This window comes from Telopea speciosissima, chromosome 11 (assembly GCF_018873765.1).
Source record: "Telopea speciosissima isolate NSW1024214 ecotype Mountain lineage chromosome 11, Tspe_v1, whole genome shotgun sequence".
Taxonomy (NCBI): Eukaryota; Viridiplantae; Streptophyta; class Magnoliopsida; order Proteales; family Proteaceae; genus Telopea; species Telopea speciosissima.
In genome coordinates, this window is record NC_057926.1 from 13,756,085 (window position 1) to 13,828,173 (window position 72,089).

Below are 72,089 nucleotides of genomic sequence, written 5' to 3' on the forward strand. Positions count from 1 at the left end.
GACTTCTATTCCACGTACTTAGACCATGCACCCCAGGAATTTCCCTGACGTTACCCCGAACGCACACTTCACAGGATTTAGTTTCATCTGGTTTCTTCTCAGTACAGTGAATGCTTCTTCCAGGTAGGCCAGGTGCTGGTGGGCTCGGACGCTCTTTACAAGCATGTCATCCACATACACTTCTATATTACGTCCGATCTGTTCCTCGAACATCCTGTTGACCATTCTTTGGTAGGTGGTCCCTACGTTCTTTAGCCCGAATGGTATGACGCGGTAGTAGTAGTTCTCCTTGTCCGTTTAGAAGGCGGTGTAAGACTCATCATCCTCATGCATGAGGATCTGGTTGTAACCTGAGTAGGCATCCATGAAACTCAGCATCTCATGCCCAGCGATGGCGTCGATCAATAAGTCGATCCTGGGTAGTGGGTACTCGTCCTTTAGGCACGCCTTGTTCAAGTCAGTGTAGTCGACGCACATCCTCCACTTCCCATTAGGCTTGGGTACCATGACCACGTTTGGGTGCCAGGTAGGGAATTTCTTTTCCCAGATGAACCCTGCTTGGCTCAACTTCTCAACCTCTTCCTTGATAGCTGCCTGTCGTTCGAGGTAAAAATTCCATCTCTTCTGCTGGACGGGCTTCCTGGTAGGGTCTATGTGTAGTCTGTGCTCTGCTATGGACCTAGGTATGCCTGGCATGTCGGCAGTCGACCATGCGAAGACGTCCATATTGCTCTGGAGGAGGTGTCCCAGCTCTTCTTTTTGCTCCTTGCTCAACAACGAGCCAATCTGTACCATTTTGGAGGGGTCATCCCTGCTGAGTGGCCATGGGACAAGGTCCTCCACCGGTCTTCCTCTCTTCTCTATTAGTTCATCTCTCTGGTCGCTGACCCGATTCTCCATGCACAGCGCCATCCCTCTTGTGTTGCCGTTGTTCTTCTTCACAAAGGTGGCATATCAGTCTCTAGCTTTCTTCTGGTCGCCTCAGACTTCACCTACTCCATTGTCAGTGGGGAACTTCATCTTTAGGTGGAGCGGAGATACGACACCTCCAAGGGCTATCAGTGATGGTCGCCCTAGGAGGCCGTTGAATGACACTACGGACTTGACGACCATAAAGTTCACCATGATGGTCACCTGTCGAGGGTGTTCTCCAAAGGTGACAGGTAGCTCTATGGTGCCTCTGATGGAGACGGTGGTGCCCAAAAACCCATGGAGGTAGGTAGGCTCTGGCTTGAGTTGGTCATCTCTAAACCTGAACTAGCGGTAGGCCTCTAGTGAGAGCACATCCACGGATGTCCCTGTATCTATCAACACCCTGTGCATTGGTCGGTTAGCTATCTCCACCTGTACTACCAGGGCATCCTCATGTGGAAAGTTGACACCTTCCAAGTCTGCCTCCGAGAAGGAGATCACCGTCTCGATCTTTGCCATCTTGCTTGGTTTCTCTATTACTCCCACGAACTTGGCGTGGGCTTTGGCTTTCCTGGTTGATTCTTCCCCCGGTCCCCTGAGTACGGTGAGGATGGGGGCACCCTTGGTGCCGCTTGGTTCTGGTACATCTCTCCTCTCTTCTGTGCAGTCTCTCTCCCTATCTCGATAAGCTCTCCTTTCTTCCCTCCTTGGCTCTTCTCTTTCTCGATCACGACCACGGTCACCCTGGCCCGTACGGTCGTCACACCTCCCTTTTATGTACTTGTTCAAGCTTCCTGCTCCTATAAGGCTCTCTATCTCTCTCTTCAATTGGTAGCAACCCTCTGTGTCATGCCCATTGTCTTTGTGGAAGAGACAGTACTTGTTAGGGTTCCGCTTCTCAGGTCCGGCTAGCATAGGTCATGGCCATCGGATTAGGTCACGGTCTTGGATCTGCATGAGGATCTACGACCTGGTAGTGTTTAGGGGTGTGAACTCTGGACTGCTTCCTCGTTCACTCCTTTCAGGGCGACGATCTCCCCTTCCTGAGGTGCGGTCAGCCTTATCTTGTCGGTGCTCGGTCCTCGACCTCTTGCTCTCTTTAAGATCGTCCATCATCGACCTCTTGTTGTCCTAGGGCTTGGCTTCAATTGCCTTCTCCTGTGCTTGTACTATCTCTGCCATGTTAGCAAACTTGTTACAATGCTCCAAGACCTCCCTCATGGTCTTGGTCTCATGACGGGCCAAGTCTTTGATCAACTCCAGGTCCCGGATACCCCCAGCCAAGGCTGCATGCTTTTTTTTGTCATCCAAGTCTCGGACCTTCAGGGATTCCTTTGTGAACCTGCTGACATACTCCCTAAGGGATTCCTCAGGGTTCTGTATCACGTTCAGTAGATTGATCATGGTTTTCTTCTGCTTGACGCTGCTCTGGAAGCGGGTCATAAACTGTTCGCATAGCTCTGTAAACAAACCTATCGACCTCGGATATAGTCGGGAGAACCATGAAGTCGTCGCACCTTTGAGGGATGCAGGGAATGCTCTACAGGAGACCACATCTGACCCTCCATATAGGGTCATCATCTTATTGAAGTAGTTGATATGGTCATTGGGGTCCGTGGTTCCACTGTAGAGTTCAAAGGTGGGTAACATGAACTTGGATGGGAGTGCGGCTGACATGATCTTCTCTAAGAATGGATGTTGCCCGGGTATAGAATGTGTCTCGCCTTTAGTCTGCTTCTTCAGTCCTTCCAACTTCTCGTCTAACTCTTGGAGTCTCTTATCTAGCTCCTCATCTCGCGATGATCTCTCCCACCTGGCTGGTTGCTTGCTGTGACCTCGTTCTCTTTCTCTCCTTGAAGTCTCCTCCCGCCTTGAGTATTGGCGGGATGGTGAAGGGTCATGTCGTGATGAGGCTTGACGTGAACGTGAGAGACTATCATCCCCATTAGAGTGGCTCTGCCTTGGTACATAACTTCCCCCTAGCTGACCTTGGAATACTGATCTCCTGATCGAACCCTCTGGACTTGATGCCACAGTTCGGTGTGATGGTGTTCTCCCATGATCTGACAGTGCTGGGAGGTCTGCTGTCCTCCTCCTTGGAAGTTGGGATGGCTCCCCCTGCTGTCTAGTGTGCCTCTCAGACCTGCCACCCCTGGGAGTTGACCTCCCTGGGTTCTCCTCCCATCTATGACGGTGGTTCACTGCTCTCTGCCTTAGGTACTCGCGGAAGAGTCATTGGTAGTCGAGGATCTGACGCTGCAGGTCATTGATTTGACCCACTGTTGCGGGTGCATTGGGGTCCGGTACCACCTCCACCACCACTTCATTGTTGGGTTCACTTACTGCGACTTGATAATCGGCTGGGATTTCCCTCTCCAGAGAGACGTGGTCATTGGCTTTGCGACGTGAGCTCTCTGGAGGAGGTGATGCATTCCCCTCCCTCGCAGCATTGTTGGTGGAGGGAGCGGCCTTCTTGCCTCGTGGTGCCATAATTGAGCAGGTATGGAAACAAGCTAGTAAAGGTAATGGCTAGCTTCGTTCCCACAGACGACGCCAATCTGTTGCGTCAGGAAATCATCTACAATCCCTTCAAGTGTCGTAACCTGCAAAAGGACCAAAGAGTGACAATGGAGAACCGGTGTGGTTCCGGCCTAGGACTCTCCGATGCCAAAGTCAGATCTCCCTGCGCAAACAGATGAGTGAATGAAACTCAAGATGGATGATGAGATAGCATACCTTCCCTTTTATAGCAGGGGGTGGTGATGTGGAGAGTCCCAGTTGGTGTGAGATGTCTTTGATAGCTGATAGAGTCCCTGAATAGTAGGGTTTGCTCTTGGTAGGTCATCTTCCGGGTAGACGTTGTATCCTGATGGACTTGGTGTCTTGGATGGATAGACTGTGGATAGGTTCTGGGTGTTTGAGTCCATTATGGGTACGTTGACTGATAGGCGGTGGCCTAGAGTCCTGGAGGTCGTGCACATCTTGCAGTTGGAGGCAGCGGTGCTCTGATCTTGTCCGCGGTGCTTCAGCACACATCTATCCACGTGCACAGGGGTCCACGCCAAAGGAGGGAGCTCACCCAGGGGGGAGTTCGCCCAAGGGGGAGCTGTCCCAAATGGGGGAGCTCACCCAAATGGGAGAGCTCTCCTAAGGGGGAGGTCATCCAAATGGGGAAGCTCGCCCAAGGGGGAGCTCACCCAAATGGGAGAGCTCGCCCAAGGGGGAGCTCATCCAAATGGGAGAGCTCACCCTTACCCAAATGGGAGAGCTCACTCAAGGGGGAGCTCACCCAAATGGGAGAGCTCGCCCAGGAGGGTGTTCACCCTGCCATGTCTAGCCTCGCCACATGGCGGTCTCCGATTGGGTAGCTTGATTTGGGGTTCATCACTATGTTAGTCATAATCCATAAATTATTATAGACTTTAGCTTGGTAAAATACCCATAAACGTGCTTTGCATGGATTATGTTTATATATGATGGTTATTATTATTATTATTATTAGGGGAAATATCATCCCCCTCCCCTCTAAGTTTGCTTAATATCAACCAAATACCCAAGTTTTAAAAAATGATAATGCCCTCCCTTGCTTTTTAAAGATTCTATCAACCGTACCCTAAATGACTAATTCTGTTAAAACAACCTCTAAAAAGGCGATATAACCCTTCTTCCCTCTTTCTTCTTCTTTCTTCCACTAGTAACCACGGTCACCACCACCACCGCCCTCATGATGCTACCCTTTAATTGACCACAAAACCCTTTTGCGTCTTCTTCTTCTGCTTGCAGGTTGTCAATGGCGTCGGCGGTAACCAGTGCGTGGTAGCCAAAGTCCATGGCTGCCGTCTACAAATAAGATATAAAAAATGAAAATGGATTTTGAAATACTGTAACCCTCCCAATGACGAAAACAGGGATGACCTTCCTTCTTCTTCCTCTTCCTCTTCTCATTCATTCCTGAAGAATCTCAAGTCCAACCCTTACTCCTGTGCATGTGAGTCACTGATGGCGAAGCTTCTAGCAGTCTTACAGGACCCAAAAAACCTACAATCCCTTCTTTCTTTAATGGCTTAACCATCTTTTTTCATTCATTCTTCTTCTTTAACTCCCTGCATACCCCCCTTCTCTCTGTTCTTATATGTCATAAGCCGAGAGATTTCTTAATTCCAATTCTCTCTTCCTCTCTCTCTCAAATCTTCTAAAACCCCCAAGAAAAAGAGGAGGATTTTATGGCGATGAAAGGCTATAAGCTCCCACAAAGGCCAAGGAGAAGGGCCAAGTTCATCCGAGTTTACTTGTAAGTCCCCCATCTGTTCCCACAAAACCCCCAACTTCCACTCATTTCTGCAAGTCCCATTTTTTTTTGGATTTGTTCCGATTCCAAAATCTATTGGGTCTCTATTTTTTCTCTGTTTTCCCCTCTTCATTAGTCGGATTGTTTATTTTGGTGATTTTCCTCTTGATGATGCAGAGACCAAGAGGATTGAAGGCCATGGGAAGCATGGAAAGCGATTCAGAATGAGAGACATTTCATTTGGAGTTCGATTTTTGGGGGTTTTTTTTTCCTTCTTTATTTGGATTTTTAGAGGAGAGTTTTAAGTTGTTAGAGGCTATTAGCGAGGAAAAATGATAATGCCCAAGTTTTGAAAAATGATGCCCTTATCAACCCCTTCTTCAGCCATGGTACCATCTACTCCTTCTGTGCGATAGGAGGCAGCAGTGGTGGCTGGTGGTGCTAATGAAAAAAATAAGGAAGCCGATGTTTACCTAATCAACAAACACAAGCAATTTTTCCCTTCTTGAGTGAACCTAATAGGAATCAAACAAATATAGCAATATGGAGCAATATATATACTGAACATAATGAAGGTAATAACCAAGCTCCCAAATCAGTAACTCAATGCATCACAAGCACACACATAAACACCATCGATTTTTAATGTGGAAAACCACCTCAATGAGAGGAGTAAAAACCACGGGACCGTAGTCCACCAAAATTTCACTATCTCCAAATAATGGGAATACACAAGAGTCTTCTCTAATAAAGATTAGAGGCATACAACCATTCCAAACATCAATAATAATATATCATTGGCATCTATCATTAACAAGATGAATTCTAAAAGAGGAATGAAAGAAAAAAGAAGAGATCTCACCAAAACAAAGGCAACAAGAACGTAGTTATCGGACTAAGTTAGAGGAATCAAATCAACAATCACACCATTCAGAATGAAGATCTATGTCTTACAAATCTGCTGTCCAAAAATCATCTCAAATCGACCACGAATGACTATCCGATCAAGTTCTCGAAGTTGATTGCGTAGAGCCTCTAAAACCAGAAAAACTGTTCACCTCCCCCTTTCTTCTTCTCTTCTTTTCTCACACGACGAGCCACTCTCTTCTTCCTCAATGAGACCAAAAATGAGGTAAAACCTCATTAACCAAATCACTGGATAAAACTGCCCTTCATATGGGCTTTACCCCTAATGGGCTTCACCAAATAACCTTTGGGCCATCCTCCACATGGAAGGAAACCCAACCCAACAAATCTCCCCCTCCTGACTATGTGGAAGGATTCGCCATGCTGGCGATCAAACGACAAACCTCAAGCTTCTCCCTTGGTAAAGCTTTCATCAACATATTAGAGCCATTATGATCAGTATAGATTTTCTCAATCTCTAGCAACTTGGAATTCAAGGCATCTCTTATCCAATGATATCTCACATCAATATGTTTTGATCTAGAGTGAAAAGTAGAATTCTTACCAAGGTGAATAGCACTTTGACTATCACAGAACAACACATACCACTCTTGCTTGAAGCCAAGCTCCTACACAAACTTCTTCATCCATAGCAACTCTTTACAAGCTTCCATTGCTGTAACAAACTCTGCTTCGGTGGTAGAGAGAGCAACACATTTCTGTAATCTTGATTGCTAAGCTACAACACCACTTGAGAAAGTGACCAAGTAGCCTGAAGTAGACTTACGAGAATCAACATCCCCAGCCATATCTGCATCTGTGTAACCAACCAACAAAGGTTTCTCACTTCCAAAACAAAGTCTCAAATTTGAAGTGCCACAAAGATATCTCATAATCCACTTGACTGCATTCCAATACTCTCTTTCGGGATTTGAGAGAAAACGGCTAACTGTGCCAACTGCGTGAGCTATGTCTGGCCTTGTACAAACCATGGCATATATCAAGCTTCCCACTGCGGAGGCATAAGGAACTCTTTCCATGTCTTTCTTTTCTTCAACAGTAGAAGGACTATGCTTGGTGCTCAATCTAAAGTGAGTAGCAAGAGGAGAACTAACCACTTTAGCTTTTTTCATCTTGAATCTTTGAAGCACCTTTTTAATGTACTTCTCTTGTGATAACCACAACTTCTTAGCATTCCTATCTCGATTGATTCTTATGCCAAGAATCTGTTTTGCTGGTTCCAAGTCTTTTATGGCAAAAGACTTGCTCAACTGTTTCTTCAAACTGTCAATTCTTGAAGTATTTCTGCCAACAATCAACATATCATCTACATATAATAAAAGAATAATAAAGTCATCATCAAAGAATTTTTGAACAAAAACACAATGGTCAGAAATAGTTTTCTTGTAGCCTTGCTCTCCCATAATTGACTCAAACTTCTTATACCATTATTGTTATACCCGCACCCCGGGAGTATAATTAATTATTAATTCTTCCCTGTGACGTGTAGTTATCACGCCACGTATGCCGGTGAGTTGTTCTCACCGGTGGTCAAACCCAACTATATTGACCATAGTACGAGGTTGCCCGTGGAAACTAGTCGGGACCACGGAAGTTGCACCTTGACGTGTCGGGGTAAGTAGTTGACCAAATTTTGTTGTGTGCTTACTGCCCTCTCAAAGCCCTCGAAGTGTGGTCCAAAGGCCACGACCTCTTATGGTGGGAACCACCTTCCTACTCGCATCGGAGGCAAGGTTTCGGCTGCCTCCGACCCCGCATCCAATGCGCTAACAAGGACCCTTGTGGGTGAGACCCTGTGGCTAAGGTGCTATTGGTGCCCCGCCATGTTTGACCCTACCCAAATAGACCCTAGGTTACACTTATGAGGCCTTAGCCAAATAGGCCAATAAATGTGAAGTCTATATGAGAGAGAGGGGTAAGACTATTCCTTAGTCTTTCTTTTTTCTTTCTCTTTCCTAACCTAATCGTGAAAGGAGAGGAGAGCTTTGAAGAGAGGAGGAGAAGGAGGAGAAGGAAGGGAAGAAGAAGAAGGAAACGGCTCTGGGTTTGGAGCTTTAAAGAGGGCACCTCGTGTGTACCTCAAACCAGGTAAGCCAAGTGCCCTTTTCCCCCATTTTTTCTCTCTTCCCCCTTGCTCGTTTGAGCTTGGGTGGTTCGTTGGTTGCAGCCCAAGATGGGGATTTCTTTTTGGAAACCCAAAGGGTTAGCTCGAGCCATGTGTAGTTTCCCCTTGTAGGATGCTATCCCATTTTCATTACAATCCTATAAAGACCTCTATTTTGACCTCTTGCTGAATCTATTTGATTCTAAAGCTTCAACCACCAAAGAAAACCCCAAATCTGGATTTTTGAGCTTTTGATCCTTTAAACCCCCTTAAATCTTTGAATGTTGGGTGTTTCTAAGACCCAAATAGACTCCAAGACACCCCTCCCTAGTCCCTTGAGGCTTAGAGAACCAAATGGGACAACCCTGGGCTTTTAAAGACCTTGAAATCACACTTGGGTTGCATCGGAGGCAAGACTGCGTGAGTCCGATGTTTGCCTCCGATGTGTCCCGAGCTCGCAGGAAGGTCGGAGGCAAGGTCGGAGGCAGCCTGCTGAGTCCGACGTTGCCTCCGATGCGTTTTAAGGCTTATAACTTATGTAAACGGTGGGGTTTCTCTATGAGGCCTCCCCTACACTCTCTCACACTCTTATTCACTTTCATAGGCGCCAACATATGTGCAATGGGGTGATTTTGAGCGGGAATCATTGCGCTTATACAAACTCCATTTGAAGTAATTGGTGAGTGGGGTTGGGTGACTGTTTGAGCTTGTTTACTATTGCTTATTCATGCATTTATGAATTATATTGTGACATTATCATTCAAGCATGATTGCATATTTGCATTTATTCTTATTCGATGATGATGATTTGGATGATATGGATTTGTGTTGGGTTACGGTCGGAAAGCACCTAGAACCCCGATTACGTGGAATTGTATATTGCATCTCATTCTTGTTCGTATGCGCCGTGTTGTCTTGGTACCGGTGTTAGATGGAATGGGACGTTGACACACCGGATGTATCTCTCAACACGATAGGATTCATATAGTATATCGTGGTTAGGCTCGGTTCCCTATGCTACGACCCTTACCAACAGGGGTTTAGGTGTTGGGTAGCGAGCACTGCTGCTGTGGAGAGTTAGAGAGGCCAGGCCGGGGTAGTAATGGTTATCGGGTCTGCCTCGGGTGGTGATGACTACGACGGCGGGCTCCATAGTAATAATTGAGGTTGCATTGTGGTGAGAATGGAAGGATCCACAATGTCTTCCCGAGTTATTGCGTAGCATATACCCATTGACTTAGCATTGTGTGTTAGGTGGTAAATGAATTAATAATAGCATGCACCATGGACTATTTGTGATTGTGTGATTGTGCATCCCCTTTTCTCTCTCACTAGCTCGGTGGAGCTAACCCCGTGTACACATTCTTTTTAGTTTTGGATGCGGATGATACTGTGGAGCTAGAGACAGTGACTAAGGATCATGGCGATGGTTGCCCATGATGATTGTGCCTACGGGCTATCTTACTTGGGATCGTTCCGTTTTATTATTTTTGAGCATTGTGTTTTGTACAAACTTTTATGTTTTACCTTTTTGGTAGCTACTTGATGGTCATAGGAATTTTGTAACTATGTTACTTATTATCATTAGCCAATGAACATCTTATAGTTATTTCTTTTACGCTTCGCAAACTCGACCTATCTCGGAATGTAATATTCCTTTGTCTTTCGCACTCTAATATTATTGTATTGTAATATTGGTTTATGACGTGAGTTGGCCATTGCATCGAGATCCTGGCGGTGGGGTGGGATGACGCGTGTCATCTCAATCATACCCGATATTGTATTCTATCCCTTGTCGGGATAGGGGTGTGACAACATGGTATCGAGCAATGATGCTCGCACCACCACGATCTTGCGGACTCTTGATTTACTCTCCACAATTAGGTTCTAAACTAAAAATCTTCAAGAACATAAATGATTGTGTGCAGACATCGGAGAAGACTGATTGTGGTGAAACAAGGACTTAGAAGATAATAGGTAACATGGAACTTAGGACTTGAACCATAGGCTGTTAAGCTACAACAATGTAATTGCTTGGTTGAGTCTTAAGTAGGTCATAGATGGGAAATTATATGCTATAATTCATAAACACTAATGAATCAATCATAACTAAGCACAATTATCAGCAATGATTTAAACAAGAGAGAATTAAGCAAATACATCGAGATACATATAAGATTAATTACAAATATCCAATTGTTCTAAATCTTCTTGGGAGGCAATCATATTCTTCCTATTTCAACATTCATGATTTCATCTATTCCAACAAAAACATATGATTCCATCCTGCTCAATCAAGAGATACCAATCTAAACACCATAATTGTTCCAGATTCTCTGTTTGGACATAACTGGGCCTTTCCCAACTCAGAATGCAAGACCCCATTTGTTCCAATTTGAAACATTTGATTCTGGTTATCTCAGATTAAATATACAAGTCTACCCTTTCTAAAAGTTCCCAGTTGTTCATCCTAAGACAAGAACTAGAAGAACTGATCCGGGATAACTTCAATTTGTTGAGAGAAAGTTGGGATAGTCATTTGCACCACCGCCACCATCGCGACCAAGAAAGGTGTTGATGTCATCTACCCTCTCTCGATACCCTCTAGGCGCCGAGTCTGGTCGAAGAGTTGCTTCGTGACCTCATCGAAGCCATCCACCACTCGTAGGTTCAACCTTTGATGGTCGCTCGAATGTCAATACCTCCCACCGATGAAGGTATAGGGATTCCTTCTAGGTGAACAATAGGTCTTTGCTCCTCCAATGGACATGTTGATAACGCCGACCAAGCTGTCTGCAGTGAAGGCTATAGGAACCCCTTGACATATGAGACAACCCGATAATTTTGTATGTCCGGGTTCTCGGTGTCAGATTTGTTTAGAAATGGCGAATGAGTTTCAAGTAGTATGGTTCGGGAAGGTTGTGAATGTTGGTCCACCTCAATGCCTCAAATCTCTGCCCCACCTTGTAAGCTTGAGATCATTCAACACTACATCCCACCCTTCCATTATATTTACGAAGAAGTAGTCTCGGTAAAGCTCTTGGTCCTCTATCTTTTGGAACCATAGTGGATCTAGGACGAGTTGGTGCAATTTGTTCAACGCATGCACGTTGTGTTCTTGGAGCCTTTGATTGTTTTAACCTGCAGCTAAAAGCCAAGTAGATAGCAAATTAATACCTTGAATGCTAAGGCCTAAGTAGATGATCAATGTAAGGTTATGGGGTTTAAAACCTAGCCTTTGATTCTTTTCCCAAGGCAATTAAGTTCAGCAGGATTCTTAGGCTAGAAATTTCTGATTTTTATCAAATTGTGATCTAAGAAGTTGGAGAAAAAGGAAAGGCATGGCCATTATGTGAATGACATGATAAATAATGAAGATTCATGGTCATAATATGCCTAAAAAGTAATATTTTATACAAAATAGTGGGTTCAAGCAAGAAATGGGTTTATTCAATCATGGAGCATGCCTTGAACTTCAAAGAAAATTTTCAGATTTTGTGGTTGAAAGTTTGAATCTTGGGAAACAAGTAAATATGATTTGTGACAACTCAGAGAATGTAAGCTAAGCCCTATCTAGTAAGACCGAATCAAATATGGCAAAAGAGAAGAGGAAAGATTCTAAGGATTTTATCAACAATCATGTATACAAGGAAATATGTTTGAAGATAAGACAATGTGATAATTTTCTATGAGATTTTATGGCATGTAAAAGAATTAGATTTGAACTTGGAGAGTTTTCCCAAAATATTGTGAATTGATAACTTTACCACAATCAAAACCTGAACATAATCCTAGTAAAATTCAACTAGACTTGACAAACATAGCAACAGCCTCTAAAATGCTTGCAAAGACTTGAAAATTTATAAAAGATGCAATAATCAAACAAAGATCCAACAACTTAGTGTCATCGATCAAATAGGACTTGATTTACACCTAAAAACCCTAGTTTCGGCCAATCGGTTTGGTATGAATTTGATGTACATGGCCATGGGATTACAAGCAAAATCAAGACATGATCACAACTTGAGATGATTCATCCCAAATCCAAGAAAGAGAAAGTAGGAATGGGAAGAAAGCCATATCTTGAACAAGCGAGAGTTGAACCTTGAGGCTTAGGATTACAAGAAAACCACCTAAGGGGGAGCTTGAACGAAAGTCCTGTAGAGCTTTTTCTCCTCGGTTATGTCCTTTTCTTTGGAGCCAAAAATGCGTTTTAAAACTCGTGGCTCTGTTTTGTTAAAATTCTACGAACAAGCGAACGAACGGATCCACTTGTCGTGAATCGCTCTGCACAAAACTTCGAAATTATCATTTTAAAAGCGTGCGGATCAACGAGCAGATCCACACTCATGCATCCATTCGTAGATCCGTTTGACTTCAACTCTCTCTGCCTTTGAGACTTCGAGACCGGACGAATGAACGGTTTGCATTCCACATCCGCCCGTTAATCCGCTCTACCTATTTTCACGGAGGAGTCACGAACGCACCGAATGCGGACGTCGCTTGTGAGTCCACCCGATTTCTTTTAAGATTTTGAGCCTATTTTGGAGACCTTTTGACCACACCTATATGTGATGATCTTGTGCCTATACCCTAGATCGGACACCCTGTTGTGTGACCCATTTATGGGGACCACATGAGTCTAGTTAATACCTAAAAATTAAAAGAGGTTAGGACTTGTACCGTGGGCCAGACTAATAAGAACTAGCAGCATTGGTAACCGTGTGACTCCTCTCTTACCTAAAAGGAGAAGAGTTACCCTTGAGGATGAAGATCCTTAGACCCTATGAATGTAAGGACTCAAACCTTATGGATAGGAAAACCTAAATCTATGCGGGTAGAGACCCTTAAGGGGTGCGTAGAATCTAAACTGTGGGTAGGTACTAGGAAAGGAAAGTAATAGGCTGGTTTGGGCTGTTTATTTGAGTAAGCCATGAAGGTCACGTGTATTTGGAAGTCACTCATAACACCTCAAGCTAGTGATGACTCTATTTGGACTTTACTTGGTCCATCCAAACCTTGTTTAGACTCATAGAGAAAGTCCTACACCGTGATTCAACTTTCCAAAGAAAGGACTTAGCGAACCGTACTGAGAACTTCTTGTTACGGTGGATTGACCTAGATGACAGATATGTCCATAGGAATTTGAATGTAATTATTGAATCTATGCCTACATATTGGTGTGATATATATATATAGTTATCCCTTAGAACCTTGGACTTGTGTGACTAGAGTGATTCTCTGGTACTATAAGTATGACTTACCTCGACCTTCTTTGTGAAACTAGTTGGAGCCCGACCTTGGTTGACCAAACCTTAGGGTAATGAATAATGAATTTAATGACCGAGTAGGTTAATTATTGAGACGCTTGAAGAGTTGACTTGGACCAAAACTATTAAAGGGTTATTGGTTATCGAAAGAGGATGATGTGGACTCTTCCTTGTGGGATAACTGCGTAGTAGGCTTAAAGGTTGTGAAAGTTGAACGAAGGATGTAACAAGACCTTCTCCAACGACAGATATGAATGGGGTAATGGATCACCAAATGCGTTCCCTCCGATCTGGAGTGAACAATAGGAGATTCCATCAATATTCTAAATCATTCTAAAGTTGGGTTAGGTAATGAGACAACCAGATGTGAAAGCCTTCAGAATGTAAACCCTATGTTGGGTCATGGACAGGTTAAATCCTGTAACCCAAGAGTAGTGAAGGCTAGAGTGGTATCACCCGATCCGGAAGATCTAGGGAACCTTTGTTCCTTGAGACTTAACTTAGTAGTTGGAACCCTGTTTTCCTAGGGTTATTGTGAACCACACCCCGTGGTAATGTGACCCGTAAGAAAAAGAGAGTTGTGGAACCGACTTGCTATGACATGAACTTGCCTCATCTTGATCCGACCTTTGACTTAGTTTAAGATGTGGGTGACTTGGGATGTTGTTATCCAACAGCCCTTCTCACTTGAGACCCTAGTGCCTCAAATTTCGGGGACGAAATTTCTTGTAAGGTGGGGAGAATGTTATACCCGCACCGGAGTATAATTAATTATTAATTCTTCCCTGTGACGTGTAGTTATCACGCCACGTATGCGGTGAGTTGTTCTCACGGTGGTCAAACCACTATATTGACCATAGTACGAGGTTGCCTGTGGAAACTAGTCGGGACCACGGAGGTTGCACCTTGACGTGTCGGGGTAAGTAGTTGACCAAATTTTGTTGTGTGCTTACGCCCTCTCAAAGCCCTCGAAGTGTGGTCCAAAGGCCCCGACCTCTTATGGTGGGAACCACCTTCCTACTCGCATCGGAGGCAAGGTTCGGCTGCCTCCGACCCCGCATCCAATGCGCTAACAAGGACCCTTGTGGGTGAGACCCGTGGCTAAGGTGCTATTGGTGCCCTGCCATGTTTGACCCTACCCAAATAGACCCTAGGTTACACTTATGAGGCCTTAGCCAAATAGGCCAATAAATGTGAAGTCTATATGAGAGAGAGGGGTAAGACTATTCCTTAGTCTTTCTTTTTTTCTTTCTCTTTCCTAACCTAATCGTGAAAGGAGAGGAGAGCTTTGAAGAGAGGAGGAGAAGGAGGAGAAGGAAGGGAAGAAGAAGAAGGAAACTGCTTGGGTTTGGAGCTTTAAAGAGGGCACCTCGTGTGTACCTCAAACCAGGTAAGCCAAGTGCCCTTTTCCCCCATTTTTCTCTCTTCCCCCTTGCTCGTTTGAGCTTGGGTGGTTCGTTGGTTGCAGCCCAAGATGGGGATTTCTTTTTGGAAACCCAAAGGGTTAGCTCGAGCCATGTGTAGTTTCCCTTGTAGGATGCTATCCCATTTTCATTACAATCCTATAAAGACCTCTATTTTGACCTCTTGCTGAATCTATTTGATTCTAAAGCTTCAACCACCAAAGAAAACCCCAAATCTGGATTTTTGAGCTTTTGATCCTTTAAACCCCCTTAAATCTTTGAATGTTGGGTGTTTCTAAGACCCAAATAGACTCCAAGACACCCCTCCCTAGTCCCTTGAGGCTTAGAGAACCAAATGGGACAACCCTGGGCTTTTAAAGACCTTGAAATCACACTTGGGTTGCATCGGAGGCAAGCTGCGTGAGTCCGATGTTTGCCTCCGATGTGTCCCGAGCTGCAGGGAAGGTCGGAGGCAAGGTCGGAGGCAGGCTGCCGAGTCCGACGTTGCCTCCGATGCGTTTTAAGGCTTATAACTTATGTAAACGGTGGGGTTTCTCTATGAGGCCTCCCCTACACTCTCTCACACTCTTATTCACTTTCATAGGCGCCAACATATGTGCAATGGGGTGATTTTGAGCGGGAATCATTGCGCTTATACAAACTCCATTTGAAGTAATTGGTGAGTGGGGTTGGGTGACTGTTTGAGCTTGTTTACTATTGCTTATTCATGCATTTATGAATTATATTGTGACATTATCATTCAAGCATGATTGCATATTTGCATTTATTCTTATTCGATGATGATGATTTGGATGATATGGATTTGTGTTGGGTTACGGTGCGGAAACTGCACCGAACCCCAATTACGTGGAATTGTATATTGCATCTCATTCTTGTATCTGTATGCGCCGTGTTGTCTTGGTACCGGGTGTTAGATGGAATGGGACGTTGACACACCCGGATGTATCTCTCAACACGATAGGATTCATATAGTATATCCGTGGTTAGGCTCGATCCCTATGCTACGACCCTTACCAACGGGGTTTAGGTGTTGGGTAGCGAGCACCGCGCCGTGGAGAGTTAGAGAGGCCAGGCCGGGGGTAGTAATGGTTATCGGGTCTGCCTCCGGGTGGTGATGACTACGACCGGCGGGCTCCATAGTAATAATTGAGGTTGCATTGTGGTGAGAATGGAAGGATCCACAATGTCTTCCCGAGTTATTGCGTAGCATATACCCATTGACTTAGCATTGTGTGTTAGGTGGTAAATGAATTAATAATAGCATGCACCATGGACTATTTGTGATTGTGTGATTGTGCATCCCCTTTTCTCTCTCACTAGCTCGGTGGAGCTAACCCCGTGTACACATTCTTTTAGTTTTGGATGCGGATGATCTTGTGGAGCTAGAGACAGTGACTAAGGATCATGGCGATGGTTGCCCATGATGATTGTGCCTACGGGCTATCATTACTTGGGATCGTTCCGTTTTATTATTTTTGAGCATTGTGTTTTGTACAAACTTTTATGTTTTACCTTTTGGTAGCTACTTGATGGTCATAGGAATTTTGTAACTATGTTACTTATTATCATTAGCCAATGAACATCTTATAGTTATTTCTTTTACGCTTCCGCAAACTCTGACCTATCTCGGAATGTAATATTCCTTTGTCTTTCGCACTCTAATATTATTGTATTGTAATATTGGTTTATGACTGTGAGTTGGCCACTGCATCGAGATCCTGGCGGTGGGGTGGGATGACGCGTGTCATCTCAATCATACCCTGATATTGTATTCTATCCCTTGTCGGGATAGGGGTGTGACAATTATCTTGGTGCCTATTTCAAGCCATAAAGACTTTTCTTCAATCTGCACACATAATCCTCTTTTCCTTTCACCTTGAAACCTTCTGGTTGCTCCATGTAAATCTCTTCCTCCAAATCACCATGAAGGAAAGCAGTCTTCACATCCATCTACTCAACCTCTAAGTTAAGGCTAGCTGCTAGACCAAGAATCACACGGATAGATGACATCTTAACCACTAGAGAGAATATCTCATCAAAATCAATACTTTTCCTTTGATGGAATCCCTTGACAACCAATCTAGCTTTGTATCGTGGACGTTAGGAGTGTTCTTCTTGCTTCACTTTGTACACCCACCTATTCTTCAAAGCTCTTTTGCCCTTAGGCAACTTCACCAACTCAAAGGTGTGATTCTCATGCATCATCTCATCTTGCATGGTTTCAACCCACTCATTCTTGTGGTCATCTTCCATTGCTTCTTCAAAATACTCTGGTTCTCCCCCATCAGTTAGTAATACATATTCATCAGTAGAATAACGTGTTAAAGGTTGTCTATCTCTGGTAGACCTTCTGATAGGAATAGGTGGTGGAATTTCTAATACTGAAAATTGTTCATGAGAATTATCATTTGTCTCAACCTGTGTGGGAACCTCATCATCACCTGTACCTTGCTGATTATTATGAATTTTCTCTTCAACATGTTCTAGCACCGATGTTGGAGAAACTGGATCCAAGTCAATCAAATCATCACTATGCTGATGCACTGCCTTCTCAACCTTATCAATATCTTGTATGGTCTGATCTTCCATAAATACAACATCCCGGCTTCTAATAATTTTCGTTCCAATCGGGTCGTAGAACTTGTAGCCAAACTCATCTTGACTGTGAAGAGGAACCCTGTGACTTTCTTCTCATCTCTTCATTCAAAACACTACTCTTAGCTAAATCCATCAAGATTGTACCATCTAGAGCTGAGTTTGACAATGACGTTCTAAACGTCTCCCATGAGTCCGGTAAGGTGCCAAGAAGCCATAACCCCTGCATTTCTTCATCAAACTTGATACCCATTGAGGACAACTGATTAATAATTCCTTGAAAAGAGTTCAAGTGATCTATCATCGGAGTTCTATCTTGGTATCTCAGGGCCATCATCTGTTTGATCAAAATAATTTATTGTTCTCTGTCTTTTGAGTATACAGTTGCTCAAGCTTGGTCCATAGAGTGCGTGCATGTGTCTCTCCACTAATATGGTTCAACACATTATCATCCACCCATTGTCTAATATACCCACACACTTGTCGATGAAATATATTCCACTCTTCATCAGTCTTGTTTTTCACTAGCAAACATAGGTAGATAATAATCTTTCACATAAAGAAGATCCTCCATTTTTCCTTTCCAAACAGGATAGTTTGATCCATTCTACTTGTATTCATTTCTATTGTTCAACTCAAGACAAATACTCCAAATAGCAACCAAGTTCCGATACCACTTTAATGGGAAAAATAAGGAAGCCAATGTGTACCCGGTCAACAAACACAAGCAATTTTTTTCCTTCTTGAGTGAACCTAATAGGAAGCAAACAAATAGAGCAATATGGAGCAATATATATATTGAACACAATGAAGGTAATAACCAAGCTCCCAAATCAGCAACTCAATGCATCACAATCACACACATAAACACTATCGATTTTTAACGTGGAAAACCACCTCAATGAGAGGAGTAAAAACCACAGGACCGTAGTCCACTAAAATTTCACTATCTCCAAATAACGGGAATACACAAGAGTCTTCTCTAATAAAGATTAGAGGCATACAACCATTCCAAACATCAAGAATAATATATCATTGGCATCTATCATCAACAAAATGAATTCCAAAGGAAGAATGAAAGAAAAAAGAAGAGATCTCACCAAAACAGGAGCAACAAGGTATGTGTAAATCTGTCCCATTAAAAAAAAGCTCTTTTATTATAATACTCCATGTTCCCTGGCCCCATGTGAGTTTCATTGTAAAGCTCCATTAAAAAACTTCTTAAACTCTTCTTCCCTTGTCGTATCTGTGTGTTTGAATGTCATATATTTGGAACCGTAAATGCATCTGTGAAATATTACATCGATGATGAAGTAGTATTGAAAGTAGATGAAGTAGTAATTTTTCATTTTTTACCACAAAAAAAAAGTAAACGCATCTGTGTAATCATTCTTCTATCTATATTCCTCTCTCTCTCTCTCTCTCTCTCTCTCTCTCTCTCTCTCTTTCAGAATTGAAATAGTATTGAGAAGGAAAAACAGCCATGGATTTTGCTCATTCCTCTAAGAATCTTTGCTATGTTCGCTGCAACTTTAGCAACTCTGTTCTAGCTATAATTAATTTACATAGAAGAAACACATACTATTATTTGTTCTCTTATCCATCTGCCTTGTTATTATTTGTAACAATTAATTAAAATTTCAAGCTCTTTAATTTTTACCTTTCTTGTTAATTGATATGATGTATGTTGGAATCCCATTTAAAGATTGGTGGATACCGTGACTGTGATTGGAATGAATGTTTAATTCAGAGATTGGAAATAAATGTTCGATTTTAATATGTAGGTATTTGATTGTTGAGATTTAAGAGTCTAGACAAAATGGTGAGGCCTAACGATAAATTTTGGCAACATGTAGAGCAACGTGGTTCAAACCGTTTTACATGTAACTATTGTGGACTTAATTACACTGGGAGTGTTTTAAGAGTGAAAGCTCATTTGGCTTTCCTACCTAGCCATGATGTTCAAATTTGCTCCCAAGTGCCTGAGCACATTCAAGCTGAAGCCCTTGTAGAATTTAATTTGAGTGTGAGTAAGAAGAGAAGGAGTGATGCTATAGAAAGTGGAATTGGTTCCTCAAACAACACACCTATCCTACCCCAGAATAGGAGTACCCATCAACCCACTATGGTAGAGATGGCTACTAAGCATGACAAGAAGTCATTGGACAAGTTGGTAACTGAATTTTTTGTCAATAATAACATTTCCTTCAATGTTATTCAATCAAGTTCTTTTATTGATATGATAAAGGGTGCATGTGCATATGGGCCAACTTATGTTGTACCTAGTTATAGCAATCTTTGTGGCAGTTTGATTCCTGAGAAAAAGGTAGATGTCATGCAATATGTAACAAGCATAAAGGTGACATGGGGTATCATAGGTTGCGCAATTATGTCTGATTCTTGGACTGACATAAAGAAGAGGTCTTGGGTCAATGTGATTGCTTACTCTCCTGGGGGTGCTGTGTTTCTGAAATGTATTGAATGTGGTATAAATAGATTAACTTCGACATTTCTGAAATGTATTGAATGTGGTAATAATTTGATGGTACGGTCCAATTAAAATGTGTCGGCTTAAAATGTGTCGGCTTGGTTTATGAATGAAAGAGGAGGGAGGAGGATGGGGTTGTTTGGCCTCCTAGTAATAATTATTAGGAGGTTCTCTGCTGGCACAGGTTCTCCTTTTTCTTGTCAAATTAAATGGTTTTAATTTGACAAGAAAGATTGATGTGGAAATGGGTTAAGAGAACTATGACTAGTGATTGGTGCTGTTTAGGTTTAAGGGTTTTTTGTATCTATCTTCATACAAAAAATTCTTCTCCTCTTAGCAAAACACATGTCTTGGTTTGATTCAGTGTGGGAGCAGTGGCTGAATCTTCTTTTGTGTAATGGTGGTTTCATCAAGCCTTGGTTTAAACAAGTATAATCAGCTGCATGGAATGGGAGAGCATTAGAGCAATGAAGTTAAAAGATATGGGGGGAACAAAGCTGTTGATCTGCCTCTCTTTAATCTGTTATACTTCACCTACCGACCCATTAATCTGTTAGCCTCCATAATATACATGCCAAAGATTGTTGTCTAGTCAACCTAAAACTAAGTCATTAAAAACTATAATATATCATTTTTTTATATAGGATTAAACTAACATGGTTTATGGAAGTAGGTGAGTCTTTAGCTCAAAAAGGAAGAGCACCTAGGTTTGTTCCCAGGAGATGATGGTTCGAGTCCATCAAGATTCTTATTTAAACTAATTTAATAAAACTTCTTTCAAATTTTTGTCTTGGAATTGATGTTTTCTTTCAGATATGTTTTTTTTTAAGTATGGGTGATGGCATAACTAGAAATTAAAAATGAACATCCACATTTGTTTCTTAGCATGTTGAACTGTTCCCACAAATACCTTGTTTCCCATCATTTTCAGTCCATTTAACTTCTCCATAATTACGTATTCACAACTCTGATTGCTTCCAAACTTGGAATATCAGTCCCTGGCATCAAAACCTATCAACTCAAATTGATAAACCTCAGTTTAATAACCTTATTTTTCCACCTGCCATAACCCTAGCCTGTTCTGTCCAGGAATACCAAAATCAATCACACAACCTTAAATAAAAACAAAGACGAAGAATGAAATAAGCGATATTCTCAACAAAGACCAAGTGAATCAGCAAGAATGTGCTTATATAACTAGGGCTCCAATTAGAGCAAAGAACATGCCAAGAAAAGACTTAGAACTATGAAGAAAACAGAGATTATAAAGCCCATGCAGGCATTTAGTTCCATCCAACTAAAGTGAAAATGCTAATTGAAAATATAGGTTTGAGCACACAATGAAAGTAGAACCACAGTTGAATGAAAAGGATCTTGGTGGATTTGAACCACCATCCCCTTAGAACATGCTTGAGACATTCTCATGTTCCAAGTGCTCTACCAATTTGAGCTAAAGACCCAAGAAGTAAAATTTGAAATATTTTAGAGTCTAACTTATAAATAAGATGTAGAAAACTAAACTGATCTTCCAACATATAATCAACTATAGGAAAAGGCGACAAGATTCAACAACAAACCAATTTTTCAAATGCTTTTCTCCAGGGCTGCTTTGATCTTCTCAGCTCTCTTCAAGTGCTTTGTGGGGATGTGTAACTGATAAGCAGAAAGGTTCATCTCATCTTCCCCTTGTTGGCTGCTTGGGATAGAACTCACCTTCGAATGCCTGCAAATCAATGAATACATTGTGAATGTTCCACCTGATGTCATTGAAATAGTTGGACCAAACAATGTTGTGCAGTTCATTTCAGATAATGGTGCTAACTTTTCTTCTTGTGGTGATATGTTGATGGGAAAGTGGCATCATTTATATAGAACAAATTGTGCTGCGCATGGGATTAATTTGTTTTTGAAAGATATCCACAAGCATGTGAAATGGGTGAGTAATATGATTGAAGATGGAAAACTTGTAGTGGATTATATTCATAGACACACAGGTGTTCTAGCATTGATGAGGCAATTCACAAATAACAAAGAGATTAAGCAGCCTTGCAAAACAAGGTTTGCTACTCATTTTCTTATGCTTCAATCTATCATTGTAGTTGAGAACGAGTTGAGGCTTTTTGTGGCATCATCTGAATGGAGATCCTTTCAATTCAATAAAGCTGACATGGCTGTAAGAACTGTTGGGATTATTCAATCTAATACTTTTTGGGAAGGGGCAAAAGTGGTTGTTGCTTTCATGGAGCCAATCATTCGGATTCTTCGATTTGTGATGGTGATGGTTCTACTGCAGGTTACTTATATGAAGCAACAGAAAGGGCAAAAGAAACATTAAGGAAATTAATGGAGAATGATGGAGAGAAGTACTTAACTATCATGGACTTGTTTGTTGCTAGGTTGGAGAAGAACATTATTTATCATGTTCATGTGTTTGGTGTATTTTTAAATCCTTCTACTTTATATGAGGGTCGACTTGATGTTGAGGGATCTAAATTTATGGATGCACAAGATTTTATTTTGGACACCATGATTCCTCAAGAAGATCGTGCTCAATTCATGAAAGAAATAGTTGAGTATCGCATGAAGAGCCCAAGGTTGTTCAATCTAACTGGACAAACAATGATGAAAACTAACCATCCAAGTAAGTCTCTTACTTAATTAGTTTAATGTTATTTTGTTATTAAATATTACCAAATTTTTTCTTTCCACTTTAAATCATGAATGTACACATGGACTCGCCAGGAGATGTGACTTGGAAGGCACGCCTACAACGTCCCACGTGCGTAACAGCTGTGGAGTGATGGCGGTTAGAGACCCCCTTGAGAGAAAACTCCCACGTGGATCGGGAATCCCGGAGACAGAGGGGGGACCATATCCCAAACGGAAGTACCAAAAAACCGTGCGACGAGGGAAGACCACGGCTAACGAAGAATGGGCTACTGCAGATCCGCACCAACTATATAAATATAGGGCAAGCCCTTCATGAGGGGAGGTCAATTTTTGTCTGTAATAATTAGTAAAGAGAATGTGTTCTTCCAAGGCTGATTTTCTGTTTTTGTTTGGTTCCATCATTCTCTACACTTTTCAATCTTCTGTAACAGTTTAAGAACTGTGTTTGTAATGAGGATTCTCTCCAGTAGAAATTCTTGTACAACATTTGGCGCCGTCTGTGGGAACCGGAGATAGAAACCTACGAAGATCCCACCATGACAAACAAGAGAAATCAGGCAAGGGTCACACGATCCATCGCTACCACTGCTCCTACTGCTATTCCCCCTCCGGGACCTTCAGTCACTGGTCTGGTAGGAGCTCCACCAGTAATTCCCCATCAAGAAGCGCAAAATCATATCTCAGAAGATCCGGAGCCGTCGCATTTAGCTGAATCACAGCCAAGATTTCCAAGAGATCCACCATGTTATGTGACAGTGGAGTAGTTCAACGCAATGCAGACTCGCAGGGATGATAAGATCGAACAAATGTTGGAAATGCAACGCGGTCTTCTACAGGGGATTCCTGTACCCCCACCTCCATTATTGAACAGAGAAAGATCTTATTCTCCAGAACTCAGCGAGAACCATAGCAATGCAAATAATATTCGAAGGAAGAACAGGGAGATACCAGGAGCCGCCAAGAATCATGATTCACATATGACAAAGATTGAGCAAGCCTTGAACGATAAAGTCCTGGAACTCCAAGATCAGCTACAAGAAGTCATAAAGGGAAAGAACCCGGCCTCAATCCACAATTTCCACTTCACAACAAATCTTGCATTTACAGATGAGGTGTGGTCTGAACCTCTCCCAAAAGGGTTCAAGATCCCAGCTATAGAACAATACACCGGCATTACCGACCCGGAGGATCACCTGAAAACTTTCAAGTCCCTCCTGTTCTTCCAAGGCGCGTCAGACGCTTTAATGTGCAGAGCCTTCCCCTCCACTCTGAAAGGGGCAGCGGGTCAATGGTTTTCCCGTCTTCCGCCACGATCTCTCTCTAATTTCACTGATGTAGGTCGGGCCTTCCTGGCTCACTTTGTGAGCAACAGGGTACACAAGAAGACATCCACCAATCTTTTGGCTATAAAGCAGCAACCGGAAGAGTCCATCAGAAGTTTTCTTATAAGATTAACAAAGAAGACCTGTAGGTCCAAAACTTGGATCCAACGGTGAAGTTTCAAGCTCTGCGAAGTAGAATCAGAGATATCAAGGTGAAAAAGTCATTAATCATGGATGAACCAGGAGATATGTATGAATTGTTCTCGAGGTGTGAAAAGTTTATCAACCTGGCTGAAGTCCTTGCGGCAGAGAGAGAAGATAAAACTGAGAAGAAAACTCAAGTGAAGAAGGAAGAAATCCCCCAAGAGACCGGCGTGAAGCGCAACCGAGATGATGAGGATAGAAAGAAAAGGAGAGATGATAGGAAAGCTTGGGTTCCTAGGGCCGTAGATCGAGAATCCGAGCCAAAATATACGGCCTTGACTCACCCTAGGGAACATATTCTGAACGAGATCAAAGATCAGGCCACACTACATTGGCCAACCAAAATGGTCAAGCCAGCCCATGAGCACAACCAGAATAAGTACTTCCGATTTCACCAAGATCACGGTCACGATACCGAGGAATGCAAACAGTTAAAAGACGAGGTAGAGGCGCTTATCCAGAGGGGACATCTTGGCCGATTCATCAAGAAAAAGGCGAGTGACCGAAGGACGGATTACCAAACTCGGGAGCTCGAGAGAAGGCGAAGGTCACCCCCCAAGGCTGACAAAGAAGAAGTTTCCTGAGGTAAAAACCACATTGAGAATGCACCATTGAGAGAGATCACCACCATATTTGGTGGACCTAGCTTTGGGGGAGAAACCTCAAACTCCCGAAAGCAACATACGTAGAATGTGCTGCAAACTAAGATTAGACTCAAAAAGAGGAAAACCAGCTACCCAATGACCTTCTCTGATGAAGACCTGGCAGATATATAGACGCCCTATGATGATGCTCTCGTGATCAAGATGGTGATCGCCAACTACACAGTAGGGCGGATCTCGGTGGACAATGGGAGTTCAGTAGACATCCTATATTATGATGCCTTAGCTCCTGAAATTCAAGATGCTGAAAAGAGTGGAATCCCCTCTCTATGGGTTCAATGGAGCCCCGGTCCAGGTTGAAGGATCGATCGAGCTGCTGGTCATGGTGGGGACAGAACCCAAGCTCTCTACCATGATGATGAACTTTTTGGTGGTAAAGGTGAATTCCACGCATAACGGGATATTGGGATGTCCTGATCTCAATGCTCTATAGGCAGTGGTTTCAACTCCCCATTTAGTCATGCAGTTCCCAACCGATCACGGGATTGGGGAGTATCAAGGAAGTCAAGTAACGGCCCGTCGTTGCTACGAAGGATATCTGAGGGCCGGGGGGAAGGAGCTGCAAATGAACTTAATCCATTTGGATGATAACCGAGATATCAAAGAGCCATAAAGAAGTGAACCAGCTGAGGACCTGGCTCCAGTGGAGATAATAGAAGGAGATGCCACACGCCTTGTCTGGATAGGCGCCAACCTGATCGGTGAGAGGAGAACCGGCCTCATAAACTTCCTGAGACCTAATGCGGATGTATTCGCCTGGTCTGCCGCTGACATGCTGGGGATAGACAGAAAGATAGCTGAACACAAGCTTAGTGCCTACCCCAATGCCAAACCAGTATTCCAGAAGAGAAGAACCTTTGTGCCAGAACGACAAGAGAAAGTGATTGAAGAAGTAACCAAGCTACTTGATGCAGGCTTTATTGAGGAAGCCATTTACCCGCAATGGCTCTCAAATATTGTAATGGTCCCCAAGTCCAATGGTAAGTGGCTCATGTGTATTGATTTTATCGATTTGAATAAAGCTTGTCCTAAAGACTACTACCCTTTGCCTCGTATTGATTTATTGATAGACGCTACAGCAGGCCATGAAATACTTTCTTTTATGGATGCCTATTCAGGGTATAATCAGATCAGGATGTATGAGCCCGATATATTGAAAACTTCATTCATCGTGGGTAGAGATACATATTGTAACATCTGCATGCCCTTTGGACTGAAGAATGTAGGAGCCTCCTACCAACGCTTGGTGAATTACCTTTTTAGATACCAAATTGGCCGAAACGTGGAAGTTTATGTAGATGATATGCTTGTGAAAAGCCTGAAAGCATGAGATCACATTACAGATATAAGTGAAGCATTCCAAGTCCTAAGAGAAAGCAAGATGAAGTTAAACCCAGCCAAGTGCGCTTTTGGAGTCACATCTGGGAAGTTCCTCGGTTTCATGGTCTCAAGAAGAGGAATCGATGCAAATCCGACCAAGATTAAGGCTATAATGGAGATGCATCCACCAGGAAGAGTCAAAGAATTGCAGGAACTTATAGGAAGAGTTACGACGCTCGGAAGATTTATCTCAACCTTGGGGAACCGATGTCTACCCTTCTTTAAGACTCTCAAGAGTCGAGCAAAAGAGCAGGGAGCTAAAGGGCTCAAGCTTGCCTTTGAATGGACCGAAGAATGCCAGATAGCCTTTACTGAACTAAAAAGGTATTTGGCACAACCTCCTCTTTTAGCCTAGCCTGAACCAGGGGATATACTGCAACTGTATCTGGCTATCTCCGCTGTTGCAATTAGCGCCGTTCTGGTCAAAGAAGATGGGCAAACTTAGAAACCGATATATTATGTCAGCAAAGTCCTCCTAGATGCTGAAACTAGATATAACAGTGTGGAGAAATATGCATATGCATTGGTTATGGAGGCTAGAAAATTAAGGCCCTATTTTCAAACTTATACCATTGAAGTGCTTACCAATCAACCTTTGAAGAAGATATTGGCTAAGCCAGACCACTCAGGAAGACTGGTAGCGTGGTGCGTGGAGTTAGGGGAATTTGACATCCATTACAAGCCTCGAACTGCAATAAAAGCTCAGGCCTTGGCGGATTTTGTGGTAGAATGTACACTTCCTAATGAGGAAATCATTACCACCGTGGAACCCGAGGAGACAATGGAAGAATGGACGCTATATGTGGATGGTTCATCCAGCGCACAGGGGTGTGGAGCAAGTTTGATATTAGCCAGCCCCGGAGGATTTATAGTGCAATACGCGCTAAGGTTCGAATTCCAGGCCACTAATAATGGGGTAGAATACGAAGCTTTGATTGCAGGATTAAACCTGGCACAAAGTCTAATGGTGAAGCGTATTACTGTACACAGTGATTCTCAGTTGATAATTAATCAAGTCAAAGGGGAATATGATGCTAAAGAAACACGGATGGCCTAATATTTGAGAAGGGTTCAAGACTTGATCACAAACTTCAATCATTTCGAGATATTACAAATACCTCGGGCACAAAATACATCAGCAGATGCCCTCTCAAGACTTGCCACCTCGGATTTTAAGATTTAGGTAGAACTATGTATCTGGATATACTAACCTCCCCGAGCATAGCACAATCCGAAGAAGTATTACCGGTGGAGACAGAACCTTGTTGGATGGATCCATTAATCAACTACCTCCAGGGGGGCATATTACCCACCGATAAAGAAGAAGCCAAGAAAGTCAGGATGAGGGCCACCCGATATACAATGATAGAAGGAACATTATATAAGAAGGTATTTGCAATGCCCTATCTAAAATGTCTCCAACCATCAGAAGCCGAATATGTACTTTGAGAGATACACACATGCATTTGCGGACAACACTTGGAGGGCATAGCACTAGCCCACAAGGTCATAGACAAGGATACTTTTGGCCATATCTCCGTAAAGAAGCATGAAGTTTTGTTCGCAAGTGCTTGAAATGTTAGAAATTTGCACCGATCGTTCGTCAGCCAGCTACCGAGCTCACTTTCATATCTAGTCCCTTACCCTTTGTACAGTGGGGAATGGATATTTTGGGGCCATTTCCTAAAGCGTCGGGGGGCAGACAGTTTGTGATAGTAGCTGTGGATTCTTTTACAAAGTGGGTGGAAGCAAAGGCCTTAGCCACCATTTTCGCAGAAAAAATTTGGAAATTCTTCCTTCACTCTGTTATCTATCGATATGGGATATCGAGGATTCTTATTACCGACAATGGAAGCAGTTTGGGCAGAAATTCAAAGAATTCAGTGATCAGTATGAGATTCAGCTAAGAAAGACATCGATAGCACATCCCTAGTCGAACGGATTAGCGGAGGTAGTGAACAAAATATTACTAGATGGGATGAAGAAAAAGTTGGAAAACGCAAAAGGGTTGTGGGTGGAAGAACTACCCAATATTCTGTGGGCATACCGAACAACTACAAGATTAAGCATGGGAGAAACACCCTTTATGCTCATATATGGTACAGAAGCCATACTTCCAGTGGAAATCGGGGAAATTTCGTTTAGAGTCCAGTCATATAACCCCGAGGACAACGATGAACAGTTGAGGGCAAACCTGGATCTATTAGAAGAAATCTGAGAGACAGCACGATTAAAGAATGCAATGCATCAACAGCGCACAACACGTCATTACAACAAGAAGCTGAAGAGCAGAAAGTTTCATCCAGGGGATTTGGTATTTCGTAAGGTTGAAGCCTCAGATCCGAGATCAATGGGAAAGCTATCACCAAACTGGGAAGGACCGTATAGAATCTCCAAACGAGTAGCTCCTGGGGCGTATCATTTGGAAACCTTAGAAGGGACATACATACCTCGGTCTTGGAATGCTGAAAACTTACGAAAATTTTATCAGTAAAAGGTCAACTTACCAATGATGTTAAACTACAACTTTTGTAAATCTGTCATGATTCTCAGTGGAATAAAGTGAAATTCAAGTCGACAATGAGCATACAAAGTTTCCTACAAATGGTGAGCTGAGGAGCATAACATGATCAGTGGGCATATTATTCCCCAAAGAAATGATGGTCATCCAACCATAATGGTGAGTTGCACCATAGGGGCGCTTCCCCCAAAGAAATGATGGTCATCCGACCATAATGGTGAGTCGCACCATAGGGGCGCTTCTCCAAAGAAATTATGGTCATCTAACCATAATGGCGAGTTGTACCATAGGGGCGCTTCCCCAAAGAAATGATGGTCATCCGACCATAATGGTGAGTTGCACCATAGGGGCGCTTCCCTAAAGAAATGATGGTCATCCGACCATAATGGTGAATTGCACCATAGGGGCGTTTCCCTAAAGAAATAATGGTCATCCTGGCGAATCACATTATAGAAGCACTACTAAAAAACCAAGGAAAGGCAAGAATCGTAGAAGTGCTACAGCAAAACTGAGGTGAGATAAGATAAAGTATCAACCACAAAGGACATCAGTGAAAATAAGAGTTTGCTTCGAAGAAAAGGAGGAGCATACAAAGAAAGCAGAATAAAGTAAAGCAGTCTCTTTATTAAATATTCAATGCAATATTACAAGTATGAATTTACAAGCTCCATGAAAAAGCCATTACATTCCTTAAACATTAGAGTGCAACGAAGACAATAAATACAGTTCATCTAGGAAGCAAATCCATCGAGGAAGAAACATGGCCACTTCAGTGCACAATCACACCGCCAGGAGATTATGTATAGGGGGAACCCATGCAAAAAAGAACTGAGGAAGATCGAACATCAATAGTCCGAGCAGAAGAAATATATATCCACCTCGGTGATCAATACCAAGCTCGGTGTTGGACAAATGGCACCAGCTGCTCCAGACACCCCCTGAGAATCCAAAGAAGACAACATCGCTAGGAGCGATTCACTCCCGAGCATGGTGAAGGAAACCAAAATACCCCTGTTCCTACTCCTCTCAAACCAGTGATGGAAAGAAACCAAAAAATCCTGAGAGAAAACAAAGGCATTTAGGGTCCTTCAGTAGCTTGCGAGATCCACACCGTCGATCACCAAATATGTTAACAGTGAAGATCAACTGCAAGAAGTCTCCTAAGGATTCTCTACCTCTCCAGAACACCCTTCCTTCTTCGAAAAGAAAGAGAAAGGGAGATATCACAGAGTGGTACCACCACAGCCTGACGACTCAAAAGACGTTGCATGTCGATTGAGGATCGAAGCTGTGATGAAAAATGTTGATTAAAGATTGAAGCCGAAAGGAAAACTTCTGTAAGGTAAGAATCCTAGGGTTTTATGTCCTTCATGTGTGGGAGAACTTCCATGATCAAGATGGTACTGAAGATATGGAATCTCCATGAGATTGCGATAACAACAGCGAAACAGAGCCATTAAAGAGTAAGAATTTCTTCTCCAGAACTGAAGACATTAGAAAAAATCTTCCACTATATATAAGGCAAGGCGACGGTTCAAGATTAAAGAGGAATTTAATAAGACAGCTATCCCACGTTCAAAGAAGTTACGCTTTAAGCCACGTGGTCCAATCCTAATGAGTCCATACTACTCCCATGACTAGAAAAGGTGTGATTTCCAAAACAACGATTCAGTTCGCCCAACAGTTCTGATAAGCATAAAGCCGTGAGAAGCGTCAGTTAAATAGGGAAGCAATAAATGAAAGCTCATCGAATCTGCCAAAAATCTTGGAAAAGTGAGATATCCATTATTAGGGACCACAATGCCCAAATGAAGTGTAAGCGTCATCAGAAGCCAGAGAAATAATACAAGGTACGTAAAATATCACTATATTTTTTTTGAAATATACATATAATTACAAATATCTAAGATGCCACAAAAAAATAAAATAAAAAAATAAAAAAATAAACAAACACAACATCTAGGAGTTTAGCTCGGGACCCGGTGGAATAGGGGGCAAAGGCCCAAGAACATTCTGCAGGGGAGGAAATGTAGGAAGGGCTATAGACAAAGGGTCAAGCATTACCTCCTAAATAGGAATTCGAAAATCCAACCCTATTTCTATCTTGTCCCATTCAAAATCTGGGATAACATCCTTTAATTGAAGGAACAACCGATGAGCTCCTTCTCTCTCCTTCTCCCTACAAAAATGTTCGAAGGCTGGGGAATCAAGTATATGAGTAATTGTCAAGTTCGCCGCAACCTGTCTTTCAGCCCATACATAATCACCAACATTATTCACAATATCCCGAGCATAGTCTAGCCTTGCTGCCAAGTCATCCTCCCGACGTTCCAGAGCCTGAAACGTCTCCAATTCCTCTTTTAATTTTTTTAGCTCTTCCTTTAGCTCCTTAGATTCCGCTTGTAACCCGGAGTGACGCTTCGCCAGAACAGTATTGGCACGACTCAATATTCTTACTTGAGACTCTAGCTCCTTCTCGCGCTTTGGGATTACTCGAGGTAACGTATTTAGTGAAGAGACAAGCTCCGAGGTAAAGGAATGAGCAAATTATGACAAAACCCAATATAGAAATATAGTGAATAAACAAGTAGAAAGGAAAAGACTGACGAAAAAAATTTAAAATCCTTTCATTGAATCATGAAAACAAGAAAGAAAAACATTAAAAATGTTAAACATTAGAAGTATCATCAGGGATCTCAGTGGGGGTAGAAAGATTAAAGGTGGGGGAGGGAATGCTCATCCCTCCTTCAACAAAGGGTTCTGACTGTTGTTCGGGAGCAACATTCATAGCAGTAGCAATAGTCACCTCAACAGTTCCACCACTCGTAATCACATCAGAACCAACCTTGGCCCCTGGATCCACAGTTTTTGGAGGAACACGCTGAGGAATTTGAGAAGAGGAAAGAGGAACATCTGGCTGCCCTACTGAGGAACCAGGCCTGAAAGTACCAGATTCCAATCGCTCGATCATCACATCGATTTCTTGAATCCCCTTGAACTTAAAATCTGGTTGTCTTTCTCTCACTTGCTTCCACAACGAATAAGCAGTATTCATTAAAGTTAAGGAAGCAGTCCCTTTATGCATCTCCTGACATGCCTCTGGAAGAAGATATTCTTCGACAGCTTGAGCTTTAGCTGTAGACATTTGCTTTTTCAGTTCATCAATCTCAGCCTGCTTGTCATCAAGTGCTTTTTTCTTTCTATCTATCCTCTTCCTCTCCTTCTTAAGAGCATTTTTTGAAGAACTAGCCGATGCCTCGGCCAATTTCAACTTCTCTTGAACTCCTGACAATGATTTTTCAGCAGAATCCTTCTCAGCTTTCACTATTTTCAACTCATCATTTAAACGAATTCGTTCACTCTCAGAAAACTCGAGAGACCTCCTCATCACTATCAGATCTTCCTCTGATTTTTTATATACATCAGCCACGCTCCTCCTACGTAGCACCAACTTAGAAAGATAACCCAATGCCTGAATGACACCAAACCGAGGTTAGAAAATATATATATAGAAAATAAGGAGGAAAAGAATAGAACAAAAAGCTCACCTCAAAACTTTGAGCAAAAGCAGACTACTCCAGCAACACGTCAGGCATCCCAGAAAGTAAAACTTGATCCTCCGGAGCAATGCCTTTCAAAACCCACTCCTTGGAAGCAGCAAGATCACCAACCACCTTTTGATCCTTAGTAATGGACCATTCTGGGATGAACACTCCAATGTCTGCCTTCTCTTTACCTTTATCCTTCCTAAGAACATTAGGAAGGTCGGTAGGTACCATGGAAGACCCACCGGCATGATGATCAATTAACCCTGTAGAAGATCCAACCTCTTGGGGGATTGGCTCCATAGTGAGATTACCTCCTTCCTTCGGGGAGGGACCCTCAACCTCGGTATTTCGAGAAGATGCAGGAGAAGGACTTAGTAGCCCTTTCTTGGAAAGACCCTTATCTCCCGAGGAGGAAGACGCTTTTCTTTTCTTACCCACACTCACCTCTAAAGGTTCAAAAACCTGGTTCCCATCAATGCGAAGATCTTTCTCCACTATGTGGCTAGTCAAAGAGTCCAAACCGAAGTTCACTGCAACATACACAAAAAAATAATATATCACAAATAAACATAAAACAAGACAAGATAAATCCTCATCTATTATTCGTAAACCTCCATTCCCGAGGTACTCACCCAATTCTACCTCACCCATATCTTGTAAATCAATGGTTTCACCCTTGATCCGATTCCCGTCTGCCATAATAGCTTCAAAACTAGCTTGATCAATAGAATCTAAGGGAATAATCTTGTTCCCCTTTCCAGTATCGGGAAAACCCCGGTCCTGTATGGACTGCCCAGAAAAATCGTTGCTTCCAGCCATGGTTGGATGTTGGAAAAGACCCAATAATAGGGACACCACCACGCTGGCGAAAATAATACCATCCGGGGTGGGTACTCATATGATTTAGGGTGAAGCATTTTATAAACAAACTTACAGAAATCTGTCTCTTCAATCGAAGACACTTGATCTGGAAAGCCCCAATACTTCTCCAACCATTAGGGACCAATTGGCAAGGAGAAATTTGATAATGCCTAAGAAGACGTCCCACAAAAATGGAGAGCGGATATTGAAGGCCAGCCTCAAAGGCATCCAAAAGAAGACCCACTTCCCCTCGACGGGGTCGATTCAGCCTTTCTTCGGAAGAAGGAACCCTTAGTTCAATATCTTCCGAGATCCCATAAACACAACGGATCTCCATGAGATTGAAATCAGAGATAACAGAAGAAATCTCGCCCACTCCTTTCCCAATAGTAGAATCCATTTGTGGCTGTTTAATTCGATAACCTCTCCTTCCTAATTGTCTCATAGAATCCAAGGTAGAAACATTAGTTGAATCTCGAAAGCATTCCTAGGTGTAAATATTGAAACCCTAGAGATCAATTCTTCTGGTAAAGACGCGGAAGAAGACATTCTTCGATTTTCTTCCTGAACAGAACCATAATACAAATTCACGCACTCATCCAACAAAGAAGCAACTTCATCGTATTCCACTCTTGAAATTTTTCCTTTATATTTTTCCATTTTCCTAAATGCAAATAAAAGCAGAAAAAGAACTCAAATTGAAAAAAAAAAAGGGGAAATATCAAGCGTATACTCACTTGGATCAAAAGAACCTACGCTTGGAAAGGACGTAAGAAGCAGAATAATATCACCAGACTCAGAAAAGGCCTCCAATCGAGAAGGTTCAATAGACAATGAAGTACGGGATTTAGAAAGTCCTTAGAAATCCTCGCAAAACTTTTTGGCTTGGACAGCGAAGAAGATGAAAAGACCTAGACTTAAAACTAAGAGCACAGGAAAGGATAGAAGGGTCTAAAAAATTGAATTTTATAACTCCCTGATAAAGGCTCTCAAAAGGCGCGAAGGGTTGAATCCGTTTTCGCTCCCACGTGTTAAACATAGACCCTTAATATGATATTCAAAATATAAGGTACATTATTTTCATATGGATAAACAATACATTGAAATTATAAGTAAATTAGTTAAATTTTACCAAGATTGTATTCTCGTCACCTTAACCAAAACATTTAATAAGGTAAAGAGAATAGGGGGCAAATGTTACACCATACTTTTCACTTTAAATCATGAATGTACACGTGGACTCGCCAGGAGATGTGACTTGGAAGGCACGCCTACAAAGTCCCACGCGCGTAACAGTTGTGGAGTGATGGCGGTTAGAGACCCCCTTGAGAGAAAACTCCCACGTGGACCGGGAATCCCGAAGACAGAGGGGGGACCATATCCCGAACAGAAGTACCAAAAAACCGTACAACGAGGGAAGACCATGGCTAACGAAGAATGGGCTACTGTAGATCCCCACCAACTATATAAATATAGGGCAAGCCCTTCATGAGGGGAGGTCAATTTTTGTCTGTAATAATCAGTAAAGAGAATGTGTTCTTCCAAGGCTGATTTTCTGTTTTTCTTTGGTTCCATCATTCTCCACACTTTTCAATCTTCTGTAACAGTTTAAGAACTGCGTTTGTAACGAGGATTCTCTCCAGCAGAAATTCTTGTACAACATTATTAAATATATCATCCTTATATGTGCTTACTTGTGATGATTTGTAGGGATTTGGTGGCAATTTGTTGGTGGTGAATTTCTTGTGATTCGAAAAGTTGCTTGTAGAATCTTGAGCCAACCTTATAGTTCCTCTCCTTGTGAGCGTAATTGGAGTGCTTAGGAGGCAGCACAAACAAAAAAGAGAAATAGATTGGCCCCATAAATGTTAGAAGATTTGGTGTACATCAGAATGAACTCAATGATGAGAGAGAAGTATGAAAACCAAATACTTCAAGATGCGAGGCCCATTGATTTAGAAAAACTTGGTGATTTACCTGAGTTAGACATTGAGCCAAATATGGAGAGACTTGAACAAACATATGAAGAACCTGATCCACATTCACAAAACATTGGAGCTGATGGAGGGAATCGCTTTCTTTAGTTTCATGCATTTTTATTGATCTTTGACCATGTTATAATGATACTTTGAGTTCTTTTGACATTTAGGATGATATATGTGAAGTTTGGATTTTGGACATGTTATGTTGTCATGATTTATGAATTTGGAATTGATGTTAGATTATATATTTTGGATCATATTAGATGATATATCTAAAAACTTATAATGGATTGTGAAATACATATGTATTAATGTTGGATGTTAGTTTTTTTTTAACATTAGGTGCAAGTATTCAAGTAATATTGTCCCGTATGTAGGAAAACTATACGTTTAAAATCCGTACTGTCCGTTTGCTGTCCGTTTGCCGTTTTTCATTTTTTTTACCGTTTGTTTGACTGTACCGTTCGCCGTTTAATTCCGTTTAAAACACGTACCGTAATACTCCGTTTTATTGCCGTTCCAGTATTTGCTAACTATGGTCGAGACCACGGTTTACGGTATCGTAAATCGGATCGAGATCGATCTCTACTAATACCGAATCAGATCGGGCATAATTGCCTCTTTTGTTTTTAATAAAAATAAAAGGAAAAATTACACTGCCACCCCCAAGGTTTATATTAAATATAGAGACCCCCCTGTGTTTTTAAATTATATAACCGTCGCAACCCTTGAGTTTAGGTTAGTTATTACAGTCAGCCCCACTCCGTTAGTAAAGTGTTACGGTATTAGTAAAATTTGCCTTTAAATGACTAATATACCCCCCTAATGGCGTGTGAGCTTACCATTTTGCCCATAAGGGTTGGGCATCTTTAAATTCACACTCCTTTTCAAAAGTTCACTGTTCTTCACATTCCCTCTCATGAGAGGTCTTTGCATCTCTAATGGCCCCTGGAAATAGAACAAGCAGTCCCTGCGTAAACCCATCTCCTCTTCTGCAAAACCTTAAGTTGAGTCCTCGTCGACGGCAAACGTATTCCGACGCCGACCGATATTCAAATCAATGTCATTGTCGTCAAAGAGGCGCCATTTGTCATCTTCGCTGGAAATCCATGAGATCTATTGCCTGAAATCCGGGTATGAGCTGCAGCTCCTCCTCAAACGAACCACATTCGTTGAAATCGAAGAATCAGAAGTAACAGCTCCAACAGAATCATAGATTCTTAAATCCGAAGAATATTCGAACCATTGACGTCTTGAGGTTGTTGATGGAAGTGGGTTCTCTGTAACACCTTCTGAAATGTGAGCAGAGACGCCATTAACATTATCCCTGTTGAAGGAAGAGGAGCTATCATCGTTTCTTCTATTAAGAAACCCACAAGCAACAGTAAAGAGAACAAGCAATAAATTGAGTGAATCCCAATTCCGCTTCACAGAATTGTTTCTGAAAGTCTGAGAAGCAAATGAAAGAAGTGAAGGTAGAACAAGAAACAAAAGTAAGAGTCATAGTGGGAAGCAACGCGAAACCCTATTCTTCTCCCCTTCTCATCTTCTATGAAACCCTATTTCCCCATTTCTTCCTTATACTGTGCTTAGTGGTGCTGCCGACGATGGCGGGCGGCAGTTCCTCTTGCATTGCTGCAAATCCTTATCCTCAGTTGAGCTGTTGTTGTTCCTCCTCTACAAATTAGTACGGTGATTCTAACAAATCCAAAGATTCACTGCTTTCCAGTTCCCACCATGGGTCCAAAACCCTCTCTCTCCCAATAACTGCTTCTGATGAAACCCCGGCTGATCTCAAGCGAAGGTCATCTCTGTTTTTCAGGATTTCAGGGAAGTTGAAATCGCAGGCGAAAAGGTATATATTTGTTGTTGTGGTTACGAATCAGGTTGTCGATTTTATGACATCTTATGGTGTTCATGGCTGAGAGTTGGAAATATGAGGTGCGACCATGGCGGCAGCAATGGTCAAAGGCTCAAAGCCCTCTGCGTTGGTCGATTGAAGAAGACGGGACTCAACCCATCATTTTGTTAATTGTTAAGGGGTCTGTTTGTCTTTTAAATTGTGTTATTTAATTATATTTGATTAATGATCTTAGAAGAGGATAAAGTTGGTAATTTACATTGTATTATTTAACACCGTCTATTTACAGGGTTGGATTGTATAATTTAAAAATATAGGGGGTCACTTTGTATTTAGTACAAATCTCAAAGGGTGACAATGTAATTTTCCCAAAATAAAATTTTATCACTGATTTATTCTTGTCTCTTACTAGTGGACAACTTCCTTAACTATTTGAAGCAAAAACCATAAATAGCCCATGGAGTTGAGCACCTATAAACAAGATTAATAGTGAATTTACCCAAAGCTCAAGACCCTTAAATGACACCTAAGTTCTGCATAATAGTGAAACCATACTTTTCTGTCATTTGATTGTCATTCAAAATTATGTAGATGACTCAAATTCATTGTTGTACAGAAAATATATATTTCTTTTCTAACATATCTGAATCTCTTTTGCAGTTTTGGATCCATATGTAACATGATTCTACAGTCCAAAGAAATCTAGCTTGAATTCAGAACCAGCAACACCACCCTCCACTCTGCCTCCTTAGTTAGCCTACACAATCTGGTTGTCCCTTTGCTTATGAGAACAAATTATCAAGAGTAGATGTTACCCATCCAACAGCTGCATGGTAAAGTCTGCCATCTTGAATGCTGCATCCACCATTTACTACCCACACAAGCCAACATCCATCAACCTGATTTGTAATCTCAGCTTAAAAGATATTTTACACATGTAAAGCCCATAAGTGAGAAACTTGCTCCATTACTTGCTGATATACTTGCTTACATTGAAAACAAGACAAAATTTTGCCACAGTTTCATGCCATTTTGCAGACTTAGTTGAAAGGAAAGTCTGCAATTAAACATTAAATGGAAGTCCAAACAGACATACCAGGCACATTCGATCACCACTTGAAAACAAATGATTGACAGCCTAAAATGCATTTTGGAACAAAAAAGGGGAAAGACACTTCCAAGACCTGGAAAACAGGAACATCAAAGGAGAAACAGGGGTTCTCATGTATACACATCCACAGAAACATCTGTTGCTTAGAAGGACAACCAGAGTACTCATGGACTGTTGTGTTAGGGTTTAGGGTTTAAGCACAAGGTTGCTTAAAGCATTACACCCTGGGTATCTAGTTTGAAATACCCAGACTGCTGCCTCCAGCTAGTATATATAGGGAAACTAGGGTTTAGGTTAGATGGGCTACTTACAAGATTGCCCCTCACAGCCTAGGCATTAATACAAGTAGGATTATATTAGAATATATGAAGGGATATTACATAAATATCCTTACAATCTCCTCCTACGTTCTACATATATCCACCACACATGAATAGAAACCATTGTTCAATCAGTAATTGAATCAATATAAATTGAATATCAATAATTCAATAAATCAAATAAGTAATAAGTAAACTTCAAGAAATAAAACTACGGTTTTAGATCAAAACTAAACCCAACAATAAATCCAAAGTTCCACATGCAAGTGGCTAAACCAAAAGAAATAATCAAAAGAAAAAGTCCTTGCAATCCATGTGACTTTACTCATCAAGTAAGTCATCCTCATCGAGATCCAGATTCAACCGTTCTCCTCCATCTTCGTCATTCTCTGTAATTTGTCAAATATGAATTTCATAAGATAATATGAATTCAATCATTTGTATAATAGTATCTAGTTCAATAATAAGAACTTAGTACATTCCATATATGGCTGAAGGTTAATCAAAAAACAATAAGCATCATCATCAAGTTTCTTTACAAGAACTCAATCCTATATAGTCTCTATCATAAGGATCATACTATGTTTCCATTTGGAATACTGTGTTCGTCATATCAGTCATAGATTTATGTTGTATCATCAAATTTGGAATGGTACACCATACTATAAAAGACATGTCATCAAATTTGGAATGACATAAAAACTAGCACAATATCATTGAAACATATCAGACATTTTTCATATTCCTTTGTGAAATAACAAAGTAAGGAAACTTCACATGAAGAATTTGCTACACCATCAAGTTTGGAATGATTTCACAAACCCCCATACTTAGTAACCTAACTAAGTTATCTAAAACATGTAAACTGTCCCGAATGCTTACCAAGGCTAGATGAGATTCGAATAATTCAAAATAATACTGGGTTAGGTTAAAACCTGACTAAATGGTCTTTAACCCCATCTCCCCCATAGTTTTGAATGTTCGATCTTTGTTTAATCTCTTTGTAAGGGCATCTGCCATATTATCCTTCGATCTCACATCAATCAAAGTGATAATTCCTTGTTTTGTTCTATAATTCAGCGTGTCTTCTCTTACCATTAAAGAGTGAGTTATTCACAATCATCTTTGTTGCTTGATTATCACAGAATATAGATATAGAGTTTAATTTGAAACTCCTCAATGGAATATCCATGATCAGATCCTTTATCCACTCTGCTTCATCTCCCGCAAAAACTAGAGCATAAAGTTTCGATTCCATAGATGACAGAGCAATACCAGTCTGTCTCTTGGATTTCCATGCTACAGCTGCTCCTCCTAGCATAACCACTGGTGGATCTGCTGTCTCCTAAATCTGAGCACCAAGATGCATCAGAATATCCTTCCAAAGTTGGAGGATGTCCAATATAACATAGAGCATAACCTAGAGTACCCTTAAGGTATCTCATCAGCCTCGTCAGGGCAACCCAATGCTCTTTTCCAGGATTACTAGTGAAATGATTCAGCATGCCTACTGTAAAGGCTATGTCTGGCCTAGTGCAACTCATTGCATACATGAGGCTACCAATCAGTTTAGAATATTCTGACTGATTCACGGTGTCGCCTGTGTTAGGTTTCAACCGTTTGTTATAGTCATAGGGTGTCTCAATCGGTTTATAATCATTGTATCCCCAACTAGAAAGTAGCCTCTCAATGTAATGAGACTGACTAAGGGTGATCCCTTGCTCATCGAAGCTTACTCTCATTCCAAGAATGGTGTCCACCACACCAAGATCTTTCATGTCGAATTCTTTCGATAAAGTTTCTTTAATGTCACTCACTACAGAGAGATCAGAACCTAGAATCAACAAGTTGTCTACATACAAGCAAATAATCGCGACCTTGTTTGACTCAGACCAAAAATAAAAATACTTATCCGAGTTACTGGTTTGAAAACCAAGGCTCTTTACTGTCTTGTCAAACTTCTCATGCCACAATTTAGGTGTTTGTTTAAGACTATAGAGAGATTTATTTAATTTACAAACTATTTTTTCAGAACCTTCCATGGCAAACCCTTCAGGTTGGTTCACGTAGATTTCTTCTGTTAGGTCTCCATTAAGAAAAACTGTTTTTACATCCATTTGATGCACAACATAGTGCTCAATAGATGCTATGACAAGAAGAACCCTTATCATTACCAAATGGCAGACCGGGGAGTAGATGTCAAAATAATCTATCCCTCTCACCTGGGTATAGCCCTTAGCTACTAACCGTGCTTTATACCTGGCTATAGACCCATCCGAATTAAGTTTCTTCTTCAATACCCACTTACACCCTATTGTCTTGGCCCCTTTAGGCAAATCAACAAGGTGTCAGGTCTCATTTTGCATTAAAGAGTTCATCTCCTCATCAATGGCTTATTTCCATAGCAGTGAGTCCTTAGATCTCATCGCTTCGTTATAGGTGGATGGATTGGTCTCTAGATGGTAGGTCACAAAATCCTCACCAAAGTTCTTGGGTACTCTATCTCTAGTAGATACTCTTCTAGATTCTGATTCAGGGAGTATTGTGGGAGTAGTATCAAAAACAATTGGTTCAGATTCCAAAGGTGATTCTGTAACCATTTCAGTCAAACCAAGTAAGGTCAGGCCTTTATCTCTGAGAAATTTATCTTCAAAGAATATAGCATCCCTAGATTCTATCACCACATTGGTGGATAGATCCAAAAATCGGTTTGTAGCACTGTCTTTTGCACAACCTACATACACACAAGTGTTTGTTCTAATTCCCACCTTAGGTCTCCTAGGGTCTTGTATCCTAACATAAGCTGTGCAGTCCCAAACCTTAAGAATATCATATCTATAAGGATGTTTATGCCATAGCTCATAAGGTGTAGAAGTCAATTTTGAATGTGATAGTCTATTTAGAATGTGATTTGTAATCAACACTGCTTCTCCCCAATAGCAAGAGGGTATGTCAGTTGTCAATAACATGGAGTTTAACATCTCTGTTAACGTCCTATTTTTTCTTTCAGCTATGCAATTTGATTGAGGTAAGTAAGGAGCAATAGTTTCAAGGATTATGCCTGCAGAGGCACAGAATTCCTTGAACTCTGTCAATTTGTATTGTCCTCCCCTATCACTTCTGAATCTTTTAATTTTCAAGTTCAACTGATTTTCTACCCTATTCTTGAAAATTTTAAAATTTTAAAATGCTTCATCTTTAAATTTCAACAGGTATAAATGACAATATCTAAAAAAATCATCTATAAATGTTATCAAATACTTTCGACCTCCTCTAGTTGTGTAGCTTTTAAAGTCACAAATGTCAGAATGTATAAGTTCAAGAAGTTGAGTGCTCCTAGAAACCGTTTTGAAAGGTTTTCTAATTATTTTGGTTTGAGCACACACTTCACATCTGTTAAATCTAGATGAAGTGTCTAATGGTAAATTATGAGTTTTAGCTAGTTCGAGCATTTTCCTATAGTTCCCATGTCCTAACCTGCAGTGTAGTATTTTAGGATCAAGTGAAATATAGTTAACCTGGTTTATTATTTCATTAGCTAAACTAAACCTAAACATACCATTTAAATTATAAGCACATCCAAAATAAAAAGAGTTAACAGACAGTGTTACTCTACCACTACTAAAAGTAATAGACATGCCAGCATCAAGCAAAATTCCAATTGAAATTAAATTCTTTTCAAAACTAGGAAAGATTTTAACATTTTTCAAAGTAAGTATTTTATCTGTTGAAAAAATCAGGTTCACTGTCCCATGTTGAACCACTTCCACGACGTCTCCATTTGCAACGATGACAGTCTCTGCTACTTGAACAACATCAATGAGCAGGTTCTTGCTATTGCAAATATGACAAATCGCTCCAGAGTCTAACCACCAATCTGAAGATGTACTGGCCAACCCCTTACCCTTGTCAACTATGGCAACAAAGTTAGTAGGCTCTGTCTTGTCCACCAACATGTAAACTTCCTTCTGTGGTGTGTCAGTGTTCCCTTTCTTAGGACTCCTACACTCAGATGCATAGTGACCCCACTTTCCACAGTTGCGGCACTTGCCCTTCTTTTTAAAGTTTGTCTTTTTGGCCTCCAACTGTTGGGGTTCTTTCTTAGGTGGCTTAAACTGCCTAGGATTTTTCTTGGATTGTGAAACTAAATTGGCAGATGCTTGTTGTTGTTTCACCATCTCCAAGTTATTTCTGGCTCTGTTCTCATCTTCGATTCTAATGAACCGTTTGAGATCATCTAGCCCCACTTGTGTTTTCTTCCTATGCATCTCAGTTTTAAAGGAATGTCAGGTAGAGGGTAACTTAAAAATAATTGCACCCACTAAGAATGCATCAACAATAGGGATATTTTCTTGGTTCAGTTTGGTTCTCAAGCTCTCAAAGTCTGTTACTTGTGGAAGTATTTCCTTGTCTTCTTGAAACTTGAAATCCATAAACTTGTCAACCAAGTGAGTTTTTGATAGGTCCTCCTCCTTTTTGAATCGGGCTTCTAGGTTTTCCCAATTCTCTTTTGCAGTTTCATATTTACTATAGGTCTCTGCCAGCCTATCTGACAGGCAGTTCAATAGGTAGTCTTTGCAAAAGTCTTCATCACTTATCCATTGGGCTTCAGTTAGGTCCGTACAATCAGAAAAAGTATTTACCACAGTGTAAAAAATATTGAGGTACTTCAGTCCAAACTGAGTCCTCCTTTTCCAAGAACTGAACTCAGAGCCAGTAAAGCTTTCCAATTTGATCATCTCAATTGGAACAGCATGTTTCTCCATATTTATGTGATTTGTTTATATGCCCAAGTAAAAATTCAAATAAAAAATAAATGCTCAAGGAACAGTCACACCTGAGATGGAGAAACCCTGGATTTAGACGACGGAGGAAAGGATGGTGGCAATGCAGCGATGTCAACAGTCGTGGTGGGCACCCTAGTGCTGGCAGGCACGGGTCACTGGCTACTGTTTGGTGACGGCTGGCACTGGTCGCAACCAGTAGGTAGTGACCGATCTAAAAAACAAATCAAAAGTTAAAGCCTTTTGTCTTCTTCTACTTTTCCTTTGTTTTTTTTTTTTTTTAATAGCCAAATCAAGAAAGTAGAAAAGAGCTTTGAAAAATAGAAGCTCCCTGCCAATAACGTACTCTGCCAAAAGGCAAACTCCAAAACTTCTTTTGATTTGGTTTTTTTTTTTTTTTGTTCAAACCAATCAAATCAAAATGGATTAATTGCTTTTGTCTTTGTAATCAAACAACCAAATAAAAAACCTTTGATAAAGGTTCTCTGCCAAGGTCTGCAAATGTTGCAAACGTCTACTCAGCTTTGTTTTAAAACCAAATCAAAACAAAACTTTGAGAAACGAAAGTCGTGACGCACGTTCGAACAAAATCAGGAAGACAAATCTCCAAGCTTGATTGATCATTTGATAAAGAATTACCTCTCAAGCTGGAACCGTGATGCAAGAGCTTTGATCGATGCCGTCTTTGATAAAACAGTAACCGTGATCAGATTCCGTGATCACAAAAGGTCGATCAAATAAAACTCTAAAGTCGATCAGAAAACCAGAATTGAGACGAAGTCGAACGTGAATCCGAAATCCAAAGCCGATCTTGATCGCAAAGAAATGAAAATCCTAATGCTTTAAGATTGTTAGGGTTTAGGGTTTAAGCACAAGGTTGCTTAAAGCATTACACCCTGGGTATCTAGTTTGGAATACCCAGACTGCTGCCTCCAGCTAGTATATATAGGGAAACTAGGGTTTAGGTCAAATGGGCTAATTACTAGATTGCCCCTCACAGTCTGGGCATTAATACAAGTAGGATTATATTAGAATATATGAAGGGATATTACATAAATACCCTTACATGTTGGACAACCATTTGGACCACCAACTGCTAGTCAATGTCCTCATTGTTGGATTTGAGCTATTTCCTCGCACAACATCCTGAAATCAAGTGGTGAATCCCAACCAAAATGCATTCCCTCCAAGCATATGGTAGGTTAAACCTTGGTGAAAAAGATTACATTTTTACGAGAATGCAAAGAGGACAGCTCAATACACCACAAGCAATAGGATTGAGGTGGGACAGAAAATGTGAGAAGCAGACAAACCAGAGATATATCTATTGGACAAACAGAATGGCCATCTCAACCCTCCACATGGTACAAATATGTATAACAATATGAATTGCTCACTGTACTATTAAGTAACAAAAGTTTTCTAATGAATATGAGGGAAAACAAAATGTTTATAACCCCTTGGCTGTAGAGACATAAACTTGTTTAACATGGCTGTAAAACAGGACAGAAAATTGTCCAATACTTCTTATTTGAACATACAGTAAAATTTCTCCAAAGTCCAAAAGGAGAAATATAAGAAAAACCTGAAGTAACTTGCCATTATTAACAAAATTTTAGGAGATAGGAATCTAAAAAAATTGAAGCATTAAAGTTGTTTGTTCCATCATTTGAATCGAGTCGTGGAAAGGACAATTTGTTGCAGCCAACTGGATTGTACTAGAATGCTCAAGGCTGCAATAAGGCAATTCTAATAGAATTGTACCTGGGAATGGTGAAGGATGGCAAGTGGGCTTGAAAACCCGCTTGATTGGATAAATGGGTACCATTGGCAGCCCTCGTCAGGTAAACCTGTGTCTATCCTTGTCTTTCTTTATGGTTACCTTCTCCGGTGGTGAATCTATGCATTTTATTCTATCAAAAGGTTCTACTTCAAACTTCTGGACAGGGATATAGTGGTACAATGGCTAAAGAACTTAGGAAACCAGCAGAAGGGAAGAGAAAGAGCATCATCAGAACCAAAGTGAACACAGAAGAAAGTGCAAGGGTATGAAAAAAATATGAACATCATCTCTCCAAGTTTTGTTTTTAGCACATCACGTAAATTACTTAAGTATGAACTTTCTTTGCTTCTCTACTCTGTTATATACCCAAATACGTGATTATCAACATTAAATCATCGTCTGAATAATAAATCAGTTAAGAATTAACAAGATACAGAAATATGTTTCCCTTGAACGATAAGATAGCAACATTCAATAATAAAAGTACTAAGAATGTATTAAAAATCTGAGCTCTATCAGAGTCATTTCACGTAACCCTGGTTTGTGAATGAAAGCAGACAAGGTGTACACACATACAACTACAAATGACAGACAGAAATTGGTATACGCCTGGGCAACCTGACCCTGTCAGATTCAGGGAAGGCCTCAATTGGGAATTGTCAGGCAGCCAGGCAGCATGCCAGCTTGGTTCTAAACTCAGCCTCAACCCAAAGCACCCAAGTGCCATCCCTAACTTGAAGTTGACAATCAAACATAAAGTAAATATAACGGATACACAATGAAGTTGGCAATAGTCATAAAGTACATATACTGAATACAAAGCCATCTCATAATGGTGGACAGAGATCATGCAGTCAACAAATATCTGCATGGAAGTTCCAATCATGAAATGGAATGTTAAATTGCAAGACTAAAATTGTGTAAGGTTTTCTAACCCACAAACAACATGTATGATAAAATTTCCATTTTCCACGGGATAATCAATTTGTTTAATTAATCCTAAATCCTTTTCTCAGCTAGTAATAGTGAAGTTGGCTTTGAGCTCTTCCACCTCAGGGCATTCCATCAAAGATGCCATATCAATACATGGTTATGAGTGACACTGTAATTGTTTTAGCACAAAGTCAAATAGGAGCTGTCACATTTTTTGTAGAACCAAAGAGATTCAAAATGTCAGAATGATTGCGAATATGACGAGGACACTTGTAAAGCAAATCTTGAGCTTCAGAATGCCTGAAGAAAGAATTGAAGACATTCAGGTAAACCAAAAGAGATGGGTGTGCCTTTACACTTAATGCTTTCCAGAATTCCTTAGCATCCTTTATTGTCCAGGACTTTGCTATATACTGAACAAAAGGTTCCTGGAATGGTGCGAAATTTTGCTATTTCATTGGACAAAGAAGGTTCAATGCTTCCTTGAGTTTCCCTTCTCCAAGTAGCCTTTGAATCAAAAGTTTATATGTAGCTTGCAAAGGTCTCAAATGGACCTTCTCCACCATCTCAATGATCAAAGCATATGCATTATCTACCTTATTCTTAGTACACAAACCATTCACCAGGATTTCTAAGAGATCCAGCATCGGCATCCAAGTTCTTGCTTAATGTTCAATTTTTTATTTTTATAAACCAATTGGGCTGGCTGAAAGAAAAATCGATCTCAACCAAAAAAAGGTCGATAAACATTTGGAAAATAGAACAAGTTCCATTGAGTCCATCCAGATTTATATTTTTTGTCTTCCCATTAGAATTGCACTAATGATTCCTTGTTTGATCCCTTTGGCTTTTGTTTCCTGTGTTGAACTTGCTATTGGTTTGAAACAACTGACGCAACGAAACGGATCGTAGAATATCGCATTTGCATTCAAATTCGGACAAACATAGTCAATCAAAAAATTACAAGGAAAAGCTTTGGTTATCTTAAAGTTACAAGTGAAGCTCCTCCTCCAGGTAATAGATCTTCCACATCAAAGCAAGAGATGGATTGGCTTGATCAATACTTTGTCACCGCCAATTATCCACAAAATAAAGTGATACACCATTTACTAAAAATCTGGATTACATAGTCACACTCACAAGAGGAGATGGGAGAAGAGAAGGCTTGGGAGAGAGAGAGGACAAACTCCAAAACTGTGGAGTGGTCTCTTCCTCTCTTTTTTTATAATTTTATCTCATTGAGGATCTTTGCTTGGCCAAAAGTACATTTTCCTAAATTGATACTTGCCACTTTTCTCTTTCTCAAGTGTGGTTTTCAAAAACCAAGTGTTGCTAAATTGGTGAAATTCTCCATTGTTTAATTTTGTGTAACACTTTTGCTTCTAAGATAGGAAGAGATAGAATCTAAAAAGGATTGATATCTTTATGAATATGCCAACAACATGAAAGTCTAGGATATGAATTCTACCTATCATATTAAAGACATAATTAACCAATTAATATTTTCAATAACTGTCTTGCACAATTAAACTCTTTAATTGCAAATAATATCTTTCACTAATCCAATATCCCATATTGAGCTATAAGGCGTGTTATTAAATACTGTCAACCCCCAACTCAACGTACGAGTCCATTTCAGAAATTTTGTGATCGTGACCGAACGTCCGAAAAATATTTCAAATAAATTCAAATACATAAATAATTATTTTTTATATTACAAAATAGTTTTGTAAACAATTTACAAAAACGAGATTAGTACCAGATTTCTGTCTAATCCATCACAAACTTTCTCTCTCTTTGATAATCCCAAATGAACGGTAGTGGATTCTATGTTGAGCATCTCTTTCATTAACAACGCATGATCACGTGTCTAGTGTACCGATATATAGTCCATAAGACGTCAACCATTGGTTTACCAAAACAAGTGACCCAGCCTTGCAACGAATAGGATCTCTCAAGTCAAAGGTCAACTGACAAGTGTAAATCTCGTTCTCATACAGCTAGTAGTAGCATATGCGAGATCCTTATCAGATTCTTTTCTATATACATACAGTATGTGTACTCACATTTATGCACTAAAAACTCATTTCTAGTACACAATGTGAAGACCATATGAACGGGATGTCTGGTCTTATCCCTAGTCGAGAATTGTTTTAGGCATAAACCCATGGAACAACTTGTAAGCCCCAAAAAAATACATATCATCCACAAAATAAAATAATGTTTCATTAACATGAACCGGGTTTGATGGACACACATCCTGCAATCTCCCACTTGTACATCGATGTCAGTCTCCTATATGCCTTACACCTATATAATGTACATGTTTCAAAAACACACCTGGTATTAAGCCTTTAGTCATGGGATTTGACACATTGTTCGTTGAGTCAACCTTGATGACAGTTACATCACCCTATTGGATGATCTCCCTGATCAGGTGATACTTCTGTTGTACGTGCTTATTCCTCTGATGAACCCTAGGTTCCTTAGCTTGAGCTATGGCCCCTTTGTTGTTGTAATACAATGGAGTTGGATCTTTGACAAGATCGGGTACAACACTAAGGTCGCTCAAGAATTCCTTCAACGAAACTTCTTCTTTGGTTGCATCACTAGCTGCAATGTACTCAGCCCCAGTGGTAGAATTGACCGTAGAATTTTGTTTTGTACTCTTCCATATAACACCTCCACTACTCATCATGAAAATCATCCTCGACATGGATTTTCTATCATGTTTGTTGATCTAAAAATTGGAATTTGTATACCCCATGACTGACAATTGTGCTGACCCATAAACTAAGAAATGATCCTTAGTATATCTTAAATACTTGAGGATATTCTTTCCAATGCTCACATCTAGGGTTGGACTAATACCGGCTCATAATCCCTAAAGAATAGCAACTGTCTGACCTTATATAGAACATGGCGTACATGAGACTTTCCACTTTTGAAGCATAGGGAATTCTCTTCATCTCCTCAATGTCCTTTTGAGATTGAGGGCATTGAGATTTGGAGAGGCTTACTCCATGCCTGAAATGAATGTTTCATTTCTTGGAGTTCTCCATATTAAACCTGGCCAAGACTTTGTGTATATACGTGGATTGTGATAAGCCCAACATCCTTTTCTTGCAATCTCTCACAAGCTTAATACTAAGGATGTAACTTTGCCTAAGTCTTTCATCGAGAACGTGGAGGACAACCACTTCTTCATAGATGAAAGCATACTTACATAATTTTCTATACGTAGTATGTCATCCACATACAATAATAGGAAACAAACTTCATTCCCACTGAATTTCTTGTAAACGCAAGGTTCATCCATGTTTTGGTCAAAGCCAAACGTTTTGACTGTTTGATCAAAATGGATATTCCAACTTCTGGAAGCCTACTTAAGACCATAAATGGATCTCTGCATTTTGCACACTTTGTTCTCATCAACACTTGAAGAGAACCCTTCTGGCTGATGCATGTAGATTTCTTCCTCAAGAGATCCATTCTAAAATATAGTTTGTATATCCATCTGCCATATTTCATAATCAAAGTGTGTTGCGATGACCAATAAAATCCTAATTGATTTCATCATTGCTACTAGAGAAAAGGTTTCATCATAATCTATATCTTCTTAATGGGTATAGCCTTTCGCTATCAGTTTTGCTTTGAATCTTTCAATGTTTCCATCAATGCCTCTCTTCCTATTGAAGATCCACTTGCATCCAATGGGCTTGACGCCTTGTGGTAGATTGACTAAAGTCCAGACATTATTTGAGTGCATTGAATCAATTTCAGAGCGCATAGTTTTCAATTACTTATTTGTACCTTCATCTTTAAGCGACTCAGAATAAGTATACGGATCATCATCCATCTCAATGGAGACCAAGTGGAACTCTTCCACAGTCTTTTCTTCTTCTATAGAAGAGTGAAACATTTAGGTGGCCTAATGGTCCTCCCATTACATTGAGGCTCTTAGGTGCTAATTGGTATAGGATTTAAGTCAACTAGGTCATCAACTAAACTTATCAAATCCGGTTCAAAAGATAGTTCTTCCATAACCACTGGTTCAGTTCTTTTAGAGATTAGGTCCTCCTCAATGAAAGTAACATGATTACTAATGATGACCTTTTGATCAGTGGGGTCGTAGAAATAGTAATCTATCGTGCTCTTGGGGTAATCCATGAAAAAACATCTAGAAGTGTGGGGTTCCAACTTATCTATTTGTTGCTTGCAAACATGCGCAGGACAACCCAAAACCCTAAAGTAATTTAGGCTAGGCTTATGCCTGTGTTTTAAATACTGATTTGGTTGTTACCCTATTCAAAATATAAACTGCAGTTTCTAGAGCATACCCTAAAAACGATAAAGGTAGCTCACTAAAAGTGAGCATGGTCCTGATCATGTCCAATAAGGTTCTATTGCACCTTTCTGACACACCATTATGTTGTGGCATATCAGGGTTTGTCAATTGTGACACAATTCCTTCTCAAGTGAGATATCCTTTGAAACCATCTGATAAATACTCTCCTCCTTGGTCTAATCGAAGGGACTTGATGTGCTTGTCTATTGTCTTTCGATCTCTACCTAAAACTCCTTGAACTTTTCTAAATTTCAGACTTTTTACGCTTCAAGTAGATATAACCATACCTAGAGTAGTCATTAGTAAAAGCCACAGAGTATTCGAAACCATATCTCACTTGAATATTCATGGGTTCACACATGTCAGTATGTATAAGTTCTAATAGACCACTGGCTCACTTGCCTTTATTGCTAAAGGGCTTCTTGGTTATTTGCCTTAGGCACGATTCACAAGTTGGGTAAGGTTCGACTTTTAGACTTTCTAATGGTCCATCCTTAACCAACCTGCTAACCTTATCTAAGTTAATATGACCTAACCTGAGATGCCATAGGTTTGTAGTACTCATTGGAGATCATTTACATTTCAAATCAACATTTGAAACCTCATTCATTCTTACAGGGGAATCTGGAAAATGCAAATCATTTTGCATATGTTTATAAACTATGAATTTATTGTTCAAATGAATTGTCAGATAAACATCAAAGGAAAAACTATAACTGTCTTTAATAAGTTTAGAGAGAGAAATAATGTTCCTCTTAAAAGAAGGAATATGATAACAATCCTTTAACAAAATAGTACTAGAATCAAATTCTAAACTAAAATCTCCAACATCCATCATCATGGCTTCAGCCCCAGTGCCCATCTTCTGACGCACTTCATTTCTTTCTAGCCTTATTGTCACTCTAAACCCTTGCAACATATTGTAAACATGGACAGTGGATCCAATAGCTACCAACCAACAGTTAGATTGCTCAAAATACAGGTTTGACTTATAAACGATAAGAGTGGTAAAATTACCTTCTTTAGGGGTTTCATCTGACTTCTTTTTCAAGGTAGCCAGGCAAGCATGACAATTCGCCTTCCAATGAGCCTCTTGCAAACAAAAGAAGTATTTCCCCCTGGACTCTGTTGTTTTCTTTTGTATCTTTCCACCTTTGCCCTTAAGGGGTCTTACCTTTGGTGGCTTTATTCTTCTTCCCTTTATTCTTGGAATTTGAACCTTTGACTTTTGTAGCATTGACCTCACCTTTTCCTTCTTAAGTGATTTATCCACCTCTTGTAACATATTGCCACCTCAGTCAACTTAGCATCCAACCCAGTCATGTTGAAATTACAGACAAAAGGACTATCTACTGAGAGGAGAGAGTTAAATATCACATTTCTTTTGTACTTAAGAGTAAAGAAAGTATCCAGGGTGTCTACTTTTTCGAACAAATTTCTCATCTTCATGAGATCGATGCCTAGAGTTTTCTCTTTTATCTTGGTATTATGGATAAGACCAACTAACTCATGGTGCTTATGCACATCAGTTTGACTAAAAAGTTCCTTGAGTTTATCCATCATATCCTTGGCCAAGGTTATGCCTTTGACAGAGTTAGTGATTGATTTATCAATTGATCCAAGGATGTATAACATAGCCTTTGAATCACATGAATAAAAGTATTTGTAGGCTTTATACTGATCATAATCATCATCAACGGGTTTTCGAGGGGCCACTTCATCAAGAACTGTAGACAAACGTTCCGCAGTCAAGAGTAGCATAATACTTCGATGCCAATAATTATAATTGGGTCCTTTCAGTTTTTAGTCATTGATAAGGGTCAGGAAAGTAGAGTTTGCGGAGGCTGTCATTGCACAAATATCTAATCATATACAAGATATAATCAAACACATGCACATAAAAATGAAACCATTGAATTTCAGTGGGCGAAACATAGACTATGGTTTTTCACAATTCAAGATTTCCTCCTATCTTGAAAAATGAAATGGAACAAACCAATCCTTGCACACACAACTTACCCTATTGAGAATCATTACACATATGGTGATTGGGTGGACTATGCCATCCGCCCCAAGGCTTCCAATATCATTGGCTACCTGAGTGTCTTGTCCGAGTCTATTGACTGACACACACTCAAGTCATATGTTTTCTTATCAAATCTGACTAAATCACAGTATCATGAGAGATGGTCCACTATTGCAGTGCCCCCTCACTACCTGTGTTCGTTTCCTATCCAATGGAAAGTAGTGTAGACTGTTGACAATAAAACCCTGACAACGTCCTATCGGCTCTATTGTGGGGGTCGTACTAACAATATATACATCCGTTATTGATAAGGAACCATGGATATGATCTACCGGTTAAAATTCATCCATATCACACATACTTTTTAAAACAGTTGAGGGTAATTGCAATATATAACATCATACATCATATACATATTAACTAAATCAACAATTAATTGTGGTTATGAGATGGCTAGATTAGTGAAAATAATAACGAATTATTACTCCCGCTAAAATATAAAATTAAATTTATTTTTTTAATATGAAAACCATGTATCTTATGCATCATTATGATGCACACAACTTGCACAAACTCCATAATTAGCATCTCCATGCGAATCTCCATCTCCATGCTACATCGTATATTATCCTCCATCACTTTATACGTTATCAAGTCTCCATCAGTTGAAATTACATTGAAAAATAAATTACAACCTATGTCTATACATTTGTCATTCATAAAGAAACCCCTTTGGAGAAACCAACCCAACATTTGGGCTACCCAAGGGGTGGAGTACATGATTTTATAAAAAAAAGAAGGGGGGAAGGAGAGATAGAGAGGGAGAGAGCACAACACATCACATGAACAATAGCCATCCACATAGATTTAAAAAATTAAAACCATTCCCATAACCACAATGTATATGAAGTCATAGTGATCCCCATGAAAGACACATCTTATATACAAAAACATAAACCATTAAACACTTCAATGAATATCCACCCTAGCCCCCCTCCCCCAAAAAAAACTTGAGATTCTAAAATTGAATAAACAATTTTACCGATTTTTTGTCTCAATGGGTGGGTGAAGAAATACCCTTCTCCACAAAATAGCTTCCTCCTACCAATGGGTCTTAGTCAGATTAAAAACTTTTTTTTTGTTTTTTTGCAGGTACTTTTACATGCGGGAAAGAGGGAACTAGTCGCAGCAGAAAGGCCACAACCAAAATAACCAACAAGCAAGGCAGCAGCCCATATGCACGCACCAGCATCAACCACCCATGCACAAGCAGATTCCCAAGTGCGCGCAACGACAGGGACCATGAGGGGGCTGGGGGGCATACGGCCTGGGGCCCATGTGGCAGAAAGGCATGCAGGCGGCAAGCCTTGCAACCTAAGTGGCATACGGGCAAGGGCCTTACGGCCAAGGTGTAAGTAGCCAGGTTGCCTTGCAACCTGCGCACATGGGTCCAAAGAGCCTTGCGGCTTAGACGCATTCGATCAGGTTGCGTTGCAACCTTGAATCCATGATGCATTTAGCCTGGTTACCTTACAGCCAGGTCGTGTGCATCCCTCTTTTTTTTAATTACAAGGATTAAAAATAAATTACAATCCCTAATAAAAAAATAATTCAATATTCAATCAACCATTGATGGGTTACCATGGAGAACCCTACATGCAATAAACCGAATCCGAATATGAATTGAAAAGTGTCGCTCTGATGCCAATTGTTAGTTTGAAACCAACGGCATAGCCGAACGAATCGTAGAACATTGCTTTTACATTGAAATTCGAACAAACATAGTCAACCAAAAAATTACACGGGAAAGCTTTGGTTACCTTAGAGCTGCAAGTGAAGCTCCTCCTCTAAGTAATATCTCTTTCACACCAATGCAAGAGATGGATTGGCTTAATCAACATTTTGTCGATGTCAATCGTCCACAAAATAAAGTGATGCACCACCGTTCACTTAAAATTCAGGTTTCATAAAACCCTTGCACACAGACTCACACTCACAAGAGGAGACTAGGGGAGAAGAGAAGGCTTGAGAGAGAGAGAGAGAAACTCCGAAACCGTTGAGTTCTCTCTTCCTCTCCTCTTTTATAATTTTGATCCCATGTGGGATCCTTGCTTGGCCAAGTACACTTTCCTAAATTGATACTTGCCAATTTTCTCTTTCTCAACTATAGTTTCCAAAAAGCAAAGTGTTGCTAAATTGGTGAAATTCTCCACTTTCTAATTTGTGTAACACCTTTGCTTCTAAGATGGGAAGATGTAGAATCTAAAAGAGATTGCTATTTTTACGAATGTGCCAACAACATTTAAATCCAACTTGCCATATTAAAAACATAATTAATCAATTAATATTCTCAATAATTGTCTTGCACAATTAAACTTTTTAATTTGTAAATAATATCTTCCACTAATCGAATATCCCATAATGAGCTATAAGACATATAATTAAATACTGCCAACCCCCAACTCATTGTACGAGTCCATTTCAGAGATTTTGTGATCGCACTCGGACGCTCAAAAAATATTTCAAATAAATTCAAATACATAAATAATTTTTTTATATTATAAAATATTTTTGTAAATATTTACAAAAGTGAGACTGGTACCAAATTTCTGTCCAATCCATCACAGACTTTCTCTCTCCTTGTTATATTCTTGAATTAACGGTAGTGGATTCCATGTTGAGCATCTCTTTCATTAACAAAACGTGATCACGTGTTCAGTACGCTGATATATAGTCTGTAGGATGCCAACCATTGGTTTACCAAAACAAGTGACCCAGCCTTACAACGAATAGGATCTCTCAGGTCAAAGGTCAACTGACGGGTATGAATCCCATTCTCATACAACTGGCAGTAGCATATGTGAGATTCTTATTAGATTCTTTTCTATACACAGTTTGTGTACTTACATTTATGCACCGAAAACTCATTCTGGTAACATACAATGTGACGACCATATGAAAGGGACCAGTCCCTAGTTGAGAACCGTTTTGGGTGTAAGCCCATGGAACAACTTGTAAGCCCAATAAAATATATGCCATGCGTAAAATAAAATAAATGTTTCAATAATATGAACCGGGTTTGATGGACACATATCCAACACTTGCACATCCAGAATCCATATATGCAGAAGCCAATCAATTATTAGAAAGAATTACCACTACTTATCCTCCTTGATTTGAATTTTAATCAAATCTACCATCGGAGAGGATGACGATTAAGGCATTGGCTTTTGGAAAGTTGAGATAAAAATCCAAAGGTGGAGGTGGAGTATCAATTTTTTGTGATATCATCTCAGATGGAAAATTCAATAGATGCAAATCTCTTTCCCAATGAGTGATAATTTTAAGTGTAGATGCGGGGTTGGGTTGATGCCTTGGAAGGATGCTTAGGTCCAAGTGCTCTAAAGAAAGTATGCAGTTATATTGGCACTAAGAATCTTATTGATGAGATCTTGATTCAAGTTTGGATTATTGATAATAGAATAAATAAGAGTCATGAGATTCGGTATTTGAATGTGTTTAGTTCATAGACCTAAATCCTAAGATGACAGTTTGTTCTAGAGATTTATGGCATAAATGGTAGAGATTATTTATATCAACAAAACTTTATAGTTTTGAGAGCGTAAGGAGTCTATCTTTGAGGATTTTTCAGGTGAAATTTTTGAATTTTGAATGAATGTCAAGTTTCCAAAGAGTTTTTCAATTTTTTCGTATTGGATTTGGAGTGATGTTTGGAGAGGAAACTTGTTGCAACTTTGGCGAAGAGTTTGCTTGAGTCAGAGAACGGTGTGAATAGAAAATCTAAGTGGTGGTTGGAACTGAGAGGGATTTGAAGAATTTCTTATGAAACATATGTTGGGAAGAATATGTTGATGAGTGGGTGGTTCTAATCTCTGTTAATAAGAAGGTTTTCAACATGGTGGGAAGGGTGGGGTTGGACGGTGCATGGGATTTTGAAGATATCCAAGGTTGGGATTCATACTAAATGCATGCCAAATGTTTATTGATCAAACATCATCTACTTTCCAACAAATTGTTTTAGAAAGGTCTTGGATTATTGCTTGGATTCCATCATTCCACACTCAAGATTCAGAGGGTGGTTTGAAATTATGGTTGAGAAGGGAATTAGTGGGAAAGTATTTGGCTTTAAGAATTTTATCCGAAAGTTGATTTGGGAATTCTAAGAGTCGTCAACCGAGTTTCAAGAGAAGAACTCTATAACGAATGAGTGGTGAGCAAAGACCGGTGAGCAAAGACCAAGTCCGCCTGTCATTTTAGGGGAGCAAATGGAAGACCATGAGATTAGATTCATCCCCTTTTTACTTCTTTATTTCCCTTTCCAAAAATCAGCATTGAAAGTTGTGAGGGTAGTGACATGGCAAGGGATCGCCATGTGTCCTCCACCTCATTACCTCTTTAGAGGAGAGAGAGAGAGAAGGGTGAATGTGTTGTAGGGAGTCGCCACCTATAGGAGGGTCTAGAACCCAAAATGTGTATGTAATGACTCTCATATTGCGCCCTTCTGAGGACAAATGGTCCATTGGTCTGGGTACGGGTCAAGTTATAATCTGGGAAAGGTATTAGGCACCCCAATTCGTCCGCACTTGTTGGTCTCTCTATTTCTAGGCATAATTGGGTTATAACATGCTTTTGGTGAGAAAAATAAAGTACAAAAAGGTAAAAAGGCAAAAATAAAGAGAAGAGTTGACGTACTTACTAGGGGGTCTTGGGCCCTTGGCTATAACCTGAGTATGATTGACGAATTAAGCATAGCAAAATGAAGGACTCATGGAAATAAGGTAGCATTTAATACATATGTAGGAAGAAGCAGAGAAATCAAGATTAAAACATGAAAGCGTATAAGTGGTATGTGAAAACCGACAGCGCGAATGATAGCATGGGGGAGTCTTAAAGTCTACGGGGGATGGGGATCATGAGAAGATGCATACATGACATGAGTTATAACATAATAATGATTAAAAAAAAAAGGTACACAGGAATATGTGATCATCATCTAGAGAGATGGGATCACTTTCTTTGGAAGATGCAAAACGAAATAGAAAGCGAAAACCACATAGATTAAACAAAGCTTAAGAGTGAAGGAGAGAACCTACCTAATATAAGGATATCAAAATGGAGGCGTGGAGGTTTCCCTTTTGGAACTCAAGAGATTGGTACATCGACCAAGTATCGTCGCTGGCTTCACTTGTCTCTTTGTAAGCAACACTTCGTTGTTAAGCCAAGATCACCGGATGGATGTGGTGTGTGACTACGTCAAAGATGTTTATTTCACTTGATTTGCTGTTAAATTTTGTTGAGACAAGTTTTGGTTTATAGAGTTGTAATTGACTTGATTTTAATTTAAAGTTTGGAGGTTGTAATTTAGATTTAATTTGGGTTAAGAGACAATGAACTAGTTAGACTTTGGGAGATTTGGATCAAGGATTATTGTTTAAATTTAAAGACTTCTGATGTAGGTGGCGGATGCATGTGATCGGGAGAGGTAAATTACACTTTCAAGGCATAAGAAAGATCAAAAAGTATGGCCAAAAAAATCGGTAGTAAGAAGAAGGAATTTGCACAACTCTTCAAGTTTGTGTGGGCAACTCTTCTAGGATGCCGAGGGATAGAAAAAAGCTTCAACTCTTCAAGGTTGAAGTGAAAACTCTTCTAGATTTTCTAAGGATGAACTCTTCAAGGATCACAAGGGAGAACTCATCATGGTTCTTAACACATGCTAAAAGCAATTTTGATTCAAACTTCAGTCTATTACAAATGACAATAGTGAGGCCTTTTACAGGTAAATACAAGAAATTGTAAGAGTTACTACAACATCTCAACCATTCATTCTAATTGAGACCCTAGGGTTGAGATTGATTCTTGAAAGAAGAAAAGAGAAGAAATTAAATGCCTACTACATTGGTTCACTTAAAATATGAAAGTTCCTATACATGTATTCTTCCTTCAAAGTAATATCATAAATTCCCTAGAGAGATAAGTTCATGTATCTTCAATTCCCATTTGTTAGGGTCTTCAATCGAAGAAGATTTATTGCTTTGGTAAGACTCTCCATATCTCCACTTAAGAAGTTGAAAGAGCAAGAAGCAAATTCAAATTCCCCACTCAGCATGGACACACTTTACCAAAATGGCCATAACTCCTTGTAGAAAATAGAAAAACATGCACCATTTTTTATTGTTGGAAAATAGACTTCTAGACCTTTCCATATATAGAAGACTCATAGTTTAATTCCTTCACAATTGGAATAGGTGTCATCATGAAGTTGGCCCAAAACTACTGACTGCAATTGTTGTTGATTAATGGCATGGGCCCCAGTTGCATGGGCTCCACTTGCATGAGACTTAAGATGGACTTGGGCCATTTTTTATTAAAGTCTTTTGTGTCTTCTAAGAGTATGACTATGGTCTATTTGAGAAGAAAGCTGGTTAGGGTCAGCCACATGGGTGCGGGTGTGGCCTACATCAACTTCCATTGTGTTTATGTGAATGGTTATGATTAGATACGTTGCTACTGTAATTTGAGGCTATGATGATTTATATTTGGTTCACACTCCGGTTACTTTTTTGCTAAGACTATTGATCTTGTGGATCGTTAACTACCTAAACTCTTGGACGGATGTGGGGGTGTTACACCTGTGTCTCACAAGGGCAATGCACCACACGCCCCCAACAAGCATTCTATCTCCCTAAATAAAATTTTCAGGCAAAGTAAAGAGGTAAAGCCCATCATTCCCAATCCATACGAATATGTAAAACTTTCCCCAAGTTGCTACCAATACGAGAGATATGATCCAAACTAAAAAGACCAGTTGGAATACTCAAAAAATTGAACCCATAAAGGCATTTTGTAAAACTCAAAAGGCTCAGTAGAAAAATCATCAGCCATACAAAGAAGAAGAAGAGAGTAATCATAAAACCACAATGGGGGAGAAGTTAGGACAACCTTCTTCTCATCAACAGAGAAAAAATCAACTGAAAAAAGACCAATGCTTGAAACACAAATTTTGTAGGCTCCACGGGAATGCCGAAGAGAAGCCAAGTACTCCTTTAAAAGCAGAGGTGGGAAGAACCACCCTAAAACATACCTAAAAAGAGTGCACGGCCTAGCAGGAGAAAGACCTACATCAGCATATGACGATTCACGAATAAGAGGTGAGGTAGGGCCTTTCCCTTATCACCATAAAATATTAAACTCTCTACAAGCTACGGATCCAGAAGGAGTGGTGCCATGAAAAGAGGTAGAAATTGAAGTTTTTTTATTAATTAAAAGCAAATTTCATGAGAAAAGCCTCTAGGAAAGCGAGTATAGCGAACATCAAAATAAAAAAGTAATATAAAAAAGGAGGATAGTAATTCAACATAATTCTTCACTAAAAACACCCACAGTCGTCAATGCATATGCAGGGACATTGCCCTCCCTTAGTGTATGGGAGAAGTTCACTTGGTGAAAAACTCCCGAGAGGTGAATGCAATCCAAGATAATATGAGATATGCGCCAAGGGATTGATTGATTCAGATCCAAAATGCTATTGATCACTATAAGGTTATCACTTTCAATAATGATACGATGGAAGCCCTTCACGAAAGCAATAATAAGAGCTTGCCGAATAGCAAGAGCTTCACCCACACAAAAGTGAGTATGACCAATTCCTTTTGCAAACCCAAAGAGAAACCTCCCATGGTGATCTCTACCAACACCACCAATACCCGAAGATCCAGGGTTCCCGTAACAGGCACCATCCATATTGATTTTGATAAACCCTTCAGGAGTGGATTAATCTATTATCATGAGGTCTAGATGGAGATCTATCACGCTCCAAAAATTCATTAGTAAACTAAATATCTTTGAACGTAGCTTGTGAAATAGGTTGTAATGCTTCTCCGTGTATGAAACCCATATAAGATGTCCACAAATGCCAAAGAGTAGTTACCATTAATACAGTTCGGTGGACATCCCCTCCTTAGAAGATGTTAGTATGGTTTGTTGAACCATGTTTTTCACATTAATCATTATATTTTACTCTCCCAAATTAACTCTATTCCATAGTGCATAGACCCGCTGGCACCTAATGAAGTGTCCCCCCTTCGGGGATAGTCTGGACCAGAGACCTACCGACAAGGGTTCGCAAAAATTTGGCACGTGCCACGGAACCATCAGTCACGATGCACTGGGAAGCACAAAGCTGGACCAACCAGAGCCGCATCCGGCGATCCTACCAACACACACAGCGGGAAGAAGACTCCAAATTGGGAGACCAAGAAAATGGGTGCAGTCAACATGATGGCCAAGTTGCGAATACAGGCGCAACCCAGCTTGCAGGAGAAGAGCTTGACCGTAATCTCAAAGAAATCAATGACAAACTGAAGGCCCTAGAGAAAGGGACCAACCCCGAAGAATATTTTTGGCTGAGTTAGCACCCATCTCGGTTGACATAATGAAAGTGAAACTCTCCCGAGGGTTCAAACTGCCCAGCTTCGAGGCATACAATAGAAAGATCGATCCCAATGACCATATAAGCTACTTCAATGCGATGATGACAGTTTTCGAAGGGTCTAACGTTGTGTCATGCCGGTCCTTCCCCATATCCCTGAAGGGGCCACCCACCCTGTGGTTTGCTAAGTTGAAGCCAAACTCTATAAAAAGCTTTATGGAGTTGGCTCGGGCCTTTGTGAGCCGTTTCCAAAGCAGAGTGAAACAAAAGAAGACAGCGGCGAATCTATTAGCAGTGAAATAATGACCCGATGAATCCATACGAGACTACATCACTCACTTTAATGGAGAGTTCATGGAGATAAAAGATCTCGATGATGACATGGCTTTCAATACCCTGCATAATAGGGTCACAAACCACGACTTGGTTCGATCCCTGGCCTTGGAACCGGTCTACAGTATGACCGAGCTACTGCACTGATACTACCAGTATGCAAACATGTTCGATATCATGAAGGCCCGGAAGACAGCTGCCGCTAAAGGATCAGAGAAGAGAAAGATGAACGAGAAGGAAGAAAATAAAAATGATAAGAGGTAGAGGTCAGATTGGTATAAGGACCGAGACCGAAGCCCAGATTATACCCCATTGACTACTTCCAGGATAAACATACTTATGGAAGTCCATGACCAGGGTCTCTTGCAATGGCCGAGCCCAATGTTCTCAAAGCCGAAAGACCAAAACCAAAAGAAATACTGTAAGTTGACAAAGATGTCGGGCACGATACCGAAGACTCTGATAGTTGAAAAAAGAGATAGAAGATGTAATCTAGAGAGGCCACTTGGCGTTACGTGAAAGGGAAAGAACGAAGAGATGACTAGCGTGGTCGAAGGGGTGCAAGCGTGGAGCCAAAGAGAGATGATCGAGCTCCAGAGAGAAATGAATGAGACCGACATGACGATCAGCGAGAGGCCCAGCCGGACGACTGCAAGCCAGGAGCTGAGGCTAACACATCAATAGCCCCGACCATCCTCATGATTATTAGAGGGCCCAGACAAGAATCCTCTAGGAAGGCTAAAGCGAAGGCACGGTTCATGGGACTAGCTGAGAAAATAGCAAAAAAAGCAAAACCTACACTGACCATCTCCTTTTTGGAGGAGGACTTAGAGGGGCTGAGTTGGTCACACGATGATGCGATCGTGATCTAGGCAGTTATAGCAAATAGGCCCGTCCACTACATCCTCGTGGACATCGGAGCCTCGGTAGACCTGCTGTCCTATGATGTGCACCTACAGTTTGGGTTTGAACTAGGAACTATGAAACCAGAAAACTCGCCACTATATGGGTTCTCCGGATTCCCTGCCCCAATTGAAGGATCGGTCGAATTATTGATGACGGTCAGCATGGCACCATGCCAGAAAATCGTGAAAGTCAACTTCATGGTGGTTCGGGCTGTGATGACTTACAATGTTATTTTGGGGAGACCTAGCCTGAATGAGATGGGAGCAGTAGTCTCTACAAAACACCTCAAGATGAAGTTCATCATCAATAGCAACGGGGGAGAATGCCAAACCGAGCAAAAAAAGGTCAGAGAATACCACACCATATTCATAAAGCAGGCCAAAGGCAACTATAGAGGAACGACCTTCATGGTTGAGGTCAGCAACAATCGGGATGAGCAAAAAATACCACGAGGAGAGCCTATAGAAGATCTGGTCAAAATTCCAATCAGTGACAACAACCCGACCAAAACGGTCAGAGTTGGAGCTTCGTTGAACGAAAAAGAAAAAGAAGAATCAGGGTCTTTTTTGAAAGACCACACCAATATATTCGCCTGGTGGGCAGCCGACATGCCAGGCATCCCATGGCATATCGTGGAGCACACATTACACCTGGACCCGACGAGAAAGCCAGTCCAACAAAAAAGAAGGAGTTTCACCCCAGATTGGCAAGCAGCAATGAAGGAGGAAATAGGAAAGCTAAGGGCATTGGGCTTCATCTGGGAAGAGCAGTTCCTGACCTGGTTGGCAAATGTGGTCATTATGCCAAAAGCTAATGGAAAATAGAGGATGTGCATGGCCTACACCGACCTCAAAGCCAGCCTAAAGGACGAGTACCCACTTCCCCGAATAGACCTCTTGATTGATGCCACAACGGGATATGAAAGATTGAGCTTCATGGATGCGTACTCAGGGTATAATCAGATCTTAATGAAAAGGGAAGATGAGAAGTATATAACATTCTAATCTGACTAAGAGAACTTTTGTTATCGGGTCATGCCATTTGGCCTGAAGAATGCTGGAGCCATGTACCAAAGGACGGTGAAAAAAATGTTTAAAACACAAATCAGCCGTAATATGGAAGTGTATGTGGATGATATGCTCGTGAAGAGTGTTTGGGCCCAGGATCATATAGTCGACTTGGAAGAAGTGTTCCAAGTACTCAAGGAAAATCAAATGAAGTTGAACCCGGCAAAGTGCGCTTTCGGAGTTAGCTCAGGAAAATTCCTCGGGTACATGGTATCCCAGAGGGGAATAGAGGCGAACCCAGTAAAGATCAGAGCGATCCAGGAGATGGCGCCGCCAAGAATAGTGCGGGAGGTGTAGAGGCTTAACAGTAGGGCCGCAGCTCTAGCTCGATTCATGTACAGGTCCAGGGACAAGTGCCTACCATTCTTCAAAACATTGAAAAATCTCAGGACCCCAAAAGACTTTAATTAGTCTGAAGACTGCCAGGAAGCATTTGAAGAGCTCAAGGTGTACCTCACCAGCCGTCCCCTACTAATAGGACCCAAGCTCGAGGATGAACTATCAATGTACCTGGCCACCTCACCCTTTGCTGTCAGTGCGGTGCTGGTTAGAGAGGAGGATAAAAAATAGAGGCCAGTTTATTATGTGAGCCATGTCCTCCTGGATGCGGAGAGCAGATATCCTAAGATCAAGAAGCCCGCATTCACACTAGTAGTTGCAGCAAAAAAGTTAAGGCCTTACTTCCGGGCTTACTCTATCAAGGTAATGATGGATCAACCCCTGAAGAAAGTAATACACAAGCTAGATGTATTAGGTCATCTAGTTACATGGACGGTAGAATTAAGTGAGTACCAAATTGAGTTCCATCCAAGAACGACCATAAAGAACCAGGCCCTCGCTAACTTCACGGTTGAATATACGCTGACTGAGGGCGTGCAGAGGAAGAGGAAAGCAAGCCAAAGATGCCCTGGACGATGTTCATGGATGGCTCAAGCAATTCAGGGGGGAGTGGAGCTGGTTTTATACTAACCAGCCCGAAAGGCTTTAAAATACAATATGCGCTACGCTTCAATTTTTTGACGTCAAACAACGAGGCATTGCTCATAGGTTTGAAGGTGGCTCGACCCTTTCAGATAGGAGGACTAATCGTGAATAGCGACTCTCAGTTGCTAGTCAATTGGATGAACGGGGAATATGAAGCCAAGGACGAAAGGATGACTTCCTACCTAGAAAAAGCCCAAACCCTGATCGTGACTTTTAAATCGTTCACCATACAAAGAATACCCCGGCTAGAAAATACAGTAGCAGACACATTGTTAAGGTTATCTAGTGATGACTTATCCCAAATGATTGGAGCAATCTACCTGAAAAAACCTGACTAGGCCGGCCTACGAAGAGAAGGAGAATAAGGTCGCCCAAATTGAAACTGAGCCTAGTTAGATGGACCCAATAGTAAATTATCTCTGAGATGACGTGCTTCCAGAGGATCGAGCAGAAGCCAGAAAAATCAGAGGAAGGGTAGCCAGGTACACAATGATAAAAGGACAATTGTACAAAAGATCGATTACCGCGCCCCTTCTCAAGTGCTTAACACCAAGTCGCACTCAATACACCCTGGCAGAAGTTTATGAAGGAATATGTGGAAGTCATATGGGGGCGTGCCTTAGCATATAAGGTGCTTAGACTGAGCTTCTATTGGCCAAAAATGCAGCAGGACACGATCCAGTACATCAAGACGTGTAAGTAGTATCAAAAGTTCACGCCAATTCCCTATCAGCCCGTGACATAACTAACTTCCATCCTTAGCCCCTTTCCGTATGCATAAAGATGCCTAGGGAGGTGTGTAAGAGTGTTAGAAAAGGTAGGGAAGGCCTCATAGAAAAGCCTTTGAAGTTACAGAAGTTACAGGTCTTCAGAATAGCATTGGATGCAGGATCGGATTCAGACAGGGTCTATATCCAACCTTGCATCCGATCCTTCCTACAGGCTCAGGCCCCATTGGATGCAGCATTAGACTCAACCTGGGCGTGCGTCCGATGCTACCCAAGTTTGCATTTTCAAGGTTTTTAATAGCCCATTTGCCCCATTTGGTCCTTTAAGCTCTAAAGAGCTAAGGAGGGGATGTCCTAAGGTCTATTAGGGTCTTAGAAGTACCCATCATCTAAAGATTAAGGGGTTTTAAAGGATCAATCACTTCATATCCAGATTTGGGGTTTCCCTTGGTGTTTGGAACCCTATATCAAGAGATTCAATTGGAGATCTCAAAGGGTGTAAAGAAATAGGAAAACATCCTAACAATGGGATGCCATACACAGCTCAGGCCAACCATTTGGGTTCCAAGAGGAAAACTCAAGCTTAGGGCTGAAACCCAAAGAGCCATCCAAGCTCAAAACGAGAAAGGGGGAAAGAAGAGAGAGTGTTCTTGGCCTACCTAGTTTGAAATACACAAGAGGTGCTCTCTTTATAGACCTAAGCTCATGCAATTGATCCCCTCTTCTTCACCTCCTTCTCCTTGCTAACTCTCTCTCTTCATAACTCACTTGTCCCTTCACGATTAGGTTAGGTAAGAAATGAACTAAGACTAATGAATAGTCCTACCCACCTCATTTATAGCCAATCCTCCTATTAGGGCCTGTTTGGTTAGGGTCTCATTAGATGTCTACCTAGGGTCTGTTTGGGTGAGGTTCTTTAATTTCCCAAGTACATTAACTTTTAAAGCATGACTTGGGCCCTATAGGCCCATTCAAGAGGTCACCAAAATAAAAGGGAGGCTAGGGTAGGATTCAACTGATACAAGGCACCAACAGCACCCTAGATACTGGATATATGGGCCCCACACAAGATCTTACTCAAAAGAGACTTGAAGGCAACATCAGATGCAGGGTCGGATGCATCCAGAACCTTGCATCCGATGCAAATAGGAAGACAGTTCCCACTTTGAGAGGTCAGGATGTTTGTACCACACTTCAAGGGCTTTAAGAGGGCAGTAACACATAAAGAAATCAGGTCGATTACTTACCCATCGTTCGTCATGGTATATCCTCCATGATCCAGAAGAGCTTCCCCTCCGTGATGCCAAGTTCATCACTAAGTGAAGTGTCTAAATGGGTCGACACTGGGTGTGCCCTCCAGTACTCCTTGCTCTTAGGGCTGTTATTAGGAGGGTAATCAACGAATTCGCCGTTGATGAATTTTTCCCACTGTCGGTTGAGGAACCTTTCTTCGACGGGCAAACCCGAGAAGTGGTCAATGATCTTATAATTGGGCTTGACCACCATGGCGAATAGCTCACCGGCATACATGGTAGCACCATCTACACGTCACAGGGATAACAATAAATAATATTAGGGTCTCAGGTGTGGATATAACACTGGGTCCACCGTACATGTTTGCAATATGTTGCAGGGGTTTCAAGAGACCAAAAGGACAAGAAGGAATGAGATCACCCTGAGAGTTGGAACTAGAGATGAGGTTGACGTTGTCTCAGTCAATAAGTTTACTATTCATTTTAGTCGTACTAGAATTTCAAAATTAAATATTTGTTATTACATACCTGGATTTAGTAGGGATTTGATTTCTGTTTCAAGACTCGTTGATGAGGGATATACTATGACATTTGATGATGGTTTAAATATTTTTTATAAGACAAGCTTGTTGCCATCAGATATAGAATGGATGGTTTATATTTGGTTAGTTTGTCTTGAATGAATCCAATAATTCTAGTATGACCGTTAATGTAGGAAAACAAAAGCGATCTCTTGAGAACCATACCTATCTTTGGCATCTTAGGTTAGGCCACCTTGGTGTAGACAAGATTAACAGATTGGTAAAAGATGGACCTCTTCAAAGTCTTGGAATACAACCATATCCAACCTGTGAATCCTGTCTATAAGGAAAAATGGCCAAGAAACCATTCCCACACAAGGGAACTAGAGTTGAAGATACATTAGATCTCATCTACTCAGATGTATGTCGGCCATTAAATGTCCAAGCTAGGAATTGATATTATTATTTTGTCACGTTCACTGATGACTATTCATGGTATGGATACATTTACCTAATGCATCGAAAATCGAAAACCTTTAAAAAGTTCAGAGTTCCAAGCCGAGGTTGAAAACCAGTTAGGTAGACATATCAAATGCCTCAGATCAGATCAAGGTGGTAAATACTTATCAGATGGGTTTGATGATAACTTACGGGAAAAGAGTATCTTATCACAACTGACTGCACCAAGAACACCATAATAACATGGTGTTTCAGAAAGAAGCAATCAAACTCTATTAGATATGGTTCATTCCATGCTTGCGTATACTCAGCTTCCTCATCTTTCCGGGGATAAGCCTTAAAAATGACTGTTTATATTCTAAACAGGGTCCCTAATAAGTCTATGCCTAAAACTCCTTATGAGTTGTGGAATGGACGAAAGCCTAATCTACAACATCTAAGGGTATGGGGTTGCATTGCACATGTGAAAAAGTAGCTAATAGACAAACTAGGGTCTAGGACTGACAAATGCCATTTCGTAGGATATCCCAAAGGGACCATAGGATATTATTTGTATAATCCTTTGGGACAAAAAGTGTTTATTAGTAAACACGCCACCTTCCTCGAGGAAGGTCAAATCACATGCAGAGCTAATCCTATAGTGATCCAAGAGTTGGATAACCAAGAAACTCATAATATCCCTAGAGAACCTGCTAATGACTTTCTACCACCAGTACAAACCCCCTATAGAGCCATGACGTAGTGGGAGGATGGTTAGACCTCCAGACCGTTTGGTCCTCTTCAGTGAAGATTCAAATAAAGTAAAAGAATTCTACATGGTCACCGACTTTTCAGATTCAAATCCCAATACGTACATGGAGGCTCTACAGGATGTAGACGCTGATAGATGGCATGATGCTATGAAAGCTGAGATGAATTCCATGTATACCAATGAAGTCTGGACTTCAATAGATCCACCAGAGGGTATTATGCCCATTGGGTACAAATGGATTTACAAGAGGAAGAGAGGCACAGATGGAAACGTGGAATGATTCAAGGCAAGACTAGTTGCAAAGGGTAACACCCAACGTGAGAGTGTTGATTATGATGAGACTTTTTCACCAATAGTGATGTTGAGATTCATTCAGATTTCATTATCCATAGCAATTCACTATAATAATGAAATCTGGCAGATGGATGTTCAGAAAGCTTTTCTGAACGGATATCTAGAATAGGATATCTTCATGTCCCAACCAGAGGGGTTCACTTCTCCGGGAGAAGAGAACAAAGTGTGAAAGTTGTTAAAGTCCATCTATAGACTAAAACAATCATCGAGCAGTTAGAACATCAGGTTTGATCAAACCATAAAAGGTTTTGATTTTGTGCAGAACCTTGATGGATCTTGTGTCTACAAGAAGTTCTGTGGGAGGTTTGTCAGTTCCCTAGTCCTGTAAGTTGATGACAAACTACTCATTGAAATGATGTAGGATTGCTAACTTCTATAAAGAAGTGGCTTTCCACGAACTTCTCAATAAAAAGACCTAGGAAATGCCTGTTACATATTGGGGATCAATGTCATGAGGGATCAGAAGCGTATGTTGGGGATGTCTCAAGCTAACTACATTGACAAAGTGCTTGACAAATTTAGAATGAAAGATTCAAAGAAAGGAAATGTTCCTTTTAGGCAATTCATTACACTTTCTACATCTCACTGTCCACGGACACCTAAGGATATTAAAACTATGAAAGGGATTCCCTATGCATCTGCAATGAGAAGTTTAATGTATGCAATGCTCTGTACTAGACTAGACATTTGTCATGCAGTTGGGACGATTAGCAGGTTCCAATCCAATATTGGACAAGAATGCTGGACTGCTGTCAAGTGCATCATGAAGTACTTGAGAAGAACAAAGGATTATTGCCTTGTTTATGGTACAAGTGAATTGTCAGTAGTAGGATATATTGATTCAGATTTCTAGTCAGATAAAGATGATAGGAAGTCTACATCAAGGATGTTGTTTATGATGGGAGGAGGTGCAATCATATGGAAAAGTTCAAAGCAGAAGTCAACTGCAGATTCCACGATTGAGGCTGAGTACTTGGCAGCATGTGAGGCAGCCAGGGAGGGTGTGTGGTTGAAAAAATTCGTTTGGTGGATTAACAGTTCCTTGGGTCGTATCCCACCCCCAACCGCTAGTTTTGTTTTTCAGAAATACCCATGCAACCCATGTTGCTTTCAAAATGTTCCATCTATTCTTAAGTTGTTGAATATTAATATGCTTATCACATTTGCTATTGTATTCTTTCAATATGCCCAACCAACCATTCTTAGTGAAAGCTATATTCAACATATACCCTTTGCGGGAAAACTCAATAGCAATGCCAACTAATATCGTCATCCTCTCATCATTCCAAATATAGATTTCTTTCACCATCTTTACATCACTCTTCGAACATACTTCATTCTCAATCACTCTATCCATCTGAAACAAATCCTTTCCAATTTTAACCATTCATCAGTTCAACATTCAATAAAAGAAAACAAAAAGACAAGTTAGAATTCCAAGTATATGCTCAATCAAATAGTTTTCCACTTGATACATCATAAAACTGGCACCCAATAGAGGGAGGACACATGTGTCCTCTCGGGGAAGAGGATGGAGAGAACGAGGTATGGGAACTCGACCAGGTCATTCCATAAAGGATGAGGTGGGGAAAAGACCGATCTAGTATAAAAGGCGACCCGATCCTGGCAGAGGCCCGATCACGCCACGATAACAAATCCGAATAAAGTGGTGAAATCATATCTTGAAAATGAAGCAGGATGGGCCTAACAGCCCTAAATTAATGCGTCAATCTAGCCTAACAAGGCGTGACAGAGTGGGGACTCATCCCTAACCCTAAAAGGACTCCTAGTCTCCTAAACTCATGCCAAGAGAACTCCCTTTCCTATTAAGTCATGTCACCACCTACAGGACTCCCCCAATTGCCTATAAATAACTGGGTAACCTCCTTCCATGATCATCTGGATTTAATCATAATTATTTGTTACTAGGGAGTTCTGACTTAGGGATCGAAGCGACTAAATCGGCTTGGCCCAGTCCTCTATTGTTGTTTTCTTCTTTCCAGGAACGGCATGCTCCACCCCAGTTCTTGACGCAACAAATTGGCGCCGTCTATGGGAACGAAGCTTCCATACGTACAAAAGCTCTCATGGCTGGTAATTGAGAAGTCGTCCCTGCAAACCCTGATGCACCCCAACAGGAGGGGAACCAAGCAACCCAACGAATGGCAAAAAATGCTCGTGGTAGAGCGCATAGAGTACGGTTGACACCATGACAGGAAACAACCTCCATATCAGGAGCACTACCAACCGTCACAGCTGCCACGGTAGGGCCCAACAAGACCCAAAGAGAGACTCAAATCAATGAGGGATCCTTTCCCCCACCACAGCCTCTTTTAGAGGAGATCTCAGCGGACTTGGACCCAAACACACCTGTAACGGTTGGTCAAATCAAGGACCTACAATAACAGGTGCTCCGACAGAATGCCCTTTTTAGGGACATGCTCAAAGAAGTGCAGGCAGGAAGGGCACTCAATCTCGCACTAGTCGCTGCGTTTGCTCCTACCCTTCCACCTCCACCCCCAGGTCTGCTAGCTCCAGTTTGGGAGACAAAATGTGTTCACCCTAGAGGCAAGGATACCTAAAGAAGCCAGAGTCGGGCTGGGTCATCCCAGCTGACTCAAAGAAGTGTCCCTCCTCTGGGAATAGTCTGGACCAGAGACCTACCCACCAGGGTTTGCAAAAACTTAGCACGCATCACGAAACCATCAGTCACGACATGCCAAGAAAATGGGTATAGGGAAAATGGGTGCAATCAATAGGACAACCAAGTTATAGATACAGGCGCAACCCAGCTTGTAGGAGAAGAGCTTGACCATAAGCTCAAATAAATCAACAACAAACTGAAGGCCTTGGAGAAAGGGACCGAACTCGTAGAATATTTTTGGCTTGGCTAGCACCCATTCTCGGTCGACATAATGAAAGCGAAACTCCCCCAAGGGTCCAAACCGCCCAGCTTTGAGGCTTATGATGGGAAGCCTGATCCCAATGACCACATACGCTACTTTAATGCGATGATGACAGTTTATGGAGGGTCTAACATCATTTCATGCCGGTCCTTTCCCACATCCCTACAGGGACTAGTCGCCCTGTGGTTTTCTACGTTGAAGCCAAAGTCTATAAAAAGCTTCACGAAGTTGGCCCAAGTCTTCGTGAGCCATTTTTAAAGCAGCATGAAACAAAAGAAGACAGCGACAAATCTATTAAGGGTGAAACAGCGACCCAATGAATCCATATGGGACTGCATCACTCGCTTCAATAGAGAATCCCTAGAGATAAAAGACTTGGATGTTGGCATGGCTTTCAATGCCCTGCACAATGGGGTCACAAACCATGATCTGGTTCAATCCCTGGCCCTGGAACCAGTCTACAATATGACTGAGCTACTGGACCAATGCTATCAGTATGCAAACATGTTCAATATCATGAAGGCCTAGAAGACGGCTGACGCTAAGAGACCAGAGAAGAGAAAGACTAGCGAGGAAGAAAAGAGGAAAGATGATAAGAGCTAGAGGTCTGATCGGTACCAGGACCAAGACTGAAGGCCAGATTGTACCCCATTAACTACCTCCAAGACAAACAAACTTATGGAAGTCCATGACTGGGGTCTCTTGCAATGGCCAAGGCCAATGTTCTCGAAGCTGAAGGACCGAAACCAAAAGAAATACTATAAGTTCCACAAAGATGTCGGGCACGATACCGAAGATTATCAACAGTTAAAAAAAGAGATAGAAGATGTAATCTAGAGAGGCCACCTTCAGCGTTAAGTGAAAGGAGAAGAGTGAAGAGATGGCTCACGTGGTCAAAGGGGCGCGAGCACGGAGCCAAGGAGAGACGATCTAGCTTAGGAGATAAATGAATGAGACCGATAAGATGATCGGCGAGAGGCCTGGCCAGACGACCGTAGGCCAGAAGTTGAGGCCAACACATCAACAACCCCGACCATCCTCGCGATCATCG

At 41.0% G+C, this 72,089-nt stretch overlaps 1 protein-coding gene and 1 long non-coding RNA gene across 2 annotated transcripts; one reads left to right on the top strand and one right to left on the bottom strand.

Annotated features, from left to right (window-relative positions):
• Nucleotides 1–19,881: 19,881 nt before the first annotated feature.
• LOC122646419 lies at nucleotides 19,882–23,559 on the bottom strand. Its single transcript, XR_006330614.1, has 3 exons — nucleotides 23,548–23,559; nucleotides 21,831–21,834; nucleotides 19,882–20,032 (listed from the first exon to the last, which is right to left on the bottom strand). It is a non-coding gene; the product is annotated as an uncharacterized LOC122646419 (long non-coding RNA).
• LOC122646418 lies at nucleotides 21,963–35,216 on the top strand. The gene is made up of 2 exons (XM_043839973.1): nucleotides 21,963–22,649; nucleotides 34,887–35,216. The coding sequence occupies exons 1-2, from the start codon at nucleotides 22,352–22,354 to the stop codon at nucleotides 34,997–34,999; spliced, it is 411 nt and encodes a 136-aa protein (XP_043695908.1). The 5' UTR covers nucleotides 21,963–22,351; the 3' UTR covers nucleotides 35,000–35,216.
• Nucleotides 35,217–72,089: the final 36,873 nt, after the last annotated feature.

Coding starts and splice junctions, on each gene's coding strand:
- LOC122646418 (XM_043839973.1), top strand. CDS start 22,352: ATGGAGAATGATGGAGAGAAGTACTTAACTATCATGGACTTGTTTGTT. Junction 22,650..34,886: donor GATGAAAACTAACCATCCAA/GTAAGTCTCTTA, acceptor GATGATTTGTAG/GGATTTGGTGGCAATTTGTT.